Genomic DNA, 71,581 nt, shown 5'->3' with positions numbered 1-71,581 from the left:
CTCCTTCCTCCTCTTCTTCTCATCACCCTCTTCCTCCACCACCTCCTCCTCCTCGCGGGCCCGGTAAGTAGCAGCAGCAGCAAGCGCCGTCCATCTTCTCGTTTACTCCTCCTCTCTCTGTCGGACTGCATGCTGTGTTCACGGTATTTACCGCTCGTTATCGAGTCTGGCTATTTTTTTTTTTTTTGATTGACCCCCCTCCCCCCCAACACTCACCCTCCCCCCTCCCTCTCCTCCTTCTTCCCTCCTTCCTTTTCCTTTCTCGTGCTGTGCCGGGGGAGGGGGGGGGGGGAAGGAGGGGAGGTGTTAATGTGTCGCGTGGGAGAGCCGTTTTCCCCCCTCGCGGCCGGTGGCCACCATGACCTTCTGTCGGAGCTCGCGCCAGCCCGGTTGACCAGACAGGGTAATTAGTTACGCCTCGGGGGAGTGGGAGAGTGGTGGTGGTGAGGAAGGGGGGGGGGGGGGGGGATGTTGCGAGAGACACACACACACAGACACACACAGGCTTGACGTACACACTGGCTGCGCACGCAGAGCAGAGCGCACGGACGCACACACACATTTGAGGCTGCACACATTCAATTCTTTTCACATAGACATGCACACACACACACACACACACACAGGGACACAATTTCAGTCTCTTTCTTTCTCCATGCAAACACATTTTCAAGCTCACACATTTGCAGCCCGTTTATTCTGCACACGCTCACAAACGACAATGACTCCTTTACAGTTGGACTTAACCATTTGTGTGTGAGTTTGTGCGTGTGCACACCGAGAGGTCAGAGGTCACTTATAATCAGATTATTCCACCCTTTCTGATATTTCGAGGCCTCTGCTTGGACCTGAGATCTGCCTTACGTGAACTTTTTTGCCTATTGAGTGCCCTCCGTGGAAGCACTGGGGTCACGACCTGGCCTTGAAACCGACGCTGACGAGCTACAAATAGAGGCCTCAGTTCACTCGATGTCGGATGTTGCGGTGTCCCTGGTGGGGATTCGGCGCTTGCTTGCTCAAGGGCACGTCATCACCTGAGGAAAAGGGAATTCCACAAAGGAAGACGAAGAAGATGGCAGCTTGTTCTTTGTTTCCTCTTTTGTTTGCAGCCTTGTGTCATCGCCATCTCCATATAAAAGACAAGACGTAGCCACCGTGATGTCACCAGGTAGTTTGTTGGAGCGTTTTGTGCGCTGCCATCATGGTTTTTGAAACCAAGTGAGCTGTTGATGTGATGATTTTGAGGAGAGCTTATTCTCGACTAAATTTCCTATAATTTTTAAAATTCATTAGGAAAGCATTAGCCGAAGTCAGACATCGAGTTAGAATCAGACTTCTACACAGTTAGACTTCTTTTTGCAGCTATGAGCAGTCGCCCCCTGCCGAACCTCAGAGGGAATGCAGGCTTAAGGGATTTCCCCTCGCTTACTGTCACAGGATAGTCGGTCTTTCATGTCCTCTGACGGCTTTACTTTCTGGGTTTACTTTCAGATTAGATGTGAATAACTGAGGGTAATGGCCTGCCGACTTAACTGACCAATCAATCAGCTACATTAAAATACTCTCTGTAGATCATTTGTCAAATCAAATTAAATCAAATCACTTTTATTGTCACATCACATGTGCAGGTACATTGGTACAGTACATGTGAGTGAAATTCTTGTGTGCGAGCTTCACAAGCAACAGAGTTGTGCATTTGTGGGACTAAAACCACAGAAAATCTTGTTGCTGAGCCTGAAAAAGATGATCCACGAGAGTGAGGGTTTTCTTTATTGAATGCAGCACCTTCACCTGACTTTTATTTTTACTTTCAGAGCAAAACGTGGCGACCACGCAGAACTAACTAGCTTCCTGTGCAACAAAGCCCACCTGAGTGTGTGTGAGTGAGTGTGTGTGTGCGCTTGTATGTATATGTGTGCGTGAGGTCATGTCGGGCATGACGAGTGGCGTGTGTGTGGACAGTGACCTCTCCTCGATGCTCCAGAGAAGCTCAGCCCCCTCGCACCATCACCCAAATCACCATGGCTACGGCGGACAGGGACAGGTGAGTTGACGTGTAAACTTTTGCATCCATGTTGGTCTCCCAGTGCAGGGCTGCAGAATCAGCGGGTGAAGCGAAGGTTAAATCAAATTAAATTTAGAAGGTTCCTGTTGAAACTGGCCTCGGGTCATTGCCAAAAACTCAATTAGATCATCCAGGTAGGCATCAATTACAGAACCCACCGCTGCTCTGCTGCGAGGGCGCCGATCTCAGGGTCAGCTGGTCGATTGTTCGGTCAATACGCTTTCTCATTAGTCCAATCCACTGCGTTACTTTCAAAGAACGAAACAAGCCTTTTAAGGATTGATCCATTAGCTGTGAAAATGACCCCCACATTTTCACAGCTAGGGGGGGACTGCCAGCTTAATTAATGCTCACATTTACAGAACTTTTACTTTTCAGTTTCCTTCTTGTCACTCTGCTCCAGAGAATACAGCGACGGTGTGGTCAGACCAACTGCAAAATAAATGTTTCCTGCAGTGAGACGACAGACGAAGTCTAGGCAAAAATGGATTTACTACAAAGACAGAATGTGGTACTGTTCATTAAGAGTTGTACTTTGGAATAAAGTAGTTCTTAGATTGGCTCTCATGAACGAATGTTTGTAGGCAAATAATAGAGATGAATAAAACTGCACTGGTGAATACAGCGGATATTTCTTTGTGAGCTGTGAAGGAAGGAAAACGTGGAACAGATCTGTGCAACAGTATTTGCTCCCTTCCAGATTTTGTAGCGATTTGCATATATGTCTTGGATTTTTTTTTAGATTCGATTAGATAAAACTTTATTAATCCCTCTGGGAAATTCGGTAAATCGTTTAGATTTAATGTCAATATTAGACAAAGATAGCCTGAGTAAATACAAAACACAGTTTTTAAATGATGGTTTCATTTATTAAGGAAAAAAGCTATCCAAACCCACTAGGTCCTTTGTGAAAAGTAATTGTTCTCTAAACCAGGGGTCCCCAATCCCAGTCCGCGAGGGCTGGTATCCCTGCAGGTTTTAGATAACACCCTGGGTCAACGCACCTGAATCACACGATTAGTTCATTACCAGGCCTCTGGAGAACTTCAAGACATGTTGAGAAGGTAATTCATCCATTTAAATCAGCTGTGATGGAACAAGGACATATCTAAAACCTGCAGGGACACCGGCCCTCGTGGACTGGGATTGGGGACCCCTGCTCTAAACAGTACCTGGTTGTTCCACCCTTGGAAGCAATGACTGCAATGCCAATGAGTCTTTCGTGTCATGGTGGAGGAATTTTGGCCCACTTTTACTCTGCAGCATTGTTTTAATTCAGCCACACTGGAATATTTTCAAGCATGAGCAGCCTGTTTAAGGTCATGCCACAGCAGCTCAATCTGGACTTTGGCTAGGCCACTCCAACACCTTCATTTTGGTTTTGTTGGGCAATTCAAAGGTGGACTTGTTGGTGTGTAGCCAGCTTTTAGCAGTCGTCATTAGGCATAGTATCAACTCTGTCGCCTTGGTGTTTGCTGATATTTGAGGCTCCATTAACAGGTGAACCGCTCTGTCCTTTGTATTTTGCTCCATGAAGACAGCTCTGCCCACCAACCTCCCTGTAAAGCCACTTTATCCGTGTGCTTTTTTAAATTGATTATGGCTGGTATTGATAACAGTGATTGGTGCTATGTCCTGCAGGTGTCGGGCCTGGCTCCCATGCTGGACTACACTACAGAGATGGATCGGTACCGCTCCTCCATCGCCAGTTTCTACAAGACCAACGTCAATATGAACATGAACGTTACAAACTTCCCTCAGTCAGCCAAACTGGCCGCCCGCTTGGCCGCGGCCGCCCCCATCTTCCCTCCCACCGCTGCCAGACTTGGGGCTATGGCGACGACGCCCTGGGGTTGCCACGACAACATGAACATGAACATGAACCACCCGGCGGCAATGTTCTGGGGCCGACCTAAACCCGTGGCGGCCACGCCGACGCACCACCCCCACCACCATCATCACCCCTCTGCGACGCCGGGTCACATGACATCCTCGCACCCCCATAGTACCAGCATGCACCAGAGCAGCAACAGTGGGTCGGGAGGGGGAGGAGGTGGTGGGAGCAGTGACGGTGGAGGGGCTGAGAAACACGGACACACTGCCTCACTTCCTGTTTCACAGGGAACGGCACACCATCACGCCATGGCATCAAGCAACGGGAACTTCCTTCCTGGATACAGTGGCGGAACAGACTGTGGCGTCATGAACAAGCAGGGACACACCCACGCGGACATGATAGGCCTATCAGAGGGTGGCAGCTGCAACGGAGGAGGGGTTATGGGTGGCAGCTTCCTGGGGGGGCTGGGACTACCTCCCGGGGTCATTGTTATGGCAATGGGGTCAGCAGGGGGCGGGATCTCAGACGCTAGCAGCGCCTTTCAGATGACAGGCGGCCAGCGGGCGCTAACAGACTGCCAGCAGCATGCCAACTCCTCCCCCTGCCCCTCCTCCTCCTCGCCCCCATCATCAGGCGTGACAGCGGCGGCCGTTTCCTTGTCGTCATCATCATCTTCGTCATCCGGGACGGTGGCTAAAAGAAAGAGGAAGCGGTGTGGCGTGTGCGGGCCGTGCAGGCGGCTCATCAACTGTGGCGTCTGCTCATCGTGCCGCAACAGGAAGACGGGTCACCAGATCTGCAAGTTCAGAAAGTGCGAGGAGCTGAAGAAGAAGCCGGGGGGAGGAGGGGGGGTGCTGGAGGTGAGTTCATGCACGCACACGCACGCATACACACGTGCACACGCACAGCATTGGCTGGACGTTAGCAAATGTATGTCTCATCTTCTCTTTCTTCTGTGTGTGTGCGCATCTCTGTCTGTGTGTGTGTGTGCATCTCGGTGTGCGTGTGTGTCTCGGTGTGTGTCCTGGCTCACTTAACCCAGATCACTGGCAGTGATGCTCGAGCTGGAAGGCATCGCTCACCCTGCTGAGTGTGTGTGTGTGAGTGCTGTGCAGATGGTGGGTGGTGAAATGTGAGAGCTCGGTCCCTGCTGAGGTCTGGCAAGCCGCCAGCAGACACACACACACACACACACACACACACCAACACTGATTCACAGTGATAAAGCGGCCAGGCAAGAGGGAGGGAACGGCGAATATTTATGTGATCTACCACTGCTGTGTGCGTGCGTGTGTATAAGAGTGTGTGAGCGCAATAAGAATTAGTGGCGATCAATAATTCTTTGACACCAGCATTCGACCTCACTGATGACTCTATATATCTCTCTCCCTTTCTCTCTCTCACACACACACGCACACGCACTTCCTGTGGGAATCGCTACAAACTATCACTAATTATTCCCTCATCTGCACACATGTGCTGTGAGGACACGCGCTGAAACACTGTGTGTGTGTGTGATGGGAAGAGAGTGAATTAGCAGCCATAATCTTCCTCAATTACACGCTAATTGGACCTGTGGAGGCTAACGGCAAGTGACAGCGGCGTGTGTGTGTGTTACAAAGTATGTGAATGTTTGTGAGGGCAACTCTCTCTCTCCCTCTCTGTGTGTGTGTCAGCAGGTGGTTTCACACTCTTGCCTCATTCTTTCCGCTCTCTTTGATGTCGACCTGACAAACTCTCAGCCTGGCACCAAGTTTACTCTGTGAGATGAACAGCAAAGCACCCTGGGTAGTTTTCTCCACCTTTCTCTGCAGCAGGATAACCTGTCAGAGCCCAGAGCAAACTGGCCACTAACTTCAAAGTGATTTCAAAACCAGTCACAGCTGATTTCAGTGCACTCGATGCAACATATGCAAGGATATCATACCCCGCATATGTAGGCGTCGTCACTTTTAAGAAGTCCAGTTTTGAAGCCTTAATTTCAACTTCATGTCCATCGTCATGTTGGCGGTTGTGGAGCTAGAAGCGACCATATTTGGATGAGAGGATGTAATTGAGTTATCAGTTAACTGTGCTAATTAGTGAGTGTCACTGACCAAAACTGAAGCACAGACTTCTTCGATGGTCAACTCTTAGCAGGTAGGGTGACCACATGTCCCTCATTACGCAGAATTTATGGTTCGAGTCTAAGGATGGCCCTTCTACCTGCAGTGGCGCCAGTGTACAAATAAGTGGTACAACTGGTCTGTGGGCCATTCTTGCTTGTTTTGTTGTTGGTCCGTTAGCCAGCCAAAGAGAAGAGTGAAGTTATAAAATACAAAGAGAGATCATGGCAGCGGTGGAAACTTTTCATTGTTTTTTACACTCGGTTTCACTTCAAACATTTTTCTATTCACGGAGTGAGCAGAGAAGGGTTTTCAACCGCAGACGTGCTCCCATCCTGGCCTCCAAAATCCTAACTACAGATTGCTACCATATGACATTTGCATCTGCCAAATGCTAATTGGTTGACAAGTAGGTCAGAATAGGACAGGAGCAACAGGAGTTCACCAGGAATGGGAGAACTGTGAAAAAACCCCATCGAAGATTAAAAAAGAAAAAACAAACAAAAAAACCCCCCAGCAATGTAACAATTATGCAGATTGAAAAATTATGCTTCAAGTGAGACTGCACAACATCTTAAACATCTTACAAAAACCTCCCACATTTTGACTGGTTCTGCACTTTTCTACGCCTTCTTTTACCCAGAGCATATGAAGGGAAAGCATTTTATTATAGTCACATGAAACTTAGCCAGTTTAATACTGAGCTCATATTTTGTTGAATATGATGGAAACCACCATAAAGGAAATGAAGTGGTAGTATATTCTGAGAAGTAACATTTTTGTCTTTCAGGTTTTTTTCTTAAACATATTTTTCAGTTTCACACTGAAGAAGAGTACATGTGTCATAGTTGGTTAAAAATAGCGAAATTGTCACATATGGCTCTGTCAATCTACAATGTATCGCTACTGAAAACCACAGACCACTGACCATACAGAATTGCAGCTGTACAGGGGTGTATAAAGACTATTTCATGGACCATAAAAGAAACTTATTATCTTACTATCTTATTAAAAGATCGAAAGCAACAGGAAAAGTTGCATTGAAATATATTAGTCTATTACGACTATATTAATCATCAGATAATTGCAATAATATCCTCCAAAAGGCTCAAAGAGATCAAACAGTCCAAATGTAGCGGAGCTGAACCTGTGTCGCCAACCATCTCTCAAAGAGGCCACACCCCCAAAAATACTGGGGACTGTTTCATTATTGGGGTCACCTTTTAATTTATATTAAAGAACTTGTTTTTACATGCTTTCCCTTTACAGATGAATACTTTACTTTGTGACTGGTGGCTCTTCTTTCAACAAACCCTCTTTTTTTTAAGATTATCTCAGTATTAAACTAAACCAGTGATAGTTTGTGTATCCACACAGTCAAAGAGATTTGCTGTTTTTCGAAGTTAATTTATATCCCAAACCCCAAATTATAATGAAATTAAACTTTATCACAAGGTGACAAGACAGGAAATCTATATTGACTCTATGAAGTTCTGCTGGCAGCTTTTCAGAGGAAGGAGAGTATAGTCGCAGCAGACCGACTTTGATCTACAGCCTGCATCACTGCGGATGTGTTTACCCACACAAACGGTTCAAGAAACACAGCAGAAACTGCGAGCCAGCGTTGATGCTGATGTGATCCAATATTTACAATTTAACTGAAAAAAAGTCAAAGGTAAAAGACTAAGATTCAGGAAAGAAATAGTAGAAACAGACATTTAGGTGTGTATTTATTTTGTCATTTCGATTTTACTGTCAGTTTTCCTATGTCTCACGCCACATTTTGTCTCCTATTCTTAGCGGCCTCCCTCTGTCCCAGCCAGTGAGGCATTTCGTTGGTTCTTCTAGCCTTCCCTCCACCAACAGAACCAAAATCTGGAGGCCTAGCAGGAAGTCACCATCACACGGACTGCAAAATCAGCAAAAGGACTACAACCTCTGGAACTGAAATTGATTCTCTGCGACAGGATTACAATTTCATACTGTATGGATGACAGTTCCCAGACTGAGACTATTCCCACCTCAGCTGGAACAGGGAGTAGCTAGACAGAAGGAGAGGAAGAGGGGGCAGTTTGGTCACAGGCAACCGGACTTGGCCAATTGATGTGGTGATGCCATAATTGCATGTTTTTCCCAAGATTGTGTAAAGGTAAATTTATAAATCAATTCTTAAAAAGGCGCACACAGAATGTCCAGACCGTAGCAAGCAAACTGGCTAGAACAGATACTAGTCTGTATTTGTACTGGCTAAACAAACTTGTTCCAGACCTCTAAATTGTCTATCACTCCTCCTGTTTGCTTTTCTTAACAAACAGTTCAGGCCTTGACTATTGAAAGGATAGGCCGCTAAGTAGCCACATAAAAATAATCTATAAATTCTGTAGCTCTAATCTATTACATAAAAATTTCGAAAAGCTCAGGTTGTTCCATTGCAAGCTTGACTGGATGAATATCGAAACATTAACGGTTCTCTTATGGCTTACTCATAGAGTTGCAATCAATTCAAAGACTAGTGCTGGAACAAAGCTGCCACTATGTCTATGTCTGTAGCTAGGCTGTTCTTAAAATTACATGAAATTGTATCAAAACGACATCTTTGAGGGTATATGAAATCTGACATCTACTGGTGAAAATGCAAGAGTATTGCCCTGTACCTCTACTTTTAGCAGTTCTTTGTGTCAAGATCTAATCCACTTTTTATGGACTGATTTTTAGACTTTCTTTCATTGGGTCTCAGCCTTATAGGTAGGGTAAGGATCTCGGATGCTGCTCTTTTGCATCAAAAGCAGCCAGCTGTGGTGGTTTGAGCATCTAATTAGAGATTCCCTCTGAGTACTGTCCTTTGGAAGGTTCCAGTACAATCCAAGCTCGAAGGAGCCATGCAGATTGTAGATCCCATTTCAGCCAAGAGAAAACTGGGAACTCCCACGGGTAACTGAAAAATGTTGCAGACATTGGGAGAATAATACCCTGCATAGTTTGCTATCAATGCAACCTGACCCCGAAAAACAGAAAATAGAGGCATGGCATCAAAGATCAATAAGCCAACAGCAGAGAGAGTGTTCTGTACCTGCTTTCAACAGTAAATGTTAGATTTGGGAAATTGGGCTTCTTTGTAAGCTTGACCAGATGTTTTGGCCAGATGTTCCGGTCACGTGATTGCTCTGGCAAAAGCGGGTGGTGTTATCAATAAGGTAGATTATCCATTTCAGATCCCAGTATGGACCTCAACATGAAGTTTACCTTAGCCTGGTGTACCTCATGTAGCCTTGATTTAAAAATGTCTGAAAATAAAAGAAGAAAAAGGAAGGAAAAAGGCAATCAAAGCAGTGTTTTTGTAAGTTCCAGAACAGTCTTGACAATCTCATTCACATAAACATGTATTAATTACATAGAAATCATTTTAAGTGCCAACATTGTAACCGTTTTATCCATTTCCTCTAATGTGTTATGTAGCTTTTCTGTAAAGGTCCATCAAGTCACAAAGCCCAAAGTCCACACCAAAGGAAGGTAGTCTCTCCCAGAAGAAGAAAAGCCCAGTTTGTAGCATAGGATTTCCTGTTGTTACTTATAAACATCATTCTGAAATAACAATATATGCCAGTTTGGTCCTGTTAAACTAATGACAATGGATTACTCTCACTGTAATCCCCCTGACACTAGGAAAATCATGTAGCTAACATTACCTCACCTCTGACTGGCCACCCACAGGAAAGAGCTTTCTGGAAATAATCTTCAGTAAATATAAGAAATTATACAAACTTTAGTACCAAATGTAAACCAGTAAACAGATTTCATGAAATTCAGCAATCTTGCTGACAAACATATTTTGCTAAGAGAAAAAGTATTATGTTAATAGTGACATTATTGCAAGGACGCTTTGTGTACTGTGCAATGTAGCAACTTTTTTTTTTTTTCTTTTTCCATAACACTTATATTACCAGGAAGTAAAACAATTGAGATGAAACATCTCTTTCTGGCTTCCTGGATTTTGTGAGAGTGTCCTTATCCTAAACAGGGAGCATAAGTCTAGCCTGGTTTTCAGTTATGGCAATTATGACAAAACCATAGTTCTCAGAGAAAAGCTGTTCAAACATGGGGAGAACATGCAACAGGGCTTACCACTGAAGCATCGTGCTGACGTGCTTTTATAGAAGACTGTTCTTGTTCTGGGTCAAGGTCCAAACTCCTTAATCTGGATTTCTTTTATGAATAACATATCTTTAAGGTATGTAAGCGGTGTTCACATAAACATCCAAGACATTACCAGTGAAAAGCTGATTGTCTGAAAGTTCGAAGTAAATAGAAAAAATAACTATACCGGATTAAATTGGCTACTCTTCCTTTCAGGGTGTTCAAATTCATGTGCAGCCCAACATGGCTTAGGTTGCATAGTGGAAGTCATCCTCTAACCCCTCAGGACCCTGCCTCGGGATGTTGGAGCAGAACTCTGCATTGGCAGCCTGACACCTGAGAGTGAACTCAGGGTGCACAACACACAGTTTGCCATAATATCAACTAGCATGGTAGTAGAACTCCTGATCTGACCTTTGAGCTTCAATTCTTCACATTCTGCTCTCTCACAGTTGCACTTTTTGATTTTAGTACATAAAGTATAATTTTGGTCAGCTGTAGTCTTGCTGTCTTGAGATGTCCGATAATGTGAACAGAAGCCGTATATATGGTATATAGTTTGTGATCATGGCACAGATTATGTATGTTTGTGTACAGCCTTCACAATCTGTGATAAAACTGTCACCTGCTTCCTCTTCTTCCTCCTCCTAGCAAACCACAAACCCCATTGTAGCCAAACCAGGAAGATTCAGGACTTAACCACAGAAACAATTACAGTCTGACCAAAACCGGATGACACGTTAACCTCAAAGGGAAAAAAAATCACCACAGAGAGGATACAAACTGACCTCAGCAGGACGTGATTCAGGACTGTTATTAAGGACTACAACTTCACCACAGTAGGACTACCACATCACTGTTATCTGTCTCTTCTGTCTACCTCCTCCTCAAGAACATTAAAGGCACCTTGATTGATTCTTATTGGGCTCTGTTCATGTTGGTACGGCATGATCTGCTTCTTAACTCTCTAGATGGTCCGGAGCTGATCTGCCTCTTGTGGAATCTGGTGTTTAGATTTTGTATTTGCAAGTGTACTCTGCTGTCTAAATGAGTCGTGAAATGTCTGAATTTATTTTATTTGTCTAGATTTAATGGAAAGTTCTCAGGGTGCAGTCACACTTCTGGTTTATATGAACTACAGTAGACTGAACACAAAACTCACTTTGTTGCATTTTTTTTACATTTGATTAAAAGGTGGCAGTTGAAGGTTTGAAATTCCTGTCTTCACTAAAAGCTTAAAATGGCAAGATGCATTTTTAGAGAAGTATGGATCAGAAAATCTGCTCTCAAGTTACACCTCCAGTCCTGAATATTCAGATCTCTAAAGTTCATATCTATGAGACCCCTGCCAGGACCTCCAAGAGAGTTCAGAACCAGTTTCTCTGTACTTGTATCTGGGCATATTGTACCACACATGGTGACCAGTAGGATCCAGAACAGAAGAACTCACCTGCAGTTTATTTGTGGCACAGAGACTCACCCTTGGATCATCTGGAGAGCTCTGAGGTTCTGAGTATAACTCTGGGACTAAAAGGAACTGAACTGAACTAAAAGATCAAATCAGAACATTACACACACACAGAAAAAAATAATGTTATTTCCAACACGTCTGTAGGCCATTGATGAGGCCCTATGAGACTTTGTGCACAAAAACCTTTATTACTGTTAACAATAATTTGTCTTATAAAATGATTGGACGGCAGAATCCACAGCCTTCTTAAAGTCTTATTTTGAAATATTATCTTCACGAATGTTGAGCAATCTGCCATCAGAAGACCTTTGATATGCCATATGGATGAAAGTACTGGGCCAACCACACATTAGGAGCTGCTCGACCATGGAAACCCATGCCATGAAGCTTCTGGTGACGTATTTTGCTGATGCTAGAGGCCTACTCTTTGTAATGTTTAAAATGTTTGTAGAGGGACGCTGCATGGCTAAGTGCTTGATTTTATACACCTGTGGCAATGGAACTGAAAAAAACCTGAATTTACTGATTAGGAAGTGTGGCCCAGCACTTTTGTCCATATGGTGTATCTGGAAACAGTCAAGAATGTTAGCCATTTCACATGTTTTCTGGGTTGGATCACATAACATTTAGAAGATTTTCATTATAACACACTCTTGTTACTTTATCACTTATCCACTCAGTAGATAAGTGATTTGTAACTAAGAAAGGAGAACACTAACTCCTGAAATACATAAATGTGATTCCAGCCAGACACTATAAAAAGGTGGATGTAGATACTGTAATGCCATCCAGTGGTTTTTGAAATCCTGGGAAAATTATTTCTAAATCCCCAGTCACGCTTGTCTACAAATGGTTCAGTGACCTGATGGCAACCTTATGGTTAGCAAAAACTTCCTTGTGATTGCTTTGGTCACTGGCAGATTGCAGTGGTCATAATTTGGATGAATGTGACAGACTTGTCTACAAACAGTAGTCAGTTACCGTCCAAGCTACAGTTAAACTGAAAAGAAGGATGCAAACTGGAACTGGATACTATTTGCCTTCATGAAACCGAACTTTTACTATAGAGGCAAACATTCTCCCTTTCTGGTTTGCTTCAAACTTTTTCAAGTTTTACTACCCTAGCAGCCTAGCAGTTAGCAAGTATTTGCAAACAAACATGAAAAATTTTAGTCAACTGTGGAATTTGGTAGCAACCAAATTTAACATCAGGAGGTTTTTGGTAGTGGACCTTTTTTTTTGCAACAGATTACACCCAGTGTGCAGCAGAAACATTGAGGAACCACTACCAACTAGTTGGGAAAAACAAATTTCCTTAGCTACCAATACAGCAAAATTGGTTGTATCACATCCAACACTGCAGACAACTCTCGAGCAAAGTGTGCATAACATCACATAAGAAACGTCAACGGGACCCTAAGTCTTTCTGCAACCCTAGCTACCACCATCTAGTGGCTTTCAGATAAATTGCAGTGTTTAGGTACTTGGGCATTGACTTCATTTTTCCAACCTGAAAATACATCCGTGTTTTATACTATGGTCCTGTGTAGCTGATCAGTACTTCGACAAAGTGGTCTTTAGGTGAAACACAAATACTGAACTATATTTTCTAACACTATATTTGTTGAATTTTGACCAGAAAGAAGAAATAACACAAGACAAAAAATAGTAATCACAACCTGATCCTTTTGTTCCACAGACAGCAAGCCCAAAAATTCCGATTTAATAAAGAAAATCTTTATTAATTTTTAATTATTTCAAAGAGCACATATTTGTGTTAATTTGTTGCAAATAATCTGACATCATCAGCATATAGCTATGTAGCTTTATGCTCAATGCATCCTCCTATTATTCCATAAATATATGAGTGTGATGCCATCATGATTGCTTGCTCTGACATGTTGACAAATCTGTACCTGACAAATATGGCGACAGCTTCTTGTAATAGAAACTGGCAGTAAAATATTTTAAATGTTTTACTTGGACGTTCACGTCCATAACAGACAGCACCACTAGTAGGTCAGAATTTCAACTTCAAAGAAAATGTCTTGATAATTACCTGATGATTTGGTGTTAAATTTGTACAAAGATTCAGGTTTCCCGCTGAATGATTCCTATTAGTTTGTTTGTGGCTGGTTTCAGTTACTACCATCAGTGTGTTGAAGTTTCTGCACCTGCCGACGTGATGGAAATACAGATTACTTTTATTTTGACGTAAGCCTAATTTATTTTTGGAGGAAAATGTTCCATTGCCTCATTGTCGGAATCAAACATCCCCTTTTTCTCAGGTTGGCTGAGGTGTCGAAGGTGTTGAGGGGGGGTTTGAGAGAGGAAGGGGGCGTTTGTTTTGTATGTGTGTCCTCCTCCTCATGTATTCTGTCTCTGTGACCTCCTCATGTGCTGAATTATAATAAAGCATTTCAAAGATTAGCTGCGAGTGTGTGACAGACACGCAGTGGATGTCAGGTGATTGCATCATACAGTATTGTTTGTAATGATGTGTGTGAGAGGGAGAGTGAGAGAGCTGGAGGGGAAGGGGGAGAGTGAGAGCAGGCAGGCATGAAAATGAACAATATGTTTTCTTGTGTTTGTGTGAAATTCTCTGCCACAAGATGGAAGCTGAGTGTGTGTCTAAGAGTGTCTATGTGTGCGCGTGGGCTTCTCATCTCAGTAATGGTGTTGCTATCAGAAAAAGAGAGAAAGACTGAAAGGCTGGTTGTCCCTGACGACAGTGTTCCGTGTTGCCTAGCAACAGCGCTAACAATGGCCCACCACCAGTGTTCTAGAATGTGGGTGTGGCCTGACAGATAGAGAGGGGTTGAGTGATAGAGGAGGGCACTTTTCTCTCAGCAGAGTTTTCAGCCCATTAATCTCGTGATAAACAGCTGTGACATGAATGATTGATGTTTATTACAGTCTGTTGCAAATCTGCGAATAAAGCAGCTTTCCTTAAATCTGTCAGAAATCTAAACAAACAAACAAACAGCATGCAAAAGGAACGCCATTACACAAAAAGAGATGACAAATCTAAAGGCACATCTACAGCTTTAAGAACCACTTCGTGCTTATGCAAAAAACAAAAAACGAAGTCTTTAAAACTCTGACGTGAATAAAATTCTGCACAGGGTTGAGGTGCAAAAGACATGGTATGCTGAAAATTACCAAATCCAAACAAAAATCATAATAATAACTGCACTATTGTACAAAAAGTCTTGATCCACTCTTCGCTTCTTTATTTGCTGATAGGAAATTAGGAATTACAGCAGGTTAAAAAAGTATTGAAGAAAATATATTTCTAAAGTTGCTATTGACATGAAATTCTCACCAAAGTCAGCTACAACCCATCCCAGCTGCACACAGAAAGAAGTAGAACATAGATGTCCATAAATTATGTGTAATAATGAGGTAATAATGACGCTCACCACACAAGACTCCAAAGAAATCTCCCTGTTGGAGCTCAGTCTGGGGGGAGTTATTTGTATCTCCTTATCTTTCCTCATGTGGTACATTTTTCCATTGTTATACCTCTCTGACCTGTCTTCCCCATGTGATGTTTTGTGTAATGTATGGTTGTGTCCAAATACAAGTAACCATCGAAGCACTTTGGCAAATATGCGATATCTTGATAAAACGAGCAGATATTTGATGTTTACACAGCTACTTTCTCGCCTGAAAATATGTTAAAAGTTTATTTTGTGACCCAGAAAGATTAGTAAGAGTAATTTTAAAACTTAGTAGCGGCCGCCATTGCTGGAAACTGGAGTTTGGCTGGGATATGGTGGGCCACGAAGGACACACCCGACCCATCCTTCAAATTCGGGGAAAAGGAGGACGCATTTGTCGGCCGCATTCGGAGGAGTCTATGGTCGTGTCCAAATTCATGGGCTGCATCCTCCTGAGGACCCGGCCTTTGTGGTCTACGTGGGCCGGGTCCTTAGAAGGTCGGATAGGCCGGAAGTAAACGGCCGTGAAATTGGACGGTCTAGCCTTCAGATTAGCGTCACCGCTGTCTCGGTGGAGTTTAATATACTCAGCCGTCTGCTCCCTGCTATCTAAAATATAACAGGACACTGGTGTAAATTCTCGACCGTCTCATACTTCTGTTTAATCAGTTTTCTGTTTGACGTTTAGTCAGCTGTGTAAAAACCAAGGAGGAACCCACCCGGGGGATTAATAAAGTTTTATTTTATCTAATCTAATCTAATAACTTTAATCTCAGCCAAACCGATTTACTCACGAACAAACAAAACACTGAAAAAAGCCCACTTTATGTGTGTGTGTTTATAAGTAGTTTTAAACGTTGTGATCCACAAAACAGCATAACAGTAAAAGAAGAACTGACTGCGTTACAGTCAGTGCGGGAGCAGCGGTTTCGCTCATGCGTGGTTCATTTGCAGTTTGGACGCATAGATGTGAACATCTCCTGCAGCTGGGGGAGGACTATCCTCTGCCCATGAGCGCTTTAGCACGGGTGAGGTGCCCACAGCAGCACCGCTGCTTGTCGAGAGTAAGAGCAACACGCTCTTTCACGTCAAAAAGTCGTCATAAATAAGTCTCCAATAACACCAGAAAAAGTCGCCAGACTTGTCGCTAGTCGCTTTTTAGAAAAAAAAACTCACTAAATATAGCGACAAAGTCGCTAAGTTGGCAACACTGGCTACTGAAGCGTACGACACAGAGCGCCCTCTGCTGGCGCACCTTACATGACAGGAAATGGACATTAATAGTGTCCTTACCAAAATAAAGTGTCTTTGGGCATAAAATAAAATGGGGGGGGGGTGTGACTATTTTCATGTGTTTATCTTTATCACAGTGCCACCTATGTGCAGACACCAGACAGGTTCATCCCTTTTTACGCTTGTATGATTCACTGGTTAGTGGCTTACCAAACTAAAAACATTCCTTTGAAAGTGGTTGTGTACAAGGACTGGACTGAGAATGAGTGAAAAAGCAGCCAAGGGACAGACCTTTGGAAGACCTTCAGAAAGCCTGGAGAACAACTGCTCAAGATGACTTTAAACAAAAAGAAACATGTAAAGAAACTAGGGGTGGCTCAAGACTTTTGCACAGTATCTTTCAAAACAAGACTTTACAAACTGTGAAATTGTACTTATAAAACAACTTCATATTTATGCTGTGCAAAGACATGAAATTCACTTCTGAAGAGTAGTTTTATGGGTTTTCAACAAGTAGTTTTATTTTGAAATTTAAAAAATGTAAATTCAGCATTATGCTGCTGTCTATACTGTCTGAGGTTCATTTCAAATCTTTCACAGCACGTTTTCCAGTATGGACATGTATGCTGGAAAAGATGCTGTTTTCCACTTGTGTACTCAGCTTTTTCTTTAGGTGTTTTTGTACAGCTCATCATGTCATCTTTTCTCCTTTACACTCCTCATGTTCTTCAACTGTAGTAAGGAGTTGGCATTGATCCATCACAGTGTGTAACTGTGTGTATTTAACAGCCATTTAGTGGGACCCCAGCGGCTTTAATTAGTGTGGGAGAACCGCTGTCGCTGGCTCGGTCTCTCTCGGGGCTCATTATCCCACTTAGTGTTCTTGCTCTCTTCTAAGGGCCAGTGAAGAGGAGGACACGGAAATTGGGAGGAAGAAGGAGAAAGTGAAAGATGAGGATGTGGTGAGAAAGTGATGACATGATGAGGAAGAGGAAAGGGGGGGGGGGGGGGAACCACTCCTCTGGCTCCATCTGGTGGTGAGAAACATAAACTGCACTGACTTTTCTGTTACTCTTTTTTTCTTGTAAAAATGTAAATCACAGAAAAACGTTATTTTTTCTAACTTTATTAAATGATTTGATGAGACGGGCGATGAACTGTGGGGGAACTGATCCACTAGTCCTTCACAGTGAAGGGATCTGGAGGTTCTGTCACTGTTGAGTCAACTTATCCCCTTAGACTGCAGGCCGAGGTACTACCTGTATCTGCATGTGGTTATTTTCATGTCAAATAAATTGTTATTTTTAACTGAAAATTTTTTAATCATGGATTTAAGTGGAGAAATGTTCCTATGATGAGTTTCTGGGCTCAGCCTTAGAGTGAGAATAGCTCAGAGAACTGCTGCTGCTCCACATCAAAAGGAGCAAGCTGGCTAGGATGCCCTTCTGGGAGCCTCCTAGCTGATGTCCAACAAGGAGAACACCCTGAGGCAATCACAAGAGAAGCTGGGGAGACGATGGGAGATTTTCAGTATGACAATGATCCCAAACACACTGCGAGTGCAGTAAAAGCCCACCATGATACAAAAACACACAGCGGACCACTATCAGTCATGGATTTTCTGAAGCCCAGATATTACTGATGAAGTGTGGGCTCATCCTGACAGAGAACATGACAAAAGACAACATCTAATGTAGAGCTTTGAATGTCCTTCAAAAAGCCTGGAGAACTAGTCCCGCAGACTACTTAAAGGAATTACAAGAAAGATTTGCTAAGTGAGTTCCGGCTGTGTTGAAGAATAAAGGTGGTCATACCAAATATAGACTTGCAAGCTCGTTGACAAACTCTGTTTTTGCCTTATATTTTTTGTTTTTATGTTTTCCAAGAGCTACTACTCTGAAAAATAATTAATTGAAAATTAAGGAATAAATGAGATCTAAAAAGGAAAAGTTTTATGTGTTTTTATTCTCCTGTTTTCCACATTGTTGGTTTAATTGTCCTTCACTCTGATTTCCTGACTCATTTTTATTTTCCTTTCCTTTTTGATTTTTATTCATTTTATGTTGTTGCCACCTATTCTGTTTTACTGATTTTTTAATGTCACCTTTGCATAAAATAATTAAAATTTACTCAGATGAAAGAGATCTGGAGAGGCCTCCCACCTGTTAATCATAACAATCACACAGCTTCAGATACATTTTTCCAGTATTGATAAATTCGTTTATAACGCACTAAACGTACTGTGTGTATATAATGTCTGTAAGCAATCATTTTATATTCTTTTTCTTATATATATATATATACATATATATATATATATGGGCTTAGCAAATTCACTGGGCCACCTTTCACAAAAACCAGAGGACACAAATATGATTCCTTAATGCTTTGTAATTTCAGAATACATTACCTGGTTTACCTGTTTAGACATTACAAATAACGTTTAAGTTACAAAAAAAAAAATCCCATGGTTTGGCCTGAAGTAGCACAATTACCATTTCTTTGTGTCTGTGAAGGTTCTCAGTCATCCAGGTCATCGTAGTCAAAGGAGCTTGCAAAGAAAAGCGTCTGGACTTCTTTAAGTTGCTTGAAGACGTTTCACCTCTCATCCGAGAAGCTTCTTCAGTTCTAAGGTCAAATGGTGGAGAGTCCCAGATAAGAAGGACAGACGCAACAACATTGTCATCCCCTATGTAGCCGGTGTATCAGAAAAACTCAGGAGAGTTTTCTCCAAGCATGACATCCCAGTGTATTTCAGACCCAGCAACACACTCAGACAGAAACTGGTTCACCCGAAAGACAAAACGCCAAAACACAAACTTAACAACGTGGTGTATGCTGTACAGTGCAGTGAGGAATGCTCAGACCTCTACATTGGAGAGACCAAACAGCCACTTCACAAGCGCATGGCACAACACAGAAGAGCCACCTCCACAGGACAAGACTCAGCAGTCCATCTGCATCTTAAGGATAAAGGACACTCTTTTGAGGATGCCAATGTTCACATTTTGGACAGAGAGGACAGATGGTTTGAAAGAGGAGTGAAAGAAGCCATCTATGTCCACTGTGAGCGACCATCGTTGAACAGAGGCGGGGGTTTACGACACCAACTCTCTGCCATCTATAATCCAGTTTTGAGATCCCTTCCCAGACGCCTTAATGCCCACTCACATCCTGGGCCATCTGACCTCAGGAAATCACATGATAGGGTGGGGCCAGGTTTCACAATGAGCTCACCTGAAACTCTGGCTGATTGGGACCCACACCCAGTTTCACACCTTGGCTCAGGCGATTAGAGGATCATCAGGAGGTCCTTTTGTCCCTCTGTGGGGGGTCACTCCCACTAGGTTTAAATCTGGGACTCTCCACCATTTGACCTTAGAACTGAAGAAGCTTCTCGGATGAGAGGTGAAACGTCTTCAAGTAACTTAAAGAAGTCCAGACGCTTTTCTTTGCAAACTCCTTTGACTACCACTTCTTTGCTTTCATAATATGATGATGCAACTTTAGACCAGATGTGCACTTCCAGTCTGTTGACTGGTATAAAAAGCAAATAAAAAACAAACCCAAAACCCGATGATTCATATCCGTGAACACAAATGCACAGGCAGCTATTTGTGACTTTACCCCCCCACATTTTGCTACTAGACTGGGCCAGACCCCAAACACCCCAAAAAACTATTTTTTTTGCTAGCTTGGGAGTTGTGGAGGGTTGAGCTAACCCTCTTCCCTACTGTTTTCATTTGGTTGTAGGAGCTGGAGTGGGCAAGTTAATGACTTGCATGTCTTTGTTACCTTTCATTGTCAGGCATGTCAGATTTCGTGTTGTTGGTTTTTTTTTTTTTTTTTAAATCGTAAGTCAAATTTGTTCCATGTAAGTTCGTACTTTATGTTTAATGTGAAAATAAATGCAGCCGCCCTTTTCTACAAATCCCCTGTGGGAGAGGAGCTGGAGTGGGCAAGTTAGTGATTTGGAGGTCTGTGTTTCTTTTACTTTTCATTGTCAAACAACGCAGGAACACACCAGTGTAACCAGTTTGAAAAAAGAAAAGAAAAAAAGATCCGTTACCACGATAAGCTAATGTCACGTATTTTTAGCAATGGACCCCAGTACATAAATCCAAATTCCATTCAAATATATGATGAGTCAGAAAGCTTTAATGAGTCATTACTTCTCCATCTGTTTTACAAGCCACTGCCAACATTGCTCATACATTTGAGTAAAAAAAGCATTTTTTTTACATTACTGTAAAAGATTTTTTTTTTAAACCAAACTTTTATTCAGATTTTTTTTTTTTGCACACAGAACATGTAAACGCACAAACATCCACTCACTTACACAAGCATGTGTCCGAGTGTCATTACCAAATTCAGTCATCATTCCCCTGAAAAGGCCAGTTTTGTTCAGGTTTACACCTTGTCTTTTACTTTTAGTCTAGAGCTACCGGTTTTGTGGACTACATGTGATTGAGAGCGCTTCACTCTGGACTCATCCTTACACTTTTTTTTTTCTTAAGCAGTTTGAACATGGGAAAAAAAACAAAAACCAACCAATTGATAGCGAGGTTTGGAGGGGGTTTCACCCGCTTGCCTCAACGATTAAAATAATAAAAGTAATACAAAAGTACATGACAGTGCTCATGTCTAAACAATCAGTTTATTGGTGCTGCCTCAGAAAACAAGTTTATTTTGAAAATCAGTCACTAGGAATGTGTTTGTACTCGAGTTAAATTCTAAATAAACAAGTTTATAAATGGTTCATGAAAAATGATGCTAAAAGTATAATGCAACAGTTTGTCCCTGACATTTATTCCGAACATTTAAATCTCTCGTTTCATCGTGTCCTACGTGGCGGAGCGTTCGTATGGATGGGTGTCAGTGGTAGAAGTGGAGTTATACTCCGAGATGATGTGATTGTCCATGTGGGGCTCAAAGTCCCTCTGAGTGTATTTTGGTGGTGGAGGCTCAGAGTCAGGGGGGAGGTTATGTTTTGAATCAGGATCAACGTGGTTGGGGGGCCGGAGAAGATTCGGGTCCATGCCGAGTTCGGACTTTCTGTGCGAGGCGTTGAATGTAATGCTGTGTTCAGAGGGAGTAGAGGAGGAGGAGAAGGCTGTGTGGTTCAAGTGTCCGTCAATCAAACAAGACGAATGCAAGTTAGCAGGTGCAACAAGACCCACCGAGAGTGGCTTTCCCTCGCAGTTCAGCACCGACGCCGTCTCCTCGCCTGTCCGTCCTCCCGAGGCCGGACTGGAGGAGTGGAAGTCAACTGGAAGCAGGTTCACGGTGGACGGCGTGGCAGCTGTTGTCAAGCCAATTAGAGTCAGATTACTGGAACAGGGGGAGTTAGGGGGTGAGACATCATTCTGAGTCCTGGAATCACTAACAGAAACGGGAAGTGATGTGTCGTGAGAGTTGACTCCTGAGTACATGCCGCTACGTGCCGGGGGACCTCCAGCAGCACTGCTGAATCGATGAAAGTCAACGGGTGATGCCCAGAAGGAGTTGTGAGTCTTATTCCTGCAGCTGGCGGAGGTAGAGTGAGCAGGAGCTGGCTTCTCTTTGGACCAGCCAGCAGCTGAGTGGAAATCAATGTCCGATGAAGAATTCACAGGATTTAAGTCGACGGGTGAGAGGATGGAAGATATTCCCATCGTGCTCTCCCTGGTGGAATGTAAAGCTGAGGAGTTTAAGGAGTAATAACGAGAAGCCGTGGGAGTCGAATCACACGCAAAAGAAGAGGAAGAGGGAGCGACAGGAGGTTTGTGACCGGAGCGATCGAAGTCAGTGGTTAGTGCTCGGACTTTAGAGAGAGCAGCTGAAACGCTGCTCATGTTGGCCGGCTTGCTGCTCAGTGCGAACGTGCTGGTCAGATGTCTCTTCAGTGCAGAAATGGGCGGGATGGACTCGCTGTCGTCAGGCAGCTTCGCGGGCGAACAGGAGTCGGTGGGATTTAAACTATGCAGAATTGGTCCGGCAGAGGTGTGATCTGAGTGGAGGTCTTTGTTAAAGATAGGGGAGCGGCGTGGACTCCCAGCATCTTTGTGTTTTAGTGGTGGCGGCGTGTTCCTGTTGTATGACCGAACCGGGCTGGCCTGTCTGAGGAGCGGAGGGGCATCCCTCCCCTCCTTCCATTGCTTGAGTTGAGATGGCGAGTTTATGGACGTAGCGTCCTGATTCTGGACTGGCTGCTCCTCAGAGAAAGTGGATTTCCAGCTGTCCTGCTGTTGATGAGCCTGACTAACGCCACACGGATCTCGGTAGCGCCTTTTTTTGGAGTCTGGGGAACAGCTGGCGTCAATGTCCAACGGGGCTTCACGTTTAGGTGCAGCGATCCTGTCCAGGTCACTTAGGATGGAGGCCAAGAGGTGGCTGTCAGAGGTTGAAGCTTCAGTATGTCTTTTATGAAGAAGATCAGTCATTACGCGGGCAGCATCCTGGTCTCCCATTGGTCGAGAGCCCACGCTCACAGAGCCCATGTTTCTGTGACTGTCGGCGTTGGGTGTCTTTGGATCTGTCGCTTTGATTGGTCCTTCTACATCAACATCCAGGTTCTCCACGTCCACCTCGTGATCGCTGTTGTCAATGGCGATCAGTCTAGCTGCCTTGGAACGGCCCGCCAGCTCTGTGTCCGACCCATCGTATCCTCGGTCCAGAATGTCAACGGGAAGCTCTCCGATTTCAGCGTCCAAAACGCCGCCCACACTGGCCGAATGCACCAATGGAAGCGGAGGAAGGTCTGAGAAGTCGACGGTCTGCTGGCTGCTGAGTGGGCTGCTGCTGATACTGCCGCTATTTTTGTTGTTGGCGTCGTCGTGGGTGCTGTCGCTGTCCAGGGTGATGATGACCGGAGAGCTGACAGAGAGAAAGACAAAGAAATAAAATCAGAATAAAATCAGAAATAAATAACAGCAACAACCCTCATCACTTGAGTCTTCTGTGATCAATAATGGTGTTCTTCTACAAAGGGATCAATACATAGATCAATCCCACCTGAAGTACATATTGTGGTAAAAATCTTAACGTTATCCATCCATCCATTCGCTTCCGCTTCTCCTTTTCAGGGTCGTGGGGGGCGCTGGAGCCTATCCCAGCTGTCATAGGGCGAGAGGCGGGGTACACCATGGACAGGTCGCCAGTCTGTCGCAGGGTTAACACACAGGGACAGACAACCATTCGCACTCACATTCACTCGCACATTCACAGCTAGTGGCAATTTGAATTATCCAATTAACCTATCCCCACAAGCTGCATGTCTTTGAACGGTGGGAGGAAGCCGGAGTACCCGGAGGGAACCCACACAAACACGGGGAGAACATGCAAACGCCACACAGAAAGACCCCGGCCTGATGGTGGAATTGAACTCAAGACCTTGCTGTGCGGCAACAGTGCTAACCACCGTGCTGCCTATCTTAACGTTATTAAAGATTTTATTCAGCATTTGTGAGCATTTATAGCCTTATTAGTGCAGAAGACACCCACATGACATTTGTTGGACTGGTGAACACATTTTAACTCTGCAGTAAGCACAAAACTGAGTTGGTGTCAATTTTTAGCAGAGGTTAAAACTGCTTTTTTTTCCTGGAAATTTTTACTGTACTTACGGAGCTTACAAATAATACATATTTAATCCTGTAATGTGTATCGTATCTGTGAAAAACCCAAATAAAACTTTTAAGAAACCATCTGCACAAATAGCAAAAATTATTCATTAAGTGTGCCTATGCGAAGGCACACTTATTACTATTGCTCGGATTTATTATTATTGTGTGGATGCTTTAAGCATCCACACTATTGAGTTCCTGTTTCTCTTTATTCTTTATACTTTATTATTATTCCAGTTGCTTCCGTACACTTTTTGGCACTTAACTACTTCCACAATTTTTAGCCGATTTTCACCGTTCAAATTTTAAACTATTCTGCTATTTTTGCTCTTTCTTGCTATGATTTTTGCTATTTTTAACTATTATACTTTTTAAAATATTCCACTTTTTTCCTTTAATTTGTCCCATTGAAATGAATGGGAAACTTCTGCAATTCTGCTAAAATTTGCTTGTTTTTGAAACTTAACTACTTCCTCATATTTTCACCTAGAACAACCATTCAAACTTTAAAATGTTCATAAATTATTGGGCTATTCAGGTATGATTCAGCTTTTTTAAATCTTTTACTGTTTTACTTTTATGCCTCTTAAAGTTTTGAGTTGCAAAATTGTGATTTTTCACAAAATACATGCGTTGTTATGGTTGCTATGCTCTTGGCTTCCAGTGTGTCACTGAAGGTTTTGCAGTCTTCTCTTCATGTCCGAACAACTGTTTGCTACTTGCTCAATTTTCACTCAACTTCCACAAATTATACATCAAAACGTAGGTATTTTTGCTGGCTTTCAGGAAATGTCACTATCATTGTTGTGGGATTTATAGAATTTTCGCAAATCTCCTCAGACCAACACAATGTCAGAAAACTCTCCATATAAAGTCAATGGAGAGCTTGTTCAAAATCACCGCTGGATTTCTGTAATGAGAGGCATATTCGAATCGTCATATCTCCTTAACGAAGCAAAGTTAAGACATGAGGCTTGTCCCCGAATATCTTCAGACACCCCTGACGCTCACAATTCAAGAATTATTTTCTCACCTATTACCGTTCTGAAATGAGTTGGACTTGTTTGAGGGTAGGAAATTTGTCCTTCGCTCAGATTTCTTCAGATTTCAAACTGTGGAAATGAACCACTTTTTTCTCTCGTCATAACTTTTTGTTGGATTTCCACAGAGACCTGAAAATTTCTATGACTGTTCACCAAAGCCTGCTGTCTCTTACGGTGAAAGAATGATATCGATACTCCAAATAGATTTAGAGTTAGAAAGCGTTGTTTGAGGGCAAGTCAAGGCAGTTTTTGCTTCGCTCTGCTCAGTTATGGTGCATTAGAAGTCTAATATCTTTAATAATTCATATTTTAATGATAAATTGTTAACACTGGAAGATTCCCCCATCTCTTCTGAACAAAACGGTGTAAGAATGACCGCTCTAGCCCCTACGGTTAGGAAATTATGGTCATTTGTTTGAGGGGAGTCCTCACTATGAGAAATAGGCTGCAATAATCCTGTGCCTCTCTGTCCTGCGTGTGTAAAAAGATGCACCTGTTTTGGCGGGAAAACGTAAACAGCCACTCTGATTGGTGGATTTAAATTCGGCAGCTCTCTCCCTCTGTGTGTGTGTGTGTGTGTGTGTGTGTGTGTGTGTGTGTGTGTGTGTGTGTGTGTGTGTGTGTAGTGGGAGAGAGAGGACCCTGCCCTTATTTGGCAGCATGTCATTGTAGGATTTAAATTGAATATAGTTAGACTGGTTGACTGGATTAGAGCCTGTGTTTGTGTGTCCCTCTGTGCATTTGTGTTCCAATATGCCTCCATATTTGTAATTTTGTAAGTTATTACTATTCTGCTAAATCATACTATTTCTGCTTTTCATAGGATTTGTGCCTAATACAGTATTTCTGCTTTTTATAGGATTTGTGCCTAATATAGTATTTCTGCTTTTTATAGGATTTGTGCTTAATATAGTATTTCTACTAAATTATAGTATTTCTGCTTTTTATAGTATTTGTGCTAAAACATAGTATTTCTACTAAATGTAGTATTTCTGCTTTTTATACTATTTGTGCTAAATTATAATATTTCTGCTTTTTATACTATTTGTGCTAAATTATAATATTTCTGCTTTTTATACTATTTGTGCTAAAACATAGTATTTCTACTAAATGTAGTATTTATGCTTAATCATACTATTTCTGCTTTTTATAGGATTTGTGCCTAATATAGTATTTCTGCTTATTATAGGATTTGTGCTTAATATAGTATTTCTGCTAAATTATAGTATTTCTGCTTTTTATAGTATTTGTGCTAAAACATAGTATTTCTACTAAATGTAGTATTTATGCTTAATCATAGTATTTCTATATATTTCTGCCAGGTCCCCAGGCAGCCAATCCTCTGTGAGGACTTAGACATTCAAATTTTCAAATCAGGGCCTGCACGGTTTCCCAGCCAATCATATATGTGTCCTGAGGCATTCAAATTTGCATATTGGGGCCTTCATGGCTTCTAAGCCAGCCAATCATATCTGAGGGCTGAGGAATTCAAATCCACAAATCAGGGCCTGCACGGCTTCCCAGGCAGCCAATCATATATGTGGCCTCAGGCATTCAAATTTGCATATTGGGGGAATTCGTGGCTTCTAAGTCAACAAGTCATCCATGTCGTATATCTCTAAAAATTCACATTTTAATGATAAATTGTTAACACTGGAAGATTCCCCCATCTCTTCTGAACAAAACGGTGTAAGAATGACCGCTCTAGCCCCTACGGTTTGGAAATTATGGTCATTTGTTTGAGGGGAGTCCTCACTATGAGAAATAGGCTGCAATAATCCTGTGCCTCTCTCTGCTGCGTGTGTAAAAAGATGCACCTGTTTTGGCGGGAAAAAGTACACAGGCTCTCTGATTGGTGGATTCAAATTTAGCAGCTCCCAGGCTGACCTAGAAACTTACTTCTCTCTCCCTGTGCATTTTTTTGCTGATTTTTTCATTTAACAAGTATATTTGAGGGACCCTCAGCATGTTCAGCATTTTTTCAGCTGTCCATTTTGCTTTTCCAATTTTTCTGTTTAACTTATTACTATTGTGCTAAATCATACTGTTTCTGCTATTTCATAAGATTTGTGCTTAATATAGTATTTCTGCTTTTAATAGGATTTGTGCTTAATATAGTATTTCTGCTTTTTATAGAATTTGTGCTTAATATAGTATTTCTGCTTTTTATAGAATTTGTGCTTAATATAGTATTTCTGCTAAATTATAGGATTTGTGCCTAATATAGTATTTCTGCTTTTTATAGTATTTGTGCTAAAACATAGTATTTCTACTAAATGTAGTATTTATGCTTAATCATGGTATTTCTATATATTTCTGCCAGGTCCCCAGGCAGCCAATCCTCTGTGAGGACTTAGACATTCAAATTTTCAAATCAGGGCCTGCACGGTTTCCCAGCCAATCATATATGTGTCCTGAGGCATTCAAATTTGCATATTGGGGAATTCGTGGCTTCTAAGTCAACAAGTCATCCATGTCATATATCTCTAAAAAATCATATTTTAATGATAAATTGTCAACACTTGAAGATTCCCCCATCTCTTCTGAACAAAACGGTGTAAGAATGACCCTTCTAGCCCCTACGGTTAGGAAATTATGGTCATTTGTTTGAGGGGAGTCGTCACTATGAGAAATAGACTGCAAAAATCCTGTGTGTCTCTGTGCTGCGTGTGTAAACAGAAGCACCTGTTTTGGCGGGAAAAAGTACACAGGCTCTCTGATTGGTGGATTCAAATTCAGCAGCTCCCAGGCTGACCTAGAAACTTACTTCTCTCTCCCTGTGTGTGTGTGTGTGTGTGTGTGTGTGTGTGTGTGTGTGTGTGTGTGTGTGTGTGAGACAGAGAGAGAGAGAGAGAGAGAAAGGCTTTCAATGGGATGACCTCATTTCTATATATTTCTGCCAGGCAGCCAATCCTCTGTGCGGACTCAGACACATATCACATATCAGGGCCTGCACGGCTTCCCAGTCAGCCAATCATATCTGAGGTCTTTCGTTTCCTCTCTCGTCATATCTCAGTGACGGTTGTACAAAGAGCAATGAAAATCGCAGTCAAAGTACACCAAAGTCCACTGATTCAGCCAGTAGAAGAATTATGCTTCTAGTCCACCTAGTGTTTGAGTTACACAACGTTTTGTAACTGCAAAAAATGGGGTTTTCCGCCTCTGACCGCGATCTAAATCTGACTCCTCATCACCCTGTTTTTCAAAGTGGCTCCTCTCTTTCCAAGTGGCGCAGTTGGTAATGACACGGGTCTGCAAACCAAAGGTCGTGGGTTCGATTCCACCTTGGTCAACATGTTTTTTTTTCCCTACAAATTAATACACTGTCACAGACCAGTAATTCATATTCATCATTTATTACAATTCTGCAAACTTTTATGATTTTACCAGCTTCTGTTATCTTATACTATTTCTCCTAAATTCTTGTATTTTTGAGAAGTTATCATGTTTCTGGTAAGTTACAATATTTCTGCTAAGTTCTGCTATTGTATTTCTGCCAAGTATTATGTTTCCTCTAAGATATTGCAGTTCTGCGAAGTTATTACATTTTAGCAAAGTTCCTTTGCTTCTGCAAAGTTTTTACAATTTCTGCAACTTTTCAGCTTTTTCAGCTAGTTTTAGCAGACAGCTTCAGCTTTAAAGCAATTCAGAATTCATGATTACAACCAATATGTAGTAGAATAAAAGAAACAAATGTGCAATGAACATATCAGGAGTCCCTGTTAAAAAGTCTCATAGCAGTGGGGTTAAGGGACCTCCTGAACCTCTTGAGTCCTGCAGTGGAGTGAGATGAACCTCTGCAGCTCCTACTGTGAGGATGCTTAGGCGATCACCAACACCAGCTCCTTGGTGTTGGTGTTCAGCAGAAGACTGTTCTTATTACTGCAGTCAGTTAAATAAATCTATCATAATAAAGTACATTTTAACATAATGACCTTGTGTTTATTTATGTCTTTTAACCATTATTTCAAATTCAAAGAATCCTGTTTTAAACATTTATTAAACTTATAGAATTAAATTTCTGCTAGTTGCTTTTTGTTGCAAAAAAATCTAGTATAATAATATTTAAATTTACATATATTTTTCACGTTTTCCATGCCAATTTTGTGTAATTGCGGAGTTTCCCACTACCCGTGAATGCCTCTTTTTTTAACGTCTCTGCCTGACTCCTGAATCTCCGTCCACTCTCAGCTCGATCCCCACCGGTAAGCGCTGCTTCTCTGTCTCTCTTTTCTGAAATGAAATGTCTATAAGCTGTATGAGGGATTTACCCAGTTGTTGTTAGTGACTTATGAAGCCAGTCGTGTTAAAGTAACACAATGGCTGCTTTTTTAGTGAAACGTTGTAATTTTACTATTTAAAAGGAGTGTTTGGTATGCTAGCCCTAAGTGCTAACGCCTAGCCTAGCTGCTATAGGCCCAGTGTGAAATTAATATGGTTCATTTGATTGTTTATTACAGTTATTGTGTTGTATTTGGTTCATTCGGTGTGTTAGTGTTTCTGAGTCTGTTAGGGAAGCTGAAGTTAGTTCTCTTCACAAATCAGTCAGTTAAAACGGCCTCATTCTTTCGGTTGTGAGGTAATGAGCCGTCATTTTAGAACCACTGATTAGCTGCTGAAGCAGCAGGGTCGGCAACTTCAAAGGAGCCATTTTACCGCCATTAGCTGTGTCCCAAAACGTCGGCTGCATCTTTCGGAGGACCCGGCCTTCGCGGTCTACGTGGACCGAGAAGGCTGTGAAACTGGACGGTCTAGCCTTCAGATTTGCGTCACCGCTGTCTCGCTGGAGTTTAATAAACTCGGCCGTCTGCTCCTTGCTATTTAAAATATAACAGGACACTGGCGTAAATTCTTGACCGTTTAACGTTTATTGAGCTATGTGAAAATCCCGGAGGAACCCACCGGATGGATTAATAAAGCTTTATTTAATCTAATAATCTAATAACTTTGATCTCAGCCAAACCGATTTACTCCAGAACAAATAAAACACAGAAAAAGGCAAACAATTACATTTTTAAGTTATCAGAGTGACTTGTATATCATGTTTAACCTGAGTAGCGAAAGAGCGGGGGTCTGAACCCCCCTCCCGGCTTGCCATCGAGCCGGTGGGTGACAGACGTCTCTGAAAACGTCGGCACACTTTTGCAAATATGCGATGTCTTGATAAACCAAGCAGATATTTGCAATTTACACCGCTACTTTCTCGCCTAAAAATATGTTAAAAGTTTATGAAATGAAGGACTCATTTGTCGGCCGCATTTGAGACAGCCTTCGTCGACTGGCTGTGACATAATCGGCCTTCAAATGCGGCCTCCGGAGGATGCAGCCGACATTTTGGGACACAGCTTCTGACTGAAAGCCGGGAGAAGAAGAGTCACGTGCCTGTACCGGTGTGTTTTTGTGCTGTGGGTTAATTAACAGAAGGGAGAGAGAGAGTGAGGATGAAACACATAATATAAGAATAATAACATCTCTTAACAAGAAGTTTTTTTTAATTAGGTAATTTTAGTTTTTTAGTTAAATTTTAAGAACTGTTTAACAAACACTTGTTTGTGCAGGTTGTTTTTTTTTTAAATAAAACCTTCACCTGCAGTTCTGTTTAACTTCTCACTTTGTGAAAAACTAACGAAATATAAAAAACGTCCACCTTCAAATAAATAAAATGCAGCAGTGCACCATTAATATTATAAATATGATATGTAGATATTTAAAACAACAGCATATTAAATGATACTGTGTGCAGGTGATAATATTTTTAGGAAGCAGAATTTGAATGCAGACGAACTCAAATGTTGAAGCCTACAAAAATATCATCCAAGCTTTCATTTATGATTGTTCATGCTTTGAAATTGTGATGTCAGAATTTGATAAAGTGTGCAGAGCTAGGTGTAGTAAATCATTGCTTATTAAATCTACTGTGTTATCTAATAGCACCAAACTAATAGAGCTATCACATAACTGAGAAACGTGTGTGGCTTATTACAAATGGATGAAACCACATTTTACCTTAATGAAGACGTAATCTTTAATAAGGTGTAGAAAAAAGAGGTGAGTTGTTTGTTGCTGTGGTAAACAAAGAAGTGTACTGAATCTTTTGTACTACACAGAGTGATGCAGTATTGACTGTGATGCTGATTTGAGTTGTCTTATTCTGTGTTTTTGTGCTTTGTCTTTTGTTACACAGAGTGAAAGAGATCTTTGGTTTTGCCTTTGCTGGTAAGTAAACAGTGATTGTAACTGAAGCAGTATGAACCTGGCATTGCGTAGCACATTTGGCAACTTACATACAGTAGTCTGACTTTTTGTGATATGTTTCCATTTACTGATTGGCAAAAACACAAAGTCATAATGAAAAACTAAGAGAACCAGAGGTGTGAGTGGACATTGTTAGGTACATTACAGCCAGTGTGTCTAATTAGTTTATCACTTATTTGGTGAATATAATGTGTTTTAAAATTAAATAGAAAAGTTGCCAAAAAGGTACACTGCAAAATACATAAATATTCCTAGCAACGGGTACAATGAGAGGACTTTTTAGTGTAAAAATTTAAGACATTTAATTTTAATTACAAAACATGGTGCACCTCTGCTATTGTAACATGTCAATATTTATTTTAAGATTTACATATTCATATCAGACATGATGAGGTTTTCTGTTGCTTCTGATTTATATAATTACTTTGTATCTAACATTTTTAAAAGTTTTGGTTTTCACACTTTACTAGTACTGACCTGTTGTAGAAAATGTTGGAGCCACAAAGCTTCTGTGTAGGAAATATTTGGTATATCCTGCACTTGTGCCAACAAATATTGGTGGCTATTCTTTGTATTTCTGTAGTAAAGAATGCTTTTATTACACTTGCTATAGCCATGTGAGACGCTGCAGTTCATTTATCTCCTCTTTAGACTACAGTAAGCTCATAAAGCCTTAAATAAATTTACTAGTTAATTTATGTCACAGTAAATTGGATTGTGTGTGAAGAGGCTCAACAGTCTGAATCATCAAACAGTGATCTGATGAATTGTTTCCTTTCTCTAGACTGCTGATCTGATCGTCTCAGTCTGGTAAGTAAAGGTTTGTCTGAGGTGCAGTTCTGGGAAATGTTTCTCATTATAGGAGATTCAGTTTAGTGCAGTGAGTCAGCACAGCTCTTGGGAATAATCAGATCATAGAAAAGTCTATGTAAACATTTCCAGACTTACAGATCTCTCTTATCATCATAGTACATTTTTAATTAGGCCCTAATATCGGCCATGCTAAGTTTATTGTAGATTTAGTGGAGTGTGTATTAAACATGCCCCAAATTTGACTGAAAAATGTAGAAACTGCTGTTTAGGAGTCATCTGTCTCCAAATTTTTCATTTTGCCAAAAGTCATACTGAGTAAATTATTTTTTACTTTTATGTTAACTGCTCCCCAGACATTATGATATACTGTTGTACCAGGTAAGTACACACAGAAACGGGAATTTGAGACCTTTGGGCATTTAGGATCATGTGAGTTGAGTGCATGTGAAGTGTTTAAAGCAGGTGGTCTGAAACTGTCTGCTCTGACTTCATTGTGTGGGTTTAGCTTGACCATATAATGTTTATAGTAAGTTACTATAGCACCATATCTTGGTTTACAGACTCTGTTTGTTTTTATTGTGTTAATAGAATGCGAAAATGTCCTTAGAAATGTTCCACCACCATATGATAAACATTTTTATTCAGTTGAATCTAATAATGTACTGTACGACTCTTCAGTGTGTAATGATATATATGTTCTGTATTTTTCGGACTGTAAGGCGCACTAAATTCTAAGGCACATTAAGCCAAACAAAACAGATAAGTCAAACTTTATTCAACTCATTTACAATAACTCTCAAAATTGTTCAGTTGTAAGACATAAAATACAGAACAATACACTTACTTTTCAGGATTTATGGACTGATGAATGTGGATTGATCAGTTTGAAATCTGCTACATAAGCATGGCTCTCAACAGGTGCCAGGCCCTTATACACACACACCATATTATGTTGAAGCACAGTACGAATTACTCTACGAGGGTGCTGACTATGGTAGCCATGCTCCGACGATACATCAAGTGGTGCTGCTTTGTAGCTTACCAAAGTCATACTAAAACATTTGACAGAGTGCCGTGTACCACATAGAATTGGTTTGAAATCAGTAAGCACAACCATACATAAGGTGCACTGTCTATTTTTGAGAAAATTAAAGGCTTTTAAATGTGCCTTATAGTCTGAAAAATAGGGTAAAGCCAGGTTTATTGGAAGTGTGTCTAATTCCACTTTCTTTCTGTCTTACAGGTGACCTGCTGCAGAAAACCCTCTCCCTCTATCATTAACAAGCCATTAACAAGCAAATTCAGTCTGTCCTATCACTCTCCCTCTCCCTGCTCCATCTTTTTTGACAAGGGATTCTATCTTCTATCATTTCTCCGCCATGTACTCTATCTAATTTTGACAAGCATAAGCCCTAGTTTGACAAGAAACCAAGTTTGACAACAAACCAAGGTTGACAACAAACCAAGTTTTTGGAAATTGAAGTTACCGCAACTTCGACGATCTGTTTTCAGAAATCTGAGAGATCTCTGCTCTCACTGCTCCATCTTTCCTGTCGTTAAACTCTCTCATATCCACTCATTTTACTGGAAATTACAAGTAAGAAGTTGAATATACAGTACAGTAGAAGTCACTGTAGAAACTATTTACACAGCCCTAAATTTGTCATTTTAATTTTGCATTACACTTTGGAATAAACATTGATTGGCTGTTTGGCTTACAGGTGCAATTACTTTGAGAAATTATATAAAATATACACCTCTTAAAGGTTTATTTGTAATAAGACAATCTGGTTATTTTGTAATATATACATTCAGACTGCTCTATTTAGATAAATATTAAATTAGATTCAAATACATTTTTCAAGTCTGTTTCACTGGCTATAACATTTGACTACAAGTTTAAACTATTATTATTTAAGGACAAACCCTTTTTTTGTCACTCAGTGTAAGTATTCAGTTACAATTGTCATCTAGAGGCTGCCCTGAGAACCCAGACTTCCTGTTTCCTGACTGCTGCAGAACATCCAGCTGAAGAATCCTCATCGCCTGTCATCTGATCACTACACCACCACAGCTCCTTATATTTGCTTTAGATTTTAGATATCTGAAAGATTTACACAAAGTCTACTTTAAAACTAAGAGTTTTATTATAGCCTGTTGATTGATTGTTGAGATTTATTCTGCATATTACTTCACAGAAGTATAGACCTATTCATTAACCAGTCTGGTTAAAAAAAAAAAAAGTATAATATACAGTTTTTGAAAAAGCTACAATAAAACTTTTTAAAGATCTTTCCATAACTTTTATATTGAGTTTGTATTTAAGTCAGCCTTTTACATCAATTAAACAGTTATAAGAACACTTTACCATTTGTATAGTTTTACATTTATCCATTTAATAGAAACTTGAGGAGTTTTTCAGTGTTTACAGGTTGATTTTTGTATACATTTGTGTATAAATACATATAAGGTCCAGTTTGTACTTGCACAAAATGCCAAGGAAAGGTCAAAGGTCACAGTCCCAGAAGCTTAGATGGCAAAAGCAGAAGGAACAGGTAAATCTTTCTCAGACCGGTGAGCAGGTAAAGGTGTCTGTTACAAGTATTCCCAGTCCAGAAGTGCAGCTCAGCGTTCAGACAGCCGCAGTGTCTTATGCAGATGTGGTAAAGAGAGGTGTTTGCTCATCATTGGTGCCAAATGCTAAAGTACAGCAGGTAATCCAAACTGAACCCCAGCTAACTGTGCAAACGCAGCATGATGGAGAAGCTCCAGGACCGTCTCATGTACAGGTTACAAACAGTGAAAGTCGTCCACAAGTGAGTAGCATCTGTGCATCCCGAAGCCAGGCCAATGCTAAGTATGGAAAGTACCGGAATCAGCAATGCATGGCGAACAGTTTGGTTTTCCTGTCATTCTTACACGAGGATGAATTCATTACCAGAGCAGATCTTAACCGTGTGTTGGACAAAGGCCATGCCGTGTATTCAGATGCCAGAAAGAGGTTTGTGAACAGCGTGTTTCTAGCCTGTGATGAACTTCCCACTGTGATCATCAGCCGCAGACACGAGTATCAAGTCGACATGTCTCAGTTTGCTCTTTACGGCACATTTGACGGTACAGATCATCTTCCGAGCCTTGAACAGGGACTACAGTGTTTGGCTTCAGACATTTGCTATGCTTTGCTAGTCATGGGAGGAACCGCCATTGCAGTTTCCAGGCTGACTTCAGGTGAATACGCATATTTTGATCCTCACCCACGTAAGTCTACAGGAATGCCATTGTCGCTAAGTGTAAGTGGTGGAACTGCAGTTATGTTAAAATTCACACGTCTTAACGACATGATTGACAGGATCAAACGTTTGTACCGAATGTGTAGCATCGCACCAACCTGTACCTATGAGCTACAGCCTGTTGAGTTCCACAGTGAAAACGTTGCTGACCAAAGAAATGCTGATGAAAACAGACAAACAGCTACAACTGTTCCAGCACCAGCTTTAAATGAACCTAAATTTGAAACCCCCAAATCCACTGAGAAAACACAGAAAACTGTGGCCGACACTTTAGCTACTGAAGTGATGTCATCCAGAGTGGATTATTCAAATGAGCCAGCTGCTGAGCTGAACAATTCTGATTATTTAGAAATAGAAACCTCTGCATCTTCTGTAAGAGACACTCAGGTAACAAAAGATTCTGTTCCTCTGAATGATTTAAACACTGCCTCCTGTTTAACTATGACAACAGATGAACTCTCACATAAACTGTTGAAGCATAATAAACAGCAAAGGAGAAAGATTAGGAGACGACTGTTGGTCCAAGAAAAACTACCACAGAGAAGGGAAAATCAGAAAAAGAAAGAAAGACAGATGTACGCTTTTGATGAAAGCTTTAAGGCAAAGAAAAAAGATTCTAGCAGAAAGTCTCATGATCCTGATCACAGACAGAAGAAGAGTGTGTACAAAAATAATCTGTGTAAACTCAATGCTACATATAGAGAGAAACAGAGAGAACATTTTAGAAAAATCTATAGAGATAGTGCTAAAATTAGAGAGAGAAAAAGAGAACGTGTCATAAGGATGTATAAAGAAGATTCTTCATTCAGAGAAAAGCAGAAGGAACGTATAACAAGAACATATAGAGAATCTCCCATTTTTCGAGAAAAGCAGAAGGAACGTATAACAAGAACATATAGAGAATCTCCCATTTTTCGAGAAAAGCAGAAGGAACGTATGAGAAAAACATATAAAGAATCTTATAGACAATCTCCTATATTCAAAGAACAGCAGAAGGAACGTATAAGAAGAAATTACAGAACTTGTGCTGGATTCAGAGAGAAACATAAAGCTTACATGAGGTCATATGTTTCTAACCTATATAAAGAAAGTGTAGAATTTAGACAGAAAAAAAAATGTTACATCACTAAACGTTATGGAGAAGAGAGACAATTTCAGCAGCAACACAAGGACAATATGAGAGAACGAATGAGAGTAAAATATTGGAACAGTATTTCTTTTAGACAGATGCATAATATCAGATGTGCAATGAAAATAAAAAGAAAATATCGTCAGATGCATCGACCAGCTGACAGTTTACAGTGTCATCCAGAGAACACTTTAATGAATGAGGCCATATCTCGTTTCAGATCCAACATTAAGTCAGCACCATCTTATGTTTGTACTGTTTGTCTAAAAGCTTCTTTTCCTAATCAGGTGAAAATCTGCAAAAGAGAAAATTACTCAAAACACCAAATTGTAGCTCAGCAGTGTCTAACTGGTAAATTTGTTCATGTGTGTGACGAAGCATGTCATGATCACTGCAGCTTTCCTGTTGAGAGAAAAAAGGAGTATATCTGTCACACGTGTCACAGTTCCCTCAAAAGTGGACGCATGCCAAGACTTGCTGCTGTCAACGGTTTAGAACTGCAGGATATTCCAGCTGAACTGTGCGATCTCAACATTCTGGAGAGACATCTGATTGCCAAATGCATACCATTTGCTAAGATTATTCCACTTCCAAAGGGCAGACAGAGACTCATACGTGGTAATGTGGTGTGTGTACCATCTGAAGTCCAACAAACAGTTGACAGTTTACCGAGGATCAGAAGCCAATCACAGATCATGAGGATAAAGCTGAAAAGACGACTGTGCTACAAAGGCCATCAGCTGTTCCAGACTGTCACCTGGTCTAAACTCATTCAAGCCCTGCGTAAACTCAAACAAATTCATCCACAGTACACAGATATTATTATCAGAGATGATGCATTGCTTTGTGATCCAACGTTACCTGATGATGACAGCAGTGATGAAGCCAGCATGGGAAGTGATGATTATGATGAAGCAGATTTAATGGAAATTGACAACTATGAAAAAGATGCCCTTTTGTGCGAAAGTGAGTCTGAAAGTGACCAAGCTATTAATATGCAATCCTGTGATGAACAACCAGAGGAACAAAATCCAGATGAACCAGAAAGTGATTTGAACAATGGAGGTTTTGCTCTAGAAAGTTGTCTGCAGCCTGTAGACATTTCAGAAGAGATTCTCTGTTTCACTGATAACACATATTGTGTGGCTCCTGCAGAAAGAAACAATCCTGTTAGCTTCTTCAGAACTCCTCATTTGGAAGCCATGGCATTTCCTGTGCAGTTTCCTACCGGTCAGAATACACTGGATGAAAAGAGACTTCTTAAACTCACACCAAGTGCTTACTTCAAGTCAAGGCTTTTCAACATTGATGCAAGATTTGCTAAAGACACAAATTACCTGTTTTTCTCACAGTTTGTCACTGAAATACATTTGGCTAATTCCAGCATGACAATACAGCTAAGGAAAGGTAAAACTATGACCAAAGATGGACGCAAAATCACATCGGGAATGTTACAAAGTAAGACAGAAGTAGAGAAGCTGGTAAGAAATAAAGATGCAATCAGATTTATGCAGCCACTCAGAGGAACTCCAGCTTACTGGCAGAAAACTACCAAAGATTTATTCAGTATGATTCGTCAAATAGGAACACCTCAGTTCTTTGTCACTTTCTCTGCTGCTGAGATGAGATGGCCTGAAGTGATTCAAGCAATAAAGAGACAGCAAGGTGAAGAGGTTGATTTTGAAGCCCTGGACTGGTCAGAAAAGTGTGAAATTCTAAGATCAAATCCAGTAACCACCATGCGGATGTTTGATAAGCGTGTTGAGGCTTTGTTCAGAGATTTGCTTTTTTCTCCTGCACAGCCCCTTGGTGAGATCATTGATTACTTTTACAGAGTTGAGTTCCAGCACAGAGGTAGTCCGCATATACACATGTTGCTGTGGATTCGAGAAAAGGTAGAAGCAGATGTGGATGATGACCAAACTGTCTGTGACTTTGTGGACAGATACATCTCAGCTCAACTCCCTGATCCAGAAAAACAACCTGAACTGCACAAAAAAGTCTCTGAACTACAAAAGCACAGCAAGAACCACACAAAGACATGCTTTAAGAGTGTGAACTCTGGTTGTAGATTTGGGTTTCCAAAACCACCATCCACAAGAACAATGATTGTGAGACAGGATGAGGATTCAGACACTGAAGCTGCAAAAGCCAAACTCAGACCTTTGTTGAACCTGCTGAAGGAACCTGAAGCTGCTTCCCTCACCATAGAGCAGATTCTGTCACGATGCAACTTGACAATGAATGAGTATGAACAATGCCTCCAGAACATAAACAAGAAAACAGCTCTGATTCTGAAACGTGACCCAAAGGACTGTTGGATCAACAATTACAACCCAGATCTGCTTGAAGCCTGGAACTCTAATTTAGATGTCTCATTCATTTTGAATGCCTATTCATGTGTAGAATACCTCTGTAAATATATAACAAAGAAAGAATCTGGCCTCTCTGAATACCTGAAGACAGTTATCGATAACTCTGATAAGAACACCGTCAATGAATGTGATGAAATGAGAGCTGTGATGCAGGCTTACTCAAAAAAGAGAGAGATCAGCGCACAGGAGTGTGTGACTCGAGTCTGTGGCCTAAAAATGAAAAAATGTTCCCGCAGTGTTGTATTTGTACCAACAGATGATAACCCAGTAAAAATGAGTCGGCCCATGAGCTTCCTGGAAAGCACAACACATGACAGCTGTAATATTTGGATGACAAGTTTGAGTGATAAATACAAATGCAGACCTGAGACCCCAGAATATGAGGAAATGTCGCTGGCTGATTTTGCTGCCCTGTGCCGGTTGGTGAGTGGTCCAAATGAAGGAAAAGATGTGCTTCCTCTTCTAAACCAGCTTGGATTTGTACAAAGGCGAAAGAATGATAAACCAGCTATAATCAGGTATTACCACTGTTCACAGGAAAAAGATCCTGAGCAATATTATGGTCGACTGTTGAGACTTTACCTTCCACACAGATCAGAGCAGGAACTGAAACCACAATGTTTCCAAACCTATCAGTCCTTCTACAACTCGGGTTTTGTGCGACTTCCATGTTCAGACCACAGTGAGTCTGTGAAACGGATTGTGAAAAGAAATAAAGACAAGTATGAGAAGAACTCTGAGGATATTGAGAGTGCACTGGAAGAGTTTGAACAAAATAGGGATGTTGTGATCGATGAATGGTGTAATCTTGCTCCTGAATCTGAAGTTGTGAGGCTGCAATGTGATGAGAATCTTCCTGAGAGACATTCTGATGATGAGAACGAACAGGAGAATGTTCCCGACTACAGTCGTCAGTCTGATGCTGTAACAGAGATCAGAGCCATCAGAGAACAACCTGGCAGTAGATCCAGCCGTGGTACGTGTAATGTATCAGAATCTGAACCAGAAGCAGGCCTGCGTGTTCTATACTATAAGAGACTGGTGTATTCAGCGAGTTTGTGGTTTGAACCCAGATCCATTTTTCTTCTATATCAACGGTGGTGCAGGAACTGGAAAGTCACATCTGATTAAATGTATTCACTCTGAAGCATCAAAGATCCTGAGCAGACTGCCTGCTAATGCAGAAGAAGCTGACATATCAAATCCAACTGTTTTACTGACTTCATTTACCGGTACAGCAGCTTTTTCTATCAATGGCTCTACATTACATTCTCTACTGAAACTACCCAGGAGTCTGAAACCACCCATTCAAGGACTTGGTAACCAACTGGATGAAGTCAGATCTGAGCTGATGAATGCAGAAATTATTGTTATTGATGAGATTTCAATGGTTTCAAAACCCCTTTTTGCCTATGTGGATGCAAGACTGAAACAAATCAAAGGCACTCAGAGACCTTTTGGTGGAATGTCAGTTTTAGCTGTTGGAGATTTTTACCAGCTGCCACCAGTGCGACAGTCTAAACCTCTCTGCGTTTACGATCCAGAACAGATTGACCTATGGCAGGAACATTTTCAGATGATCACTCTAACCGAGATCATGCGTCAGAAAGATGATGTGGCCTTTGCAGAGATGCTGAACAGGATTAGAGTGAAAGAAAAGACGGATGAGCTTTCTCAGTGCGACAGAGATTTGTTGTCACAGGCTGTGACTGCACCAGAAGAATGTCCAACTGAGGTCTTACACATTTATGCCACCAACAAGAATGTGGAATCCCATAACACAGATACCCTGAAGAAGCTTCATTCAAACATCATAATCATCACTGCAGACGATTTCCAGAAGGATAAACGTACAGGCAGAATGGAACGAAGAGACAAACCATTTACAGGTGGGAGAAATGATTTACCTGACACTCTGAATGTTGCTGAAGGAGCTCGAGTCATGCTGACCAGAAACTTGGACACACTAAACGGTTTAGTCAACGGTGCTTTTGGTATACTGGTAAAGGTGGTGAGATCTGAAAATGATGGACACATAATCAAACTGGGGCTCAGAATGGACAACCGGCAGCCTATGAGACACAACCGCAGTGCTAATGCAGCATCTGATGATCTGGTTTACATTGAGAGAGCAGAGGAGAGTCTGAAGTTTAAAGGAGCGGTACGCAGACAGTTTCCTGTAAAGCTAGCATTTGCCTGCACAATTCACAAAACTCAGGGTCTTACAACACAGACAGCTGTAGTTTCAATGAAGAACATTTTTGAACCAGGTATGGCTTATGTTGCTCTCAGCAGGGTGACGTCTCTCAGTGGACTCTATTTGCAGGACTTGGATGAGAAAAAGATTTACTCCAATCCCGAGGTAACTGCAGCACTCCAAACCATGAGACAAGCCAGCGTTGAGGAAATGATGCCTCTTCTTCAGGTCAGAGAAACAGCCAGCAGACTTGACACTCTTACACTGATCCATCACAATACGGAGGGTTTGCCATCTCACATCAGTGACATCAAGAGTCATCATGAAATGTGTTTAGCAGATGTTTTGTGTCTCACAGAGTCTCACCTCCAAGGCTCCTTTGTTGCAGACAGTCTTCATTTGGATGGCTACACCATGTTCAAACGCAACAGACATGTGTCCTACACAAACTTTCCTCACATGGCCAGCAGAAGTGGTGGTGGAGTTGTTGTGTATTTGAGGAATCATTTTCAGGTTCAGGTAAAACAGTATCTGCATAATGTCACTGATCTTGAGTTTTTAGTGTTGAAGGTTCAGGCTCCATTCCCTGCACTCATTGCTGTTGTGTACAGACCCCCTGACTACAGTTTGACACCATTCATGCAAAACCTGGTAAGTCTTTTAGATTCCCTTGAAATAATGGACTGTCACCCAATCATTGTGTGTGGAGATTTTAATGAGAACCACTTGCAGAGTGGAAGAAAACAGATTCTGGAGCAGTTTCAGTCGAGAGGGTATTCACAGCTGATCACTTCTGCCACTACAGACAAGAACACCCTGCTTGACCTCATTTTTATTTCTCAGCCAGATCAATGTCTCCATTCCGGTGTTCTGAGATCATACTACAGTTACCACAACCCTGTGTTTTGTGTCCTGTCCTCGAGCCAATCATGAAGTCGTCTGGTGAGTTTTGAAACAATTACAGATCATGTTTGTTACAGAGTTTACTGATTGTAGAGTATGAAAAATATTTTTCATTGGAAAAAATTGTCCCTACTCTGTCTGTAAGAAGACCCTTTCTTATTGCAATGTTATTAATCATGTCACCAAATCATGGCTGTACTTCATGCAGAGCCGGGAGATCTGCTTTCTGTTATCATGCACCTCAGATCTGAAATATACTGCATTAAACGGACATAATTTATTTTTTATTCTCATGTTTTAAATGACTAAATCTACTTATACATTTTTTCAGGGATGTTAATTGTCATCTCCTTTTTTGATACTTTTTTTACTCTGACGTATGTATCTCAACAAACGAGATCTTCCCCTCCAAGATGCTTTCAAATATGAAATAGTAAATAAATAAATCACAGATAAATGCAGGTATTTATTATGGGTCACATGAATAAATACAGACAATTATATTTTCTTGATTATAGTAAATTTTGTAGAATCAAATGTTTTTTGGATGAATGAGGTTTTGCTTATCATGTTTTACAGGTAAAAAATGTTAAAAGTTTTAAACTATCTTTAGGCTACCAGAGATGTCTATAATTATACATTATGTAGAGAAAAACATTTTCACAGCTTACAGAATTTGTATAAAAACTGATTTAGAAGTACATGGAAAGTTTCTGCATCAATTTTCTGACTTGAACTTTATCCGGGTGGGTTTGGGTTTGGGTGGATAAAGGCCAAGTCAGAATTCTCTGAGCAGCTGGAAAAAGCTGCTAATAAACAAAGACATCAGAAAGCGGGGGCTTTAGGTGTAGCCCCCGCTTTCTGACGCACTAATTAGATTTAGTAACTGACACCCCATACCAGCATTATATAGACACTTGGGGGCTGAGATGGGTGGGTGGGGAGGGGGGGTGGGTGGTGTTAAAAGCACTTTATGTTTTGTAGATGTATTTTTTTCAGACAGGGCACACACAGTCCTGTTTCCTTTGTGGGAAAACCTTCAAACTTCACCATCCTCAGCTGAAACAACAACATCTTAACACCATCTTCATGAACTGCTGAGCCAAACCTGATCCATCAGTGCTGGACTGCACAGATAACTACATGCCACACAGAGACTGCTGTTTTATGAACTGCCATACCAGTATGTCTTCAATGGAGAAGATGACACACCCATCACCTGACCTCCTGCCTGATCTGGAGACCATCATGATGCTGCCACACTACACACCTCTGAGACCATGAATGATGACTCCTACTGAGGAAACTGTATTTCCTGTCAGAGATGCTCAGTGATCCTCAGAGCAGAGAGAGGTATGATTCTTTATCTTTGATAAAAAATGTCAGTGTTTTTAATTCAATTAATTAATTAAAATCCTGTTTAGTGCATAAATAATTCCACACTTAAATGATTATACTTGTTGACACTTTTTGAGTTTTAATTCACATTATGGATTACAAATCTATGCTTTTTCTACTCTGTCTCTCTGTGCAGGTATTGCTGTCTTCTGAGTTCTTCAGTGTCCCAACTGAGACATTCAAACCTCATTGCAGAGCTCATGTCTTTCCTCACCATCATGTGAGTGTGAGATTGCTCTGGATTCTGGTTATGTGGCCTGCAGCACCTATAAGGTATTTCAACATTGTTCATTGCATAACTTATTTGTAGTTTTTAGGCCTTAACACAAATAAAATGTTCCTTTTTCTGTATTTTTTAGAACAAGCTCATCCAGTGTGCCTGCATTCCAGCTTCTTAGACTCTACTCAAGTGGACAGAGTATCAGTGTTTGGCCACTCTTACAGACACCGACTTCTGTCAACTCACTGCTACTGATCAGGCACCTGACTCCAGGAAGACAGAGGGCTGCAAGCCTGTCATCGTTTCCAGTGTGGCTTTGTATTCTTGGGGTAGCATCAGATTTTTCCCACAAATATTCAAAGGTAACACTTATTTTAAGCGTAGTTATTAAGTCAAAAGTCTTCCCTTGTGTTAATTTTATTTTTTTTATTTGTTTTTGTTTTCTTTTAGATTTATGTGCAGTGATCGGATGTGGTGGAGCTTTGTTAACTGTGTGGAAAACATCTGTTTGTGATGATATTTACAATGAGGCTTTAAGGTGACAGTTTCCATGTAATTTCAATCCTTTTACTAAGCAAAAACATGTTTGCAATTAACATATTTTTTTTCAGTTTTGTCTTTTGGATTTATGGTTAACATTCCTCTGTGACAGCAAATACTAAACTGGTCCAAGTAACCAGCATATCATTGGTCAAAGGCAAAAAGGACCACATGTCACGCTAGCAATGAATTATTGACTGTGTTTGTGTCACCAGATTTAACAAACAATATCAGACATATGAAACTGAACTCTGGATTAATGTGCAGATTTTTTTTGTGTTTTTTTTATTGTTGAATAATTATTTTGTAGAACAAACCCAATCTATTTACCCAAACAATGTAACTTGTTTGGGTAAATAGTGGATTAATATATCTAAGTCTATAAGTATAGCAAGCTGAATTCATACAGACACACAGCTCTAAATCCTGGATTGTAGGATGTACAAAAATGATCATGTGATTATTATGGACATTTAAATAACTATATCTATTGAACCATTACATGTATTCTTTTTAGAAATTACACAATCTCAAAATGTGAAAAAAGAAAGTGTTTAAGAGAAAAAATAATGTGTGTTTGTATGAATCCTGCCTTAGTATGGGGTGTCAGTAACTACATTAGTATAGAGTAGGTCTAACAGTGGTTTTCCACATCTGCTCTAATACAGCGGTCCCCAAACTTTTTTGCGCCATGGACCGGTTTATGCCCGACAATATTTTCATGGACCGGCCTTTAAGGTGTCGCGGATAAATATAACAAAATAAAACTAGTACCGGTACCGAAAAAAAGAAAATTTATTCATAACACACGTCAAAAGACCCAGGAAAACCGAGTTAACGATAAAAACGATAACAAAATAACGCTGAAAACCGATAAAAACCCTGAAAACGATACATTTCACACCTGAGCCTCATCTCTCGCGGCCCGGTACCAAACGACTCACGGACCGGTACCGGTCCGAGGCCCGGGGGTTGGGGACCGCTGCTGTAATATATATAGATAATGGGTCAGACATATAAAGTCATTTTGAAAAGTTCATAAAGGTCATTTATATGTGTTCCTCTTTATCATTTTATATCAGGTCAAACAGCTGACTTGAGTTTTGATCAGAGTAGAACCATAACATTCATGCTAATGGTTCTACTGTTTACAGTTACTTTATGATGGATTTCACCCTGGTCACAGCACTATGTGAAAAGCTGTTAGAGGTAAAGTTAAGCCAATTAATACCTCATCATAAGTCACTCTCTAACGCAAAGCAGTGATTATTTTTCACTGTAATTTATTCCACAACGATGTTCTTTATTTGATCCTTGTTTCTTTAAATATGCAAATCGATTGTTCAGCTGTGTGACTCTCCACACCTCAAATATATCACAATGTGGACTTCATTTTGACAGTATTTTGTAGATTGGTACCATATTTATCATCAAATCAGGAAACTGTAAACTAATTGAAAAAATTAAGCTTATGAAAATTTTAATGTGGCATAGGAACATGTTGTTTATCCTTGCCAAATGGTATTTACACAAAACTCCAGCAAATCAGAGGATATATTTTTGTCTCTCACTTGCTATATATGTGTATATTTTTGCAGTTAATAGCCTATCATGTGTCTGCGCATCTTAGGGCCATAAACATAAACATGGCAAACAAGGATATGTTCACAATTCCAACAGATGCTTCAATTGTTTGTATAGATTTTAGATCAATTTGATTTGCATTTTCTATTAATATTTTTCTGTTTGTCCCAAATGGTATTTTTATTTCTTTATGCCATTATTGTAATCATTGGAAACAACTGAGTAAATATTTTGTATCATATGTTTCTAAAAATATTTGAATGTTCTACTTTTCTACTACTGGTTTTCTACTTTCTAAACTTTCTGCCACTTTTTGGCATTTCAATAACATTATTTTTGGGTGTTTTAATCTCTGACCGCAGCATCTTGTGCATTTATTACCTAAATGTTGTTTGTGTGGGTCTTGCCTTTGTTATGTTTTTTTGCCATTTTTAGATTTCACCAGCTGTGCAAACTCGCAATTTTACCTTGGTTTTGTTCCACATTAGTTTATCTGCCGGCACGTTTTCTTCCTTTTCTAATGTTTTTGGTAATTTTTCACAGTTAAACAAGTAACTTTGAGGTTACTTCAGCATTTTCAGCTGTTATCTGTTGACAGTTTTGCCTAATTATTACATTTCTGCAAATTTCTAGCAGTTCTGATAAGTTGTAATATTTCTGCCAAGTTTTTAATTTTCTACTAAATTATATTATTCCTGCTAGGTTACACTACTTTTGTTTGTTATGTTATGTTAAGTTATGTTATTCTAAATTATTGCATTTCTGCTAAGTTATTACATTTTTCTTAACTTGATATTGTTCTGCAAAGTTATTAAAATTTCAGCAACTTTTTAAACACTGACTTTGATTTCTTCAGCTTCTTCAGCTATTTTCAACTATTTTCAGCAGACAGCTTCAGCTTTACAGTTTCCTCTAAGTGATTGCAGTTCTGCTAAGTTATTACATTTTAGCAAAGTTCTTTTGCTTCTGCAAAGTTTTTACAATTTCTGCAACTTTTCAGCTTTTTCAGCTACTTTTTGCAGACAGCTTCAGCTTTAAGCATCCACACTGCATTTTCGCAGGAAATGCAAATTTTTCTAGTTATTATTATTATTATTGTGTGGATGCTTTAAGCATCCACACTATTGAGTTCCTGTTTCTCTTTATTCTTTATACTTTATTATTATTATTCCAGTTGCTTCCGTACACTTTTTGGCACTTAACTACTTCCACAATTTTTATGCTATTTTCACCGTTCAAATTTTAAACTATTCTGCTATTTTTGCTCTTTCTTGCTATGATTTTTGCTATTTTTTGCTATTATACTTTTTAAAATATTCCACTTTTTTCCTTTAATTTGTCCCATTGAAATGAATGGAAAACTTCCAAAATTCTGCTAAATTTTGCTTGTTTTTGAAACCTAACTACTTCCTCATACTTTCGCCTAGAACAACCATTCAAATTTTAAAATGTTCACAAATTATTGGGCTATTCAGGTATGATTCAGCTATTTCAAATCTTTTACCGTTTTACTTTTATGCCTCTTAAAGTTTTGAGTTGCACAATTGTGATTTTTCACAAAATACATGCGTTGTTATGGTTGCTATGCTCTTGGCTTCCAGTGTGTCACTGAAGCTTTTGCAGTCTTCTCTTCATGTCCGAACAACTGTTTGCTACTTGCTCAATTTTCACTCAACCTCCACAAATTATACATCAAAACGTAGGTATTTTTGCTGGCTTTCAGGAAATGTCACTATCATTGTTGTGGGATTTATAGAATTTTCGCAAATCTCCTCAGACCAACACAATGTCAGAAAACTCTCCATATAAAGTGAATGGAGAGCTTGTTCAAAATCACCGCTGGATTTCTGTAATGAGAGGCATATTCGAATCGTCATATCTCCTTAACGAAGCAAAGTTAAGACATGAGGCTTATCCCCGAATATCTTCAGACACCCCTGACGCTCACAATTCAAGAATTTCTTTCTCACCTATTACCGTTCTGAAATGAGTTGGACTTGTTTGAGGGTAGGAAATTCGTCCTTCGCTCAGATTTCTTCAGATTTCAAACTGTGGAAATGAACCACTTTTTTCTCTCGTCATAACTTTTTGTTGGATTTCCACAGAGACCTGAAAATTTCCATGATTGTTCACCAAAGCCTGCTGTCTCTTACGGTGAAAGAATGATATCGATACTCCAAATAGATTTCAAGTCACAAAGCGTTGTTTGAGGGCAAGTCAAGGCAGTTTTTGCTTCGCTCTACTCAGTTATGGTGCATTAGAAGTCAAATATCTTTAATAATTCATATTTTAATGATAAATTGTAAACACTGGAAGATTCCCCCATCTCTTCTGAACAAAACGGTGTAAGAATGACCGCTCTAGCCCCTACGGTTTGGAAATTATGGTCATTTGTTTGAGGGGAGTCCTCACTATGAGAAATAGGCTGCAATAATCCTGTGCCTCTCTGTGCTGCGTGTGTACAAAGAGGCACATGTTTTGGCGGGAAAAAGTACACAGGCTCTCTGATTGGTGGATTCAAATTCAGCAGCTCCCAGGCTGACCTAGAAACTTACTTCTCTCTCCCTGTGCATTTTTTTGCTGATTTTTTCATTTAACAAGTATATTTGAGGGACCCTCAGCATGTTCAGCATTTTTTCAGCTGTCCATTTTGCTTTTCCAATTTTTCTATTTAACTTATTACTATTGTGCTAAATAATACTGTTTCTGCTATTTCATAAGATTTGTGCCTAATATAGTATTTCTGCTAAATTACAGTATTTCTGCTTTTTATACTATTTGTGCTAAAACATAGTATTTCTACTAAATGTAGTATTTATGCTTAATCATACTATTTCTGCTTTTTATGGGATTTGTGCCTAATATAGTATTTCTGCTTTTTATAGGATTTTTGCTCAAACATAGTATTTCTACTAAATGTAGTGTTTATGCTTAATCATCCTATTTCTGCTTTTTATAGGATTTGTGCTTAATATAGTATTTCTGCTAAATTATAGTATTTCTGCTTTTTATAGGATTTGTGCTAAAACATAGTATTTCTACTAAATGTAGTATTTATGCTTAATCATAGTATTTCTATATATTTCTGCCAGGTCCCCAGGCAGCCAATCCTCTGTGAGGACTTAGACATTCAAATTTTCAAATCAGGGCCTGCACGGTTTCCCAGCCAATCATATATGTGTCCTGAGGCATTCAAATTTGCATATTGGGGCCTTCATGGCTTCTAAGCCAGCCAATCATATCTGAGGGCTGAGGAATTCAAATCCACAAATCAGGGCCTGCACGGCTTTCCAGCCAGCCAATCATATATGTGGCCTCAGGCATTCAAATTTGCATATTGGGGAATTCGTGGCTTCTAAGTCAACAAGTCATCCATGTCATATATCTCTAAAAATTCATATTTTAATGATAAATTGTCAACACTTGAAGATTCCCCAATCACTTCTGAACAAAACGGTGTAAGAATGACCGTTCTAGCCCCTACGGTTAGGAAATTATGGTCATTTGTTTGAGGGGAGTCCTCACTATGAGAAATAGGCTGCAATAATCCTGTGTCTCTCTGTGCTGCGTGTGTAAACAGAAGCACCCGTTTTGGCGGGAAAAAGTACACAGGCTCTCTGATGGGTGGATTCAAATTCAGCAGCTCCCAGGCTGACCTTGAAACTTACTTCTCTCTCCCTGTGCATTTTTTTGCTGATTTTTTCATTTAACAAGTATATTTGAGGGACCCTCAGCATGTTCAGCATTTTTTCAGCTGTCCATTTTGCTTTTCCAATTTTTCTGTTTAACTTATTACTATTGTGCTAAATCATACTGTTTCTGCTATTTCATAAGATTTGTGCTTAATATAGTATTTCTGCTTTTAATAGGATTTGTGCTTAATATAGTATTTCTGCTTTTTATAGGATTTGTGCTTAATATAGTATTTCTGCTTTTTATAGAATTTGTGCTTAATATAGTATTTCTGCTTTTTATAGGATTTGTGCTTAATATAGTATTTCTGCTAAATTATAGGATTTCTGCTTTTTATAGTATTTGTGCTAAAACATAGTATTTCTACTAAATGTAGTATTTATGCTTAATCATAGTATTTCTATATATTTCTGCCAGGTCCCCAGGCAGCCAATCCTCTGTGAGGACTTAGACATTCAAATTTTCAAATCAGGGCCTGCACGGTTTCCCAGCCAATCATATATGTGTCCTGAGGCATTCAAATTTGCATATTGGGGCCTTCATGGCTTCTAAGCCAGCCAATCATATCTGAGGGCTGAGGAATTCAAATCCACAAATCAGGGCCTGCACAGCTTCCCAGGCAGCCAATCATATATGTGGCCTCAGGCATTCAAATTTGCATATTGGGGGAATTCGTGGCTTCTAAGTCAACAAGTTATCCATGTCGTATATCTCTAAAAATTCACATTTTAATGATAAATTGTTAACACTGGAAGACTCCCCCATCTCTTCTGAACAAAACGGTGTAAGAATGACCGCTCTAGCCCCTACGGTTAGGAAATTATGGTCATTTGTTTGAGGGGAGTCCTCACTATGAGAAATAGGCTGCAATAATCCTGTGTCTCTCTGTGCTGCGTGTGTAAACAGAAGCACCCGTTTTGGCGGGAAAAAGTACACAGGTGTGTGACAGGGAGAGAGAGAGAGAGAGAGAGAGAGAGAGAGAGAGCCTTTTAATGGGATGATCTCATTGTAAGATTCAAATTCAATATATTTAGACTGGGTGACTGAATTTGATCTTGTGTGTGTGTCTCTCTGTGCATGTGTGTTTCCTTATGTGTAGATATTTGTGATTGTGTGGCTGTTATAGATTTTTTTGCTGATTTTTTTCATTTAACAAGTATAGTTGAGGGACCTTCAGCACGTTCAGCATTTTTTCAGCTGTCCATTTTGCTTTTCCAATTTTTCTGTTTAAGTTATTACTATTGTGCTAAATCATACTATTTCTGCTATTTCATAAGATTTCTGCTTAATATACTATTTCTGCTTTTTATAGGATTTATGCTTAATCATACTATTTCTATATATTTCTGCCAGGTCCCCAGGCAGCCAATCCTCTGTGAGGACTCAGACATTCAAGTATACAGATCACAGCCTGCACGGCTTCCCAGCCAGCCAATCATATCTGAGGTCTCCCGTTTCCTCTCTCGTCATATCTCAGCGACAGATGTACAGAGAGCAATGAAAATCGCAGTCAAAGTACGCCAAAGTCCGCTGATTCAGCCAGTAGAAGAATTATGCTTCTAGTCCACCTAGTTTTTGAGTTACACACTGTTTTGTAACTCCAAAAATGGCATTTTTCGCCTCTCACCGCGATCTAATTCTGACTCCTCATCAGCCTGTTTTTCAAAACGCCTGCTCTCTTTCCCAGTGGCGCAGTTGGTAATGACACGGGTCTGCAAGCCAAAGATCGTGGGTTCGATTCCACCTTGGTCAACATGTTTTTTTTCCCTACAAATTAATACACTGTCACAGACCAGTAATTCATATTCATCATTTATTACAATTCTGCAAACTTTTATGATTTTACCAGCTTTTCTAATATAGACCTCACATTCTTGTTAACACTCCATGGCACAAATACTCTTCCCTTTACGCTCTGTGTATGTGTGTGTGTGTGTGTGTATCAATATTTCTCCCATTTTAAAGTATTACTCCTCCATAATTGTATTTCTGTTAATTCAAAGTACTTTTATTACATCTTAGTACTTCTGCTCAATCATAGTATTTCTGCTAAATGATAGTATTTCTGCTACTTTGTGGTACTTGTGCTAAACACAGTATTTCTGCTAAATCATACTATTTCTACTATATTATATTTTTCTTTCTAAATATAGCATTTCTGCTATATAATAGTATTTCTCCTATGTTATAATATTTGTGCTAAACCAGAGTATTTGTGCTGAAACATAGTATTTCTGCCAAATGATAGTATTTCTGTCAAATTATAGTATTTGTGCTAAAAAATAGTATTAATTTAAAATTACAATATTCATAGTTCATCACAGTGTCTCTGGTAAATCACAGTATTTGTGCTATGTTGTACTATTTTTCTAAATCATAGTGTTTCTGTAATGTTTAAGTATTTTTGGCTAAATATATTCTTTCTGTTATCTTATACTATTTCTCCTAAATTCTTGTATTTTTGAGAAGTTATGTTTCTGGCAAGTTACAATATTTCTGCTAAGTTCTGCTATGCTATTGTATTTCTGCCAAGTATTATGTTTCCTCTAAGATATTGCAGTTCTGCTAAATTATTACATTTTAGCAATGTTCCTTTGCTTCTGCAAAGTTTTTACAATTTCTGCAACTTTTCAGCTTTTTCAGCTACTTTTTGCATACAGCTTCAGCTTTAAGCATCCACACTGCATTTTCGCAGGAAATGCAAATTTTTCTAGTTATTATTCTTTTTCCGCCTGAAATTTTGGACCTTAACTCGCCCCACAGTTTTGAGACAAGGTTCACATATGATATATCATTGTGTGCGGCTGGAGCTGGAATGAGTTGCTATGACTTTTGGTGTTTATTACTTCTATAGTTTTTTAAATATGAATATTTTAATGCAAGGTTTTTCCCATTGAAATGAATGGAGAACAAGAAAACTTCATTTGTGGTGTGCTGGCTCACTCTAGTGGTATGTCGGGAGTAATGCGAGGCGGCCGCTGTGTCCCTGTGGACGCTTTTATTTTGTATAACTACCGGAAGTAGTTCCTGTGTACTGACGCTAGCTGGGTAGCTAGCTAGCCGGCTGGCCAAACTAGCTAGCCGGCTAGCAGCAACATCGTGAGAAATCTGTTGCTAATATGGGATGTTTTGACAAAACGAGCATATATTTGACGTTTACACACCTACATTCTCACCTGAAAACCGGTCGATCGGCGGCCGCCTCACATGTTTCTTTCCCCACATATGAGGGGAAAGAGACACATACCGGTGGCTAGCTAGCTCCGCGTTAGCCACCACCAAACAACTCAGTTAGTTTTTCCTCATCGACCAGCATCATCGGCCCATATAAACGAAAAATAAGTCCAGTGTGAAACAGTCGCTTGGCGAGCGATCGGGTGGTTTAGCGAGTGTCAGCCTCTTAAGTTTAAGACAAGCCCGGCTGCTTTTTAAGCGACGCGGCGCTAGCGGCTTCGCTCAAAAGCACCCAGGCTTGGCTTTCAGTGAGGCGTCTCTAACTCCTTTCACCCCCGATCGCTCCGCAAACAGTCTTTGTCTTAGCTGGACTTATTTTTCGTTTATATGGGCCGATGATGCTGGTCGATGTGGAAAAAATAACTGAGTTGTTCATATACCGGTGGCTAGCTAGCTCCGCGTTAGCCACCGGTATATGTCTCTTCCCCTCGTATGCGGGGAAAGAAACACCGATCGACCGGTGGTGGCTAACGCGGAGCTCAATCGTGGATAAGGGAAACCCAATGCAGGAGAAGCAGGCGGCTGGTGAAATGAATTTCAGGTAAGACGTTATTAACTGCACTCTATTTGGGTCAGATATAAACCGAGTTTAGGTGTAGTTTATTTTCGTTGTGCTGACAGTTACAATAACTGTACTGCGTGCTAGCTAGCACGACGGAGTTTCTATACAGCTGTGCGCGCTAAGTTACTGATTTTGAACTTTATGACAGCCTCCCCTATTTTCAGGCGAGAATGTAGGGGTGTAAACTTCAAATATCTGCTCGTTTTATCAAGAAGTCCCATATTTTATCAAGAAGTCCCATATCTCTCACGATGTTACTGCTAGCGCCGCATGGCAGCTAGCTGGCTAGGGCGGCTTGGCTGACACCTAGGCCGGGCTGACTGATACCCAGGCCGGCTCACGCTCTCGTTTCACCGCCGCATGGCGGCTAGCTGGCTAGCACGGCTTGGCTGCCACCCAGGTCGGGCTGGCTGACACCCAGGTCGGGCTGGCTGACACCCAGGCCCGCTCACGCTGTCGTGTCACCCCTAGTCTTTCGTGATGACTCTTGGTTGGCTGCTGGACTTATTTTTCATTTATATGGGCTGGTGATTCAGTATGAGTGTCCGGTGAACTGAATGTCAGGTAAGACGTTATGTATATGTAAGGTAGTGACTGGAATAAGTCACAAGGTGTCGCTGTTGAGCTGCATATATGTTGTAAATTTTAGCAATTTTGACCATTTGTCCTCTGCAGGACACCGTAGTTCAGATTTCTCGTTCGCGTGGGCGCCATCTTGGTTCAGTGTTTACTGTGATGTGCAAAGGTAAGCACTGTCAGTGGCGAACTGCATTGGTTTTGTTTAAAAATAAGTGTTCCACTGTGTAAAATAGCGGTTTGTCATTTAAGCCGAGCAAATATTTTGTTTATTGAGAGGTTCATGTATTGTCTGATGAGAGTATGAGACAAAGATATACTTTTCTTTCTTACTCTCATATAAAATATTTAGCTTTTATTAAATAGTTATCTGAATCTTACAACCAAAGTTTGTATAATAATACACAAGATTGGCTGTAGACCATTGTTAATCATTCAGAACACTGTGTAAAAATAACAAAAAACAAAAAGTGAATGAAAAGTGCATAAATATTTATTTTACGTGTTTGATGTGTGTGGCAGGGCGTGGTCTGCAGTGCCGCTGCAGGGGAGGTGGACCCACCTCAGCGGCATCTGCAATCACGCCTCTCAGGTGTAAAGTCTGTGCTCTCTCTGCTTTTTTTTTTTTTTTTTTTTTTTGTGTATGTGTCGGGCTATGAGATGAAAAGCTACAGCCGGCTGTGTGGGTACAGCAACTATGTGTGAAAAGTGGTCCATAACGTAATGCTTCACAGCGTGTTCATGCAAACATTGTCGGGTCTGCTTATGAACCTCTGCGCACAGCGTCTACAAATCGGGGCTGTACGAAGTCACCTCATCTTTACACAAAACTGTAAGCTGTCATCTGTGAGGTGCGAGCGGTGTTTGGGTTTTATCATAGTTCATGGTGGAGAATGGCTGCTCTGCTGAGTTTTGCTCTCTGTAGCCGTTTGAATGGCAAACTACACTCATTGGCGGCGGCATAGGCACACTTAAAATTTCTTCAGAAATTTTCGCTTTCTAGTTTAAATTAAAATTTGTATCTGCAAAATGATATTTATTTTCCTTTTTTCTTCCTAGTAAAAAGGTTCAACAAACAGGTTTTTTTTGGCATTTATTTAATTGTTCAGGCTTTACAAGGTGAAAAACCTCAAATTTGGACGTTTTATTTGGGGAAATTGTAAAGTTCAGCCATTTCTTTTGTTATTAACCTCCTAGGACCTGCCGTCCACATATGTGGACATCACATTTTGGGTTATTTAGACTAAAATACTCAATTTTGCTCTACATGGGCCTGATATCCACTTACGAGGACATTATACTGCCACTGTTCTATCAAAATTTGAAACGAATATCCTCATATGTGGCTCTTATTTTTCTTAAAAACAAAAATAAGGTTAAAAAAAAAAATCTTTGTTTTTACATTCATCAGGCCCCAATATGCCCAAATATCAAAGAAAAATTAAAAATGCATGTCGTGGAAGAGTTCGGGTCTTAGGAGGTTAAAGTAACGTTTTGAACAAAAAAGTAGATTCTACTCATAATGTTTGCATCACCAGAAACAAAAATGAAATTGGACAAGAAAATTGCAGTCTCTGCACCTACGTGAATGTTCCCCGCAGATGGCTATAATCAAGCTTTTCTGCAGACACAGTGTCTGAAGGTTAATAATGAAACAAAAGATGGAAGCTCTGCCAATAAAATTTTAAGTCAAACAGGCAGATTTCCTCAGGAAGGCAACAGAAGTGGAGCCATCATCAGAGATGGATGAACTCTCTAAACACAAAGGAAAGGAGCTTCAATGCTTCCTTACTTGCCTCATTTAGCAGAGGATACATTGAAGCATCATTCATGAAAGGAAAAGAGATAATGACATCACAAAATTCCCTGAGACAAACAAAATACCTGCTAAGTGTTAGATGATATTAATGTTTACCATCCGTTACACGCTACAACCTGATGTTGACCCTTAAATAGCTGAACTCTGAACGCCACGCTGCTGCAACCTTAAAAATTACCGTATTTTTCAGACCATGAGGCGCATTAAGGGAAACAAAACAGTCAGATAACTTAAACTTTACTCAACTCATTCTTCTTGCCTTGTCTACTTCCGTACCATTGATTCATTAATGTTGAATTCTCTCGCAGCTGCTCTATTCCCATGTTGTTGCAGTATATTAATGACCCAAATACATGAATGTACTATTGCTGTGTGATTTATTACTATTACTGAAGGTTACTCGCCATACCAATACCAACTAGATATTTAAATCTTAATATAAATGAGTAACAGTAGAGTGGACATTAGGTAAGACTGCACTTTTTGCAGCAATCTTGTATAGAAAACTATTCCACGCGTATATAAAACAGGTCTGTGGCTCCGAACCGTAGTAAAGGGACCTCTGACTAATACGCCAGGTTCCGTGTTGAGCTTGTAGCCGAAAACTAGCTTTACTTTGTTGTCTGCGTCAACTTTGCTAGCGAGAGACAGAGAGAGGCGTTGAAACGCTACTCCACTGGAACTTATTGTTTCACATGAACACCGTGTACAGTCAAGTCTTAATAGCTTACTTACAACTGGACTTGTCAGGCACTCTTTTTGGCTGCAGTGGTCATTATTATATTTACATGCTTCCAGCTCCCGTTTCTGCTCGGTGACAACTTGTACTTTTCAACTCTCCTTTTTTGCACACAACAGGTATGGCAGTCCATTCTCCCTGCAGCATGGACTAAACTGCCCATGAGGCTACATTCTTTAGGGCTAGGCCTGTAACACTCTGCCTATTGCCTTGATATAAAATTTTTAGAGTAATAATTTTCGCAAGTAGAGGTGACATGGGCCGTGAGATTGAGACACAGGCATTAGAGCCTGCTAATGCGTGTTTTGTTCGGGTTTCCATCCATGCCATGCCAGCCATGTTTTTTCGCACACAATGCATTCTGGGACGAGGACGTGTATTGGTTGTCGGCAGTTTTCCATCGGTGCTTTCGTTCAGCTAACCTGTTTTGTTTTTTAAAGTGTAGCAACAGTTTTAATTAACTTGCCTATTAGTGACCTGGTTACGACTTGGTAGACCAGCACTATCTGGTCTTTGAGTCTGACGTTATTAGCCATGTCTGGGCCCAAACTCAAATGATCACTGCAGCATTACGGAGAGTTGAAAAACTGTCTAAATTTGCTCATCTGTAATAAAATGATCAGCGTTCTGCTCTGCCAGGTGTAACAATTAAGTTTAACATCCAGGCATCCATGAAAACGGAATTTACGTTAACTGAGTTAGAAGTTAGCAGGCAATTAGTTTGCTAGCTTCCATCTAAATATAATATACCATGTTCTGACCGAGAGATTTATTTAACAAATTAAAACGTACAGCTCTGCTATCACTTCCAACATAAATGACAACAGGAAACTAAACAGCAGTGACTTTTGTAGGGTTACTGAAGTTGGGCTAATGATAATGATGTGCTACGTGATCGCTAGCGCGACAAGCTATGTTAGCATAATATAAACAGTAAAGCTGGAGGACGAACGCTAACGAACAGAGGACTTATGTTTGCAAAGTTTGGTGTAAATGTTACAGAGCTGCGGTGATGTCACCGTTTGCAGGTCCTTAAACTTAGACTGCGTTACTGGATATAATGCCTGTGTTACAACTGTTGCAGTATAATACTGCTGCTGCTGGCACTTTGTTGGAATTGGACGTCATCACTAACATTGCAGGGTGGAAATCCCATCGTTAAGTCTGACGTCACTAGCCGTGTCTGGGTCTAAACTCCGCTGCAGGTCCATATATCAAACGATCACTATGGCATTACTGAGAGTAGAAAAACTGTCCAAAGTCTTTCATATTTAATAAAATGATCAGCGTTCTGCTCTACCAGGTGTTTAACAATTGAGTTAATTGAGTTTAACATCCAGGCATCCATGAAAACGGAATTTATAACATTTAACGGAGTTAGAAGTTAGCAGGGAGTTAGCTCGCTAGCTTCTATCTAAATACAATATAGCATGTCCTGACTGCGGGGTTTTGGAAACAAATTAAAACGTACAGCTCTGCTATCACTTCCAGCATAAATGAAGACAGAAAACTAAACTGCAGTGACGTTTGTAGGGTTACTGAAGTTGGGCTAGCTGGTATATAATGATGTGCTACGTGACCGCTAGCGACACAGCTATGTTAGCATAATATAAACAAGCTAACTTTTTTTCTCACTGGATAAAAGTTACCGTGAGTGTTCTCGGTGGTCAGGAACAAATGTAATCGCATGGCAGGATGCTGTAAAAGGACCAAACTTTAGCCAGGAGAACAACTGAGATAATCCATCCACAATACGAGGTTAGTCATTCTTATACTGCTGCATGGGCTGGGCTGTAGCTACATCCTAAGGTTTTAAAAACTGAGCTTAAATAAATGATTAGCGGTAATAAAAGCCGAGGGAGGTCAACAGTGATCACTGACTGTTTTAGGAGCTTTTTGAGATCAAATAGAAGAAAATACATAACATTAAACATGTTAGCAACACAAAAGCCATATTAAACGCAGACTACTTTAGGCCCGGAAGTAGGATTCATCACGTCATCACTTAACGACTGGATAGACAGGTGAAACACGATATATCATGTTCTGACTGAGAGATTTCTGGAAAAAAAAAAAAAAAACGTAAACGTAAACGTACAGCTCTGTTATCACTTCCAACATAAATGAAGACAGAAAACTAAACAGCAGTGACGTTTGTAGGGTTACTGAAGTTGGGCTAGCTGGTATATAATGATGTGCTACATGCCGCTAGCGACACAGCTCATGGCAGGATGCTGTAAACGAACCAAACATCAGGAGAACCACCGAGATAATCCATCCACAATACGAGGTTAGTCATTAATATACTGCTGCATGGGCTGGTCTGTAGTTACATCGTAAGGGTTTAAAAACTGAGCTTTAAAATGATTAGCGGTAATAAAAACCACGAGAAGCCGACAGTGATCACTGACTGTTTTTAGGGGCTTGTTGAGATTAAATCGAACAAGATACAAAACATTAAAACATGTTAAAAACACAACAGTCTTATTAAATGCAGACAACTTTGGGCCTGGAAGCACGATTCATCATGTTATCACTTAAAGACCAGATACCGGTCATGGCTGCCCAAAGAACATCTGGATTAAGACAAACGGCTTAAAAAAGTTTTGGTACTTTACAACAAACCTTCTCAGTCGCCGTTGCCATTGGCAAGCAGTAGCCGCATAGACACCAGTAGTTTTCCCTCACTCTCTCGTCCTCGTGTGACGGATTGTTTTCATCTTCATCTAAACTAAGTACTTGTTGACTATTTTCATTCGCTCTCTCGGTTTGATCTGGTTCAAACTGGAAAGGTTGAACAGAAGCCATTTCCAGTGCACTGCTAACTGTGAACTCGATGCGGTGCAACCATATGACGTCACTACCCAGAGTGTATTGAGAAGTAAATAACAATGGCGGCCTACTGGTAAATGGTTTTATATAAAATGTGTTTAAAAGGAAAACATTTGGCGTATTTTAATACCACATGTGTTATTGAAAGCACAGTACATATTTTAACGCAAACATGTCTTGATAGCCGGGGTTCCCTTTAAAAGAAGACGCAGTGCAGCAGATCACTTTTGGACTAACAAAGAAAGTAATGTCTTGATGCATTCTCAATCATCCAGGAAAGTAAATCTCCAAAAGCTGATTCTGTTCATCTGGACGTAGCGTTTTGTGGGAGAAAGGTTTCGTCACTCATCAAAGTGACTTCTTCAGTCTCAGCTGACTGCAGGTTTCCCCAAATCTTATAAACCAGGGGTGGGCAACTCCAGGCCTCGAGGGCCGGTGTCCCTGTAGGTTTTAGATGTGTCCTTGAACCAACACAGCTGATTTAAATGGCTAAATTACATCCTGCAGTTCTCCAGAGGCCGGGTAACGAACTAATCATGTGATTCAGGTGTGTTGACCCAGGGTGAGATCTAAAACCTGCAGGACACCGGCCCTCAGGGCCTAGAATTGCCCACCCCTGTTATAAACAGTACATTTGCATAATGACTGAAACCAGCCCACTGAAGGAACAATGGGCTGGGAGGTCAGTTCCTTAATCATAATTATGCAAATTGTCATGACCATTGATCAACAACCACTGACCAAAACCCACTGATCAATGGCCATGAGTACCATTCACAGAGAGTTGGGGAATGGCTGCAATCACAGCATTGTAAGATGGCGAAAGATGTACCCTTAGGCCCCCTCCTCGAAAGAAAGTAATATATCCTAAACAAACCAGAGAAATACAGGCAGAAAAATCCACCTTTAGGCTGGAAATGTAGCAGCAGAAATGTAGCAGCCTGTAATTTCTAAATAGCATTTCTGTTCCCCGTCTGTGAGCAAAGTGTGATGCAGGGATTGAAAAAGACTTGTAGAGTGGATGTGTAACATCTCACATTCAAAAACTGATATCACCTGTGCAAACGGTACACCTGATAATGATCAACAGAAGTGTTTCATCACTGTGTTCATTTAAAATAACTGATTTCACAGTTAATCAGGTGACGACCACTTCGCTTCGTCTCAGACTCTTCTTTACGTGTTAATTACTGTCAGCTGTATGAATTTGTGTAACGTGCTAAAACAAACCTTTTTTCCCCCTCCCAGCAGTGTGACACCTCGTACCTGCTCTGCTGAGCCTTGCGATGACGTTTCCGGCGCCGTTTGTGGGCAGGAGGCTGCGCCCCGTCGGCGGTGATGGTGCCCTCGTAGATGATCTCCACGCTGGGGCTGCGGTCTTGTCTGGACCTCCGGCTGCTGCAGAGGGAGAGCATGGAGTGAGCAACTTCTGGAAACGTCATTAAAACACCTGAACCACAGGAAGCTATTGAGAGGTCTTCCTCATCTGTTGAGCTGAGCACTTCACACAACAGCTGGTGAGATGTTTCAGCTGACAGTTTTAGAGTCAGGAAAGCAACTCTAAAAAAAGAAATCAACAGTAAGAGGAGAAACAACACGCGAACATGAAGCCTTTTCATTGCTGAAAAGAAAATCCCAAACATTAATATTAGACTGAGGTTCATTTAAACTTAAGAAAATACAACAAAACTGTGTCTGTTTCCAGAATAAAGAGGAATACGTTAATGCTGATCTCTCGTGGTAAAGGATTCATTTTTCGTGCATCGTCCCCTGAATAAAGAGCTGCAGCTTAGTGATTAACCAAAGATAATCATTTTCAAAACCTAAACACTTGCTTCTTCTGTTTACCTATCAATCAGATCTAGCTAGAAGCAGCCATCACATCAAAATGTATAAACAATGTTGCTAGGCACCACTGGCCTGCGGGAACGCTTTTACATTAATATTTATGGGTTCAAAATCACATCCCCTGTGGGGAATTCATTTACATGATTTTGAAAATCACAAGAGGTCAAAACGATGAGAACCAACAGGTAACATCCCAGGTAGGAAATGTTTCTTAGTTTCACCGTACAACCAGTGACATCATGTCTGCTTGTGCAAGTCGCGCTTTGTGGTAGCTTCAGTCGGCAAAATAAATGTGTCAAATTACCGAAAAACTTAGTAGCTCAAGTTTTTCACTCAAAGCACTGTCCTGTGATTTTAAAACAACCTTTTTGTCAATTTGAAGAAAATCAGAGTGCCTTATGGTCCGAAAAATACGGTACAAGTCAAATGAAACCCAAATCAGAGGTGAGGGTGGTGGGTGAAACCGGCTTATCCTGCAAATCAAAATTTGTCAAAAACAGTCAATAATAGACCACTGATAATTTACACTCTTCTGGAAAGTCTAATAATAATAATAATAAATCCAGTGGCCTCTTACCTCTCGCCACCGTAGCCACTGCTCGCCCGCCTGTGCCTCTCCCTTCTCCTTCCTCTGTCTCGCTCCTTCCTCTTCCTCCTCTCTTTCCTCTTCTCCTTGCGAATACCGCCACTGCCGCTCGGCCTCCATGTGGGATCCTTGACATTGTTGTCCAGGTGGCGGCTCTTGCATTTCCTTTTCCCGCCGGGTTTTTCTCCGTGATGAGCGCTGTCGCTGGGGGACAGCGTGGGCGTCGGTGGCGTCCGCGGTGGTGGTGGGGGAGGACGTGGTGAGGACGAGGAGAGGGATGGTGAAGAGGCAGAGGAGGTGAGAGGGGACACCTGGGCGCAGGGGTACTCCCAGCTGGAGTCCGGCGGGCTGGGCGACGGCGGGGAGCTGGAGTCAGCGCTGGAGTCAAACGGAGGCGAGGAGCGGTGCCGCATCATGGCGGGATAAATGGAGCGATTTGGGTTGAACAGAGTGCCACTTTTCCTGTGCTGATTGCTGCTGCGTTCTTGCCTTCTCTTCCTCCTCTTCTCTCTTGCTGCCTCACTGGTGGACTTCCTGTCTCTCCAGCTCCCCATCTCCTGCTGCCGCTCAGTCTCTCCAGGCGTCGCCGGGCTGAGCGTGCACACAGAGCTCCTGCTCCGACCAGAGCTCCCTGACCATGAGCGTGCACGTGAGCGCTGTCCTGCCACCTCGCCAATTTTCTGCCCCTTGTCCTGCTCCTCTCTGTAAGTACCTGATGTGGAGGGAGGGATCGCTGGTAGGTAAGAGAGGGGAGGTGTTGCAGAGGGGGGAGGAGGAGCCTCCTCCTCTTTCTTCTTCTCTACCTCCTCTTCTTCTGTGTCAGAGGAGAGCTGCACCAACTCTGGCGTCCGTTCTGCAATCGGCTTCTTGTACCCAACGATGAGACACTCATCCTCTTCTCCCTGCCTTTCTCCTCCATCCTGATTGGCTGCCTCCGGCAGGGCAGGACTGAACGAAGATGAAGGCTCGGCGGTGGAGTAGGAGGGGCCTGGGGTTTCATCGTCCCAACCCGAAAGGCTAAGGACACTCGCTGTTTGGATGGGGTCATCTTGAGCTCCCACCTCCCTCCCCAGCCTCTCCTCGGACCCTCCCCCTGCCCCCCTCTCTTCATCCTCCCCCTCGGAGATGGCAATGACAGAGCTGCCATCGGACGAGCTGCTCATCCCATCCAGTTCCACTGCAGCGTCCGGTGGCTCGTACACCGCCTGCAGGTCATAGTTCTCCAGGCTGAGCGACGAGCGGGCGAAGCTGATGAGCTCATGCAGGAAGTGCTCAGTGCGTGCCAGCAAGAATGGCCGCAACTCTTCTTCTATGTTGGGTGTATTCTCCAGGCCGTGGCGGGCGAGCCTTGCCATGATGATGCGCTGAACGATGTCAACCAACGAGGTGTGCGAGCCATACAGCACCGTGAGCTCCCTCCGCAGCCAGGGGCGGAGCCTGTTCAAGTGGGCAGGGTTCCGACGGAAGCTATCTGCCGTGATGTCACGCTGTCCCTCGTTGCCGTGTACTCCGGCAACCCCACGGACCCGAATGCCACAGCGATAGAGGCCACGGCGAAAAGCCACCGTCTCTCTCTCCCTAAGTCGACGCACGGTTCCACCTTCACGCTGCAAACGCTGCCTTGCCGCTAAGCGAGTCATCAGTCGCCGTGATGCCCGGTCATTGGGGGCAATGGGTGCCACTGCCCCTCCAAGGCCTGTTAGTCCTTCAAATATCACACCGCGCTCCACCAAATCAGCACCTCCTCTTATCCTCTGTTCCTCCCCATCCTCACTGTCCTCAGCAACGACTGGAGGGTGAGGAAGAGGAGGGAGTGGAAGGGGAGGGGAATCGAGGTACCACTCCCAACTCCCTGCCCTCTCCTCCGCCCTTCTGGCCCCTCTCTCCCTCCGCCGCCTCCTTGTTGTTGTCTCGCCAGCCTCTGACACCCGGTGCCGCCTCAGCATTAGCCTCATTTGATGGCTGCTTCTTGCAGCTGACGCCATCGCTGCCACCATTGCCACAGTAGCGGCCACGCTGCTGCTGGGGGGCGCTGAGCGTAGCGTATATTCCTTGAAGTCATCCTCAGCTTGGTTCCGGTAAAAGATTGAAGCAAAGGGCTGCTTGCAAAGCGGACACTCTGGCTTTTTGTGAGACCACTCCTGGATGCACGGGAAGCAGAAGCGGTGCTTGCAGCGGTCCAGGAATGCCAAGTTGTTGAAACGGTCCAGGCAGATGGGGCACTTGGAGTCAGGCGACGCCTCCTCTGCTGCCATCAGATGGGGGCGTGCTGACGTTGAGGCGGAGGACGTGGGTGGAGACAAGGACGAGGAGGATGTGGCCGCAGTAGAAGATCTGCTAGCGTTTTTCCTCCTGCTGCCACTCTCTCGACTCTTCTGCTCTTCATCTTCCTCCAGCGCAGCACCACGTCCTGCAGCACCTGCGGCTGCATTGTCACGGCGGCGAACGCGCAGCTTCATTCGCGTCGGTGCCATCACCTGAAAACAAACAACGCAGGAAGAAATGTGTCCTTATTCAGCTTTCAGGATTCAGAACTGTTGAGTACAGGTGAAATGACACCTGCTGAGAACAAAAACAAAGTCCTGGATTACAAATTAATCAGGTCACATGGCTCCCCAGTGCTTCACTTTGATCTAAAAACACAGGAAAGCTGTGGCACCAACACAGCTAGCAGCTACTGCTTCTTTGTCACTCTTTAAATTTCGCTACCCATTTGACTTTCTGCTTTTATATTTGACTTTTTATTGAAAAATAACTTAACTGTAAATCAAAGCCCCTCTTGTGGTGCTGTTCTTTATAGATTTATACTTCACTGATGCTCCTTGTAGCCACTATGTTAGCGTGCTAACACTGACTAACTGAAGCTCACAGTCAGGATTGAACACTGCGGTAAACACTTTGCACCTGTCAGAGCCTCTGTTTAAATCATCCGTCTGTTTAACCCTCCGTCTGTGGAAACCCTTCACACAGTTGTGTTAATATTAACACTGATTATTATTCTAATTATTCACCCAATTACCGACACGGAAGGACTCCCCTGAGTTTGTTAGCCTGCTAACACACCAGCTAGCTGTTAGCTAAGCCTTCCATTTTGTTTAATTCTATCAATTCTATAAAGACCTTTAATTTTGCAAAGATTATTCGCGAAAAATCTAATTGTTTAAATTAAATATGTTTTTTTGTTTAAAGATTTTCAAGCTAGGGATGCTCATCGTTGCTTAAAAACCCTACATGCTATCTCTGGCTAACAGAAGCTCCCTGCCTGTTAGCATTTAGCCCACATTTGTTATTTTCTACGGTCATTATAAAAATCTGCGTTTAATTACTTGGCTTTACTCTTTAATTCTTTCTCCATAACAACAATGATGTTTTAAAACATTATATTGTTTATTTTATTACTTACAACATATTCTAGCAGGACCGATGCCGAGGTTGCTACCAGACCAACATGCTAACCAAAGCTAGCCGGGTTCAAACAAACGGCTTCCCCCAGCCTGTTAGCATGCCTGTTAGCTTCGTACCTGAGCTGAGGAAGCAGCAGGCTCCGCGGGTTGCTCCTCATCCGGATTCTTTCTCCTCCTCCGGGTCGAGCTCCGCGCTTTCAGCGGCATCCGCCGTCACCGAGCTCAGCGATGGCCCCGGACACACACTGTATCGATCCGTTTAGAAACCGACTGCTGTGAGAAACACACACATCTGCCTGTCACTGTCCTCAGAAGCGACGCTCCTCACAGCTGGAACGAGAAAAACGCCGCGATGGATGATGGGAAATACAATGACAGTCGAGTTTTCTTCGTCTTCTTCTGTGGTCAGCCCCCACAATCAGTTTATCACTGCCACCTAGTTGGGTGGGGTGATGGTACGAGGATTCTGAATGCAATCTGCAGCACAGGGTGTGAGGGACAGCACGGGGGGATCTATGGGCTCAAATATTTTGCACTTGTAAATAAGGATTTGTATGTGTGTAAAAAAAGATTTGTATGTGTAAAAAGAATTTGTGTGTGCTTAAAAAAGATTTGTGTGTGGACTTAGCCAAAAAATACGTGAGATAGTCTGCACTCAAGTTTCAAGTTACAAGTACGAATTGTGACCCTATTTTTCGTCCTTTCATCTGATTGGCCAATGTCATGTCAATCAGAGAACACATGGGTTTGGCTTTTTTACACACACACAAATTCTTTTTACACATACAAATCTTTTTTACACACACACACAAATTCTTTTTTACACATACAAATCCTGATTTACAAGTACAAAATATTTATGACCACAATTTGAGCCCATAGGGGATCGCAAGATCGTTTCCATGATTAGAAAAATTACTTCAGAGCAAGAGAAGAAGACTCTCCGGGGAGTAGGCATATTATCCCACTTGGGTTAGAGAGGATCAAGGCTGAGATTGTGCATGTGTGCAGGAAGGATAGTGGATGTATTGGAAAAAAGAATGTTGATAAGTGCAATCTAGATGACTTGTATACCCCCAGTCTATATTTGAAATCAACTGTAGAACTACTGTAGTGCTGATCTTTAGCCTAAATTTAAGATGTTTAACAACAACTATTCATGAGTTTCAGTCATTTCTTACACAGCCCCTGAATTCTCAGTAAAGTAGTTTGCACACTAACAAGCATTTTCCTGAATCTGATCTCTGTTCATGGGGACAGAGGCCAATATTAGGCTGCAAAAAGAAAGAAAAAGAAGGTCCTTTACATCTCTATCTACCATTGCAGAGTCCACAGGATACCTGGCTCCTCCCTTAAAGACCCTACTCACTACCAACAAACTGTGTTCACACTCCCAGCCTCTTGCTGGAGGTGTAGAAGTGTGTGACTGAAGAACTCTTTCTTCCTGCCATCAGACTCCTAAACACCTGACAGGAGTTTGTAAACTTGTTTTACCTCCATCTATATTCCTCTGTTTGCACACATGCAATTGCACACTCACTGCTGTCTACTGCACGTGCAGCTGAGGTAGCATTCTAGATTGATATTTACATAGTATTTGATTTGATTTGTATATATTTATATAAAAATAGCATATATTTTTTTAAAATGTTATATTCCTATTATTTTATAACCTATTATAACCATCCGTTATTCTATTTATCTAATTTATTTGATTTTCTTTATTTGACATCTCCTGCTGATTGATTGAAGGACCTGAAGGGGCAGCAATACGCCTTTTGTTGAGTCTGCCGGAAATCCAAGAAGAAGAAGCAGCGGCAGTCGAAGAAGAAGAACTGTAAACAAACTAAAGTGAGGCGGCGTTTGTGTTTAATTTTTAGGTTTTAACAGAAGATGGAGGCACTCAGCAGGCGGGCTCTGGACCGGATTTACTCCGCGGTAAATTTTCTTTATTTATTCTATTGACTTCTCAGTCACCGGGACTAGACGCGGTAACCGTTAGCAACAAGCTACAGCCTGGAAACAGTAAAGCTAGCGAGGAAGACACTAACAAGCTGATATTTAACATCATAAAGACCAAAAATAAATGCATAAAAATTTTCACTCACATCAAAAATAGAACACGTAGAACATTGAAATGCCTGTTTGATTGTGAAAACACAAAATTACCGACATGTAACAAATTGCTTTATCGTGTGCGTTTATTGTGGTTCAGTTTTTGTTTATTACGTACGACAGGAAAACAGTCATAGTCTGAATGTCAGCATCATGTGAGTTTGTCACAGAAAAGTTGTGTGTGATCTTATACACTCATCAGCCTCAACTCATTAGGTACAACTTGCTGGTTGGACATGAGCTGCTTTAACTCTTCGTGGCACAGATTCAATTGTCCAAAACGTGTTTAAAAATGCTGCTTAGAGCACGTTTAACCATCTTTCCAAGGTTTGAAGTCCTTCTGAATCAAGTCTCTCTCCGGCCTTCAGGTATTGCTGGCAGTTGTGGTTTTGTCCTGGTCTTATGTGATCTACGCCAGCAGGATCGCCTCCGTTTGGCTGCTGGAACAGAGGACGCGTCGTTGAGGCAAGACTGACCGTGCGTCAGAGTGCAAGCGTACAGGTCTGTGTTCTGGTCATGATGACATGTGGTATCATAAATAAAGTCATCTCCACGGACACCTGCACAGTGTAAAGGGTGTAAACTGTGGTATTGTTCAAAGCACAAAGTGAGCGTCATGCATAAAAGACAAAGCATGTTAGGAAGAGCTCTTTTAGCTGCTGGTACAAATGGGAGAAACAGACCCTGTTTCCTTGCTCATATGAACACCTCACTGCTCTTTTCACATCCCTTTAAACCCAGCCAGGTTGAAGTCACTGCAGCACCACCAGGGGTCAGTATATGAACTGTGATCTGCTGCAGATCTCAGGCTTCAGTCAGATTTTTGCTTAACTTTTTAAATTTGCTAATTAAAGTTCCTAACTGAATGACATGACCCTAAATATGAGCCTGGTTGTGGGTTAGATTCTCTAGGTACATAACAAAAGACCCTTTAGTGCTTGCCTCCTTTAGTGGAGTTGAAGCTTGAAGATCAGGCTGGTCATTTATCCCCGCACGATAGGATGTTGTAGGATTTTTTTTTTCCTAAAGTCTACAGTCGTTTGTTTAGTTGTGGATGTATTAGTGTGTCTGGAAGGACTTTCTTTGAAGTGAAGTTCTTTGGTTTCAGAAGGTTAAACCTGTTCCTCCTGCTCTGGTCTCAGGCTGATGGACCCCTTTGAGCCCTCGTTCCAGAGGTTCAGACCTGAACATATGGTGACTGTTCAGGTAGGAGAGGACAGAAGCGGCTGAAAGCACCAGAGGTTTCCAGGAGGTCAGATCTGAAAGGAGACGACACAACAACCAAAAACTGGTTTAAAAGTGGGAAAAGACGGCGTAATGAGAGAAACAATGAAGACGAGCTCCGAACTTGAGCGGGTTCTATGGGGACTGCGTTTAGCCCACAACACAGTAAAACCCACAACATCCACTCTGATACTTTATGTTGTAATTACTGCTGAGTAACTTAGAGTAATTGAAGCTGGATTAATGACTTCTTGGGCAGTCAGACCAGATCTCTCTCTTTAATTGAGACTTTTATACATTGTCCCACATCTGTCTCACATTTTGACTTCTTCTGCACTTTTTCTAAAGTGTGGCTTTTACCCAGTGCATATCAAGGGAAGGCTTTTTTATATGTGTCAAATAAAGATTAGCCTGTTTAATGTTGCGAATGTTACAAATTGCCAGAAAGTCATAAGATTTTCACATTTTAGTGATTATGATTGGAACCACCACAAATGAAATGGAGTGTCGGTATTTTAGAATCAAAATAGTGTTTTTGTTGTAGTTGTTTTGATTTGCACGGAAGCAAGTCTGGTGTGAGGTGACACAGTATGCTGTGCCACAACTGACTAAAGATAGCTAAACTCTGGTGTACTTTTTATTGACATAATCTATGGATACATCACTACTGACACCCACAGACAGTTTCAGTTGGAACAGCAGGAGTATGTAAAGACTATCACATGAGCGCCCTTTAAATCTTATTATATTTACTTAAAAAAAGAATTGGGAAAATTGCATTCACATATATTGGATTACCTCCCAGCATTTTTAACACTTTGTCCCACACTTACACATATCATTTATTGGGATCTGGTCAGCCAATCAGGAATCTGTACTTTTTTTGTCTTATAATCACAATAAAAATGCTCCAACAACATAAACAGGGTCCAGGGGTCCAATTCAGGAACTCCAATTAGCTGAGGTGAAGCTTAGCCGCCTGTGTCATCATCCACCTGTCAGTCAAAGAGGCCACGCCCCAATAATGCAAACTTTAAACCTTAATATAATTTAAACAGATGACTTATAAAAAATTCACCCTCCCTTAGAGTTGTTAAGAAGAGGGGAGTTAGCTATAGGGTTCAAAACCTTTATTGTAGCAGGGTGTAAATATGTTTGTTTGTCTTGTAAAGTCAGATGTTTTAACACAGTCACTCTAGTGGACATTAGAGGAACTGCAGGCTTCACATTCACAAAGTTATTTATTCAGTACATGTAATTCTATAACTAGACACTACGGCTGAATCACCAAAAAGTTTTCTGCAGTTTTTTTTAATGTTTGTTTTTTAAAATTCAATTTAAACTCCCAAGTGTGAACTTCCCTAAGGTCTAAATGTGTCTTTAACATTGGGAAACCTGATGGTCTGATGCTTTGTTTGTAGTTTAATATTACCTGATCTACCTCTAAATTAATGTAAAAGCAATGAAAAACGAGTATCTGGTCATTTTTCTGTATATTTCAACATTAAAGATTAGTTTCTTCAGCTCATGTGTGTTGAGATGTTTCATTTTCATGCCACCAGGGTTGAACAGATTTATGTTAAACAGAAGCAGGGATAATAATGGAGACGTGTGTCCTCTGATGTATTCAGTAAATAAACCTCAGACACACACACAGGAGGTTGATTTGGAAGGAAGAGGTTTGCTCTTTGATGTGTGCCCTCAGATATGTAAATGCTCTTAACAGAATGGGTGAGTGAGGGCAAGTGAGGTAAGGAGAGAATGAGAAGCAGAGAGAGGGGGTTCTCTTTATGTAAATACTCATTCTGTTATCAAAAACCACTTCAAGCACACACACACCTTCTGTCATCTGTAATTAAAATCCTGCTCATCGTGTCTCCATCTGCTCTCGTGTTTGGGGCCCCGAGACCTTTTCATGGAAAATTAAAAACATTGATGGGAATGTGGGCACGATCCCACCTGCCAGAAAGATCCAGAGCCCTCTGGAAACCACTGGAAATATGTGATAAATGTGAGGGGGGTGCATAAGGGTCTCCTAGGAACTACAAGTGGCGTCTGGAGTCTAAACAGAGTCTTTCTCAGTTAGGTAAAACACTTGTTGACCTACTTATTAATTAACCAAGGTGGTATAGTTCCAAAAGTATTTGGACAGAGGCAAATGTTTTGCTTCTTTTTCCTTCTACATCACCAAAAATCTATTTGAAATCAAGAAAAGAAGTACTGAAGTGTTGGTGTGTTCACATGTGTTTGCAGCCCTTCGTGCTTTTTAGTTTTCGTGTTCAGCAGTGAAATACAGCATGTTGAGATCAGTTGGTGTACTCAGCTGCTTTCCAATAGTCTTCACTTTCAGAGTGCTGATTCAGGGGATTTTTGTCCGTCTAACCCAGCCTGTATGATTTGCATCTCAACTGTCTCTTATGAAGTCTTCATGATACATTACTGACATGTCAAGTCTTCTTTTAGCTGGATGTTATAAAAGGCTTTTATTTTATTACAATGGAAAAGATTCTGTGATCGTCCTCCACTTTTGTATTCCCTTCTTCTTGGTGCTCTTGCAGCCTGTTGATTTCATCTTTCACCTGTAATGACGCCTCTTTGAACTCCATACAGCATTACTGTGAATGCAAAACTAGCCACCCATTCGATTATGGATTTAAATCAAAGTGTTGAATTTTTAAATTGAACACATAGAATTAAATCCAGTTTATCTCCTTAACCTGTTTGGAATTAATCAGAAATGAAACGACACCTTGTAAGGACATGTTATGTTTTTGAGGTTTGGTTACTGTTTTGATCTTTTCCTGATTTTTGTAGTCAGTTCATGTGCATCTCCAAAAAATCTTTTTTTGAAATACAGCATTTTTACATTTTATATTTTGATATTGATGGCCATTAACGTGCACTGTTTCTATTTAATTAAAAAAATAAATAAATACATGGTTGCACTGAGTCCATTGGATGATGAATACCTGTTAAATTAGCACGATGTCCTCTGAAGTGAGACGTCACTGCTCTGCATGCTGGAAAGAAAAAGCGAGCTGCCTTCTGCAGCTGTGCTTGTATTCAAACCTCTCATGCAGATGAGCCATAAAACACACAAGCACTCGTGTGAGGCTGCAGGACTCTGTTTATTCACTCGCTATCAGGCACTTTGTATACACACACAGCATGTAGAAGTAAATCATGAAATATATATTCCTTTTTGATAAGACACACGGGAGTAGGATGTCTTCACAAGTTGTAGGTCAAAATTATTTGAAGCATTTCAGTCAGGTTTCAGGACTAATCCCAGTCAAGAAACAGCGTTAGT

General features: G+C 41.2%; 3 protein-coding genes and 3 long non-coding RNA genes across 8 annotated transcripts in view; 5 read left to right on the top strand and 1 right to left on the bottom strand.

The window, feature by feature from the left end:
- LOC146713351 (uncharacterized) overlaps positions 1 to 13,825 on the top strand; it is a 14,280-nt gene extending 455 nt beyond the window's left edge. The window contains exons 1-4 of the mRNA XM_085447287.1: positions 1 to 63; positions 1,815 to 2,044; positions 3,707 to 4,762; positions 7,808 to 13,825. The exon at positions 1 to 63 is cut by the window's left edge and continues 455 nt beyond it. Coding sequence (XP_085303413.1) covers positions 1,928 to 2,044; positions 3,707 to 4,762; positions 7,808 to 7,855 — 1,221 coding nt within the window. The 5' untranslated portion in view covers positions 1 to 63; positions 1,815 to 1,927 and the 3' untranslated portion in view covers positions 7,856 to 13,825. The remainder of the gene's footprint in view (positions 64 to 1,814; positions 2,045 to 3,706; positions 4,763 to 7,807) is intronic.
- Positions 13,826 to 20,426: 6,601 nt separating this feature from the next.
- On the bottom strand, positions 20,427 to 65,269 carry LOC146713347 (uncharacterized). Of its 2 annotated transcripts, none has more exons than XM_085447221.1 (4): positions 65,050 to 65,269; positions 61,520 to 64,005; positions 60,361 to 60,492; positions 20,427 to 23,143 (listed from the first exon to the last, which is right to left on the bottom strand). In XM_085447221.1, the coding sequence occupies exons 1-4, from the start codon at positions 65,137 to 65,139 to the stop codon at positions 21,133 to 21,135; spliced, it is 4,719 nt and encodes a 1,572-aa protein (XP_085303347.1). In that variant the 5' UTR covers positions 65,140 to 65,269; the 3' UTR covers positions 20,427 to 21,132. The 2 variants fall into 2 exon arrangements, with proteins under 2 accessions (XP_085303347.1, XP_085303358.1); XM_085447232.1 differs by lacking the exon at positions 65,050 to 65,269 and adding an exon at positions 64,932 to 65,037.
- On the top strand, positions 28,960 to 34,447 carry LOC146713350 (uncharacterized). 2 transcript variants are annotated; one of them, XR_014917813.1, is made up of 4 exons: positions 28,960 to 29,140; positions 31,120 to 31,151; positions 31,975 to 32,000; positions 33,247 to 34,447. It is a non-coding gene; the product is annotated as an uncharacterized LOC146713350 (long non-coding RNA). The 2 variants fall into 2 exon arrangements; XR_014917814.1 differs by lacking the exon at positions 28,960 to 29,140 and adding an exon at positions 29,822 to 30,325.
- On the top strand, positions 39,778 to 42,003 carry LOC146713349 (ATP-dependent DNA helicase PIF1-like). The gene is made up of 2 exons (XM_085447245.1): positions 39,778 to 41,222; positions 41,383 to 42,003. Exons 1-2 carry the CDS (start codon positions 39,783 to 39,785, stop codon positions 41,491 to 41,493), a joined length of 1,551 nt encoding a protein of 516 aa, XP_085303371.1. The 5' UTR covers positions 39,778 to 39,782; the 3' UTR covers positions 41,494 to 42,003.
- LOC146713348 (uncharacterized) lies at positions 42,794 to 46,480 on the top strand. The gene is made up of 3 exons (XR_014917819.1): positions 42,794 to 43,250; positions 43,432 to 43,568; positions 43,655 to 46,480. It is a non-coding gene; the product is annotated as an uncharacterized LOC146713348 (long non-coding RNA).
- A 17-nt stretch (positions 65,270 to 65,286) lies between the features above and the next one.
- LOC146713346 (uncharacterized) lies at positions 65,287 to 69,794 on the top strand. The gene is made up of 4 exons (XR_014917815.1): positions 65,287 to 65,336; positions 66,685 to 66,870; positions 67,416 to 67,548; positions 68,190 to 69,794. It is a non-coding gene; the product is annotated as an uncharacterized LOC146713346 (long non-coding RNA).
- Positions 69,795 to 71,581: the final 1,787 nt, after the last annotated feature.

This window comes from Copadichromis virginalis, linkage group LG3, assembly GCF_057382275.1.
Source record: "Copadichromis virginalis isolate Kocher_CV1m ecotype Utaka linkage group LG3, C_Virginalis_male_GT1.1, whole genome shotgun sequence".
In the NCBI taxonomy this organism is placed as follows: Eukaryota; Metazoa; Chordata; class Actinopteri; order Cichliformes; family Cichlidae; genus Copadichromis; species Copadichromis virginalis.
This window is presented reverse-complemented; position numbering and strand designations above follow the sequence as displayed.

Bases quoted from the DNA above. Each gene is read 5' to 3' on its own strand.
- LOC146713349 (XM_085447245.1), top strand. From the start codon at position 39,783: ATGTATCAGAATCTGAACCAGAAGCAGGCCTGCGTGTTCTATACTATA. The intron at 41,223-41,382 runs GTCAGAGAAACA...CCTTTGTTGCAG, and splicing joins AAATGATGCCTCTTCTTCAG to ACAGTCTTCATTTGGATGGC.
- LOC146713347 (XM_085447221.1), bottom strand. From the start codon at position 65,139: ATGCCGCTGAAAGCGCGGAGCTCGACCCGGAGGAGGAGAAAGAATCCG. The intron at 60,493-61,519 runs GTAAGAGGCCAC...CTCCCTCTGCAG, and splicing joins AGTGGCTACGGTGGCGAGAG to CAGCCGGAGGTCCAGACAAG. The intron at 23,144-60,360 runs GTACGAGGTGTC...TCTCTCTGTCAG, and splicing joins CGCAAGGCTCAGCAGAGCAG to CTCTCCGGTCATCATCACCC.